This window comes from Trichosurus vulpecula, chromosome 1 (genome assembly GCF_011100635.1).
Source record: "Trichosurus vulpecula isolate mTriVul1 chromosome 1, mTriVul1.pri, whole genome shotgun sequence".
Classification (NCBI taxonomy): domain Eukaryota; kingdom Metazoa; phylum Chordata; class Mammalia; order Diprotodontia; family Phalangeridae; genus Trichosurus; species Trichosurus vulpecula.
The window spans coordinates 358,291,059-358,363,147 of record NC_050573.1 but is presented as its reverse complement, the minus strand read 5'-3'; the positions used below and the strand labels follow the sequence as shown (position 1 = coordinate 358,363,147).

The 72,089-nt window shown below is 37.6% G+C and overlaps 1 protein-coding gene across 1 annotated transcript; it reads right to left on the bottom strand.

The window, feature by feature from the left end:
- Positions 1-28,343: 28,343 nt before the first annotated feature.
- On the bottom strand, positions 28,344-70,510 carry CLPTM1L (CLPTM1 like). The gene is made up of 17 exons (XM_036761568.1): positions 69,933-70,510; positions 68,889-68,989; positions 66,585-66,774; positions 63,697-63,842; positions 62,720-62,798; positions 56,989-57,106; positions 56,356-56,450; positions 53,736-53,820; positions 50,850-50,953; positions 48,914-48,979; positions 46,698-46,748; positions 45,632-45,714; positions 43,154-43,188; positions 40,980-41,035; positions 36,629-36,673; positions 34,481-34,596; positions 28,344-31,401 (listed from the first exon to the last, which is right to left on the bottom strand). The coding sequence occupies exons 1-17, from the start codon at positions 70,092-70,094 to the stop codon at positions 31,317-31,319; spliced, it is 1,617 nt and encodes a 538-aa protein (XP_036617463.1). The 5' UTR covers positions 70,095-70,510; the 3' UTR covers positions 28,344-31,316.
- Positions 70,511-72,089: the final 1,579 nt, after the last annotated feature.

Sequence of the window (72,089 nt, the reverse complement as noted above, 5' to 3'; positions counted from 1 at the left end):
TGAGTGAAGCAGAACTGAACCAGCTCAAAGGAAACTCAGGATATGCAGATTTAGAGAATCCACCCCAAATGCTCACAGGAACTAATGTGCCCAATCTATGGTAGAGCATTCCAAGCTCATGTTGGTCTGATCAGCCACACTTGGACACGTTGAAACTTAACTCTAGCATAGTGATATCATTTCAGTCCTCTTTGAGAATGAAGGACAACAATCAGCCAACCATATATATTGGTGAAATGTAGTTAAAAGTGATAAAAGTCAATGTTGCCAGGGCTGTGGAAAAATAGACACTATATATTCTGTGGGTGGAGCTAGAAATTAGAGTAATCTTTAGACAGCTATATGAGAAGAAACAAAAAGAGTTACAAAACTGATCATACCCTTTGACCCAATGATACCACTACCAGGATTGTACCATAAGGGTGGGGCAAGAATAGGAAAACAATTATTTAACCTATGCGAAAGTATTGATAAGTATTATTTTTGAGAGCAAAAAACTGGAAACATCCTATGTGTCAAGCAATTAGGGAATGGCTGATCAAATGTGTTACATCATAGGATGTTATTACAGATTAGAAGAATTCAGAGGAATATGGGAAGAAATATAAAGTAGGGTTGAGTGAAGAAAGCAGAATCAAAGTAACAGTCGACCTGCAACTTCACCTATGCAAAATAATAATCCACCAACATCTGAAAAAAATAGACAGACAGAATTTAGGAGACACAGAAACAAAGTAAACAGAACATTTTTGTTCTTAGTACAGTGCCTGGCATGTAGTAGGCACCTAATAAATGTTTATTGTATTATATTGTATTGTATTGTATTATAAATATTTGGGGTTAGCTAGGTTGGAGCAGTGGAAAGAGTGTCAAACCTGGAGTCAGAAAGATTCATCTTTCTGAGTTCAAATCTGACCTCAGACACTTACTAGCTATGTGACTCTGGGCAAGTCACTTAACCCTAGGGGTTGCCTCAGTTTCCTCATCTGTAAAATGAGCTGAAGAAGGAAGTGGCAAACTACTCCAGTATCTTTGCCAGGAAAATCTCAAATGGAGTCACAAAAAGTCAGACACAACTGAAACGACTACACAAGAACATTAGGGTGTAAGCTCCTTGAAGGTAGGAGCCATCTTATTTTTGTATCACCACAGTTTAGCACAGTGCTGGCCATATAGTGAGTGGATGGATGGATGGATGGATGGATAGATAGTATGGATGGATGGCTAGATGGATACATGATCAATAAATTGATATCTATCTCAAGGCTTACTATACATACATGCAAATATTCTGTATTTAAATATATTAAATTATGTTATTTTAATTATATATCACATATATGCCTATACACATATAATACATATATAGCAAGCCTTTATATGTGGTATATATATATGTATACATACATACATACATATGTAGTAAGCCTTTATATATTTGTCATATATATATATAATTAGCATGCATGTGTATGTATATATATATGTATATATATATACATATATATTATAAAAACTCTGACTTGTCAGTGCTCTAAACATTTTACAGTTTTCTGTGAACTTATTTTGTTGTCGTATTTTCTTAGTAGACCCGACATCTGATCTCCTCCCTGTAGTGGCTTTGCTATATTAATCCACCCAGATACCATTTCTGTCTCCCTGTTTGCCTTTCCTCGCTCTTTAAACCACCTTATAAAAACTAATAAAAAGTACTTAGAGAAAAAATCCCTCCGAAGGCAGCTACTTAATCCCTCTACCTGTGCAAATATGGCTCAGTCCCTATTTTACATCTCCAGATTTCCGCAGCTCTAGAAGTTACCTGGTGGAGGTTAAGAAAATGGTGAGATACAATTACTCACTCGGATGTTGAAGACTTGACATTTACTCTAGGAATTAAACCTCTTAATCTTTTTTCCTAATAAAATCAGAGAGTACCTCCCTCCAAGCCTAGCCCAGCCAGGTAGTAAACAAGCCACAAAGTTCTTCCCCTCAGGTGAGTGGTCTGGAAGAAGGGCTGTGGGATAAACAAGAGTGAGAGTCAAGTTGGTTCGTATTAAGTGTCTACTGTGTACAGAGCGCTGTGCTAAAGGAAGTGTGAGTAGCTATGGGCACTGGCCTTGTGCAAGTTACAATCTAATGGGGCCATGGCACACACGCAAATAATCACTCCATCATGAACATTAAATATTTATTAAGCATCTACTACCTGCCACACACTGGGCTAAGCACTGTGGATACAAAGAAAGGAAAAAGATATTCCCTGCACTTAAGGCATTCACAATCTAATAAGTATTTTTGTTGTTGTTGTTTTGTTTCAGTTGTATCCAACTCTTTGTGACCCCATTTGGGATTTTCTTGGCAGAGATACTGGGGGTGGTTTGCCATTTCCTTCTCCAGCTCATTTTACAGATGAGGAAACTGAGGCAAACAGGGTTAAGTGACTTGCCCAGGGTCACACAGCTAGTAAATGTCTGAGGCAAATTTTGAACTCAGGAAGGTGAGTCTTCCTGACTCCAAGCCTGGCCCTCTATCCACTGCACCAGCTAGCTGCCTACTAGGTGTCATAGCTGTCATAGTGATAGAAGACTTTAACCATCTGGACACCTAGGGCACTCTCCCTCTTTCCCAGTCTCTTTCTTCCTCTACCCCACTCCATCCATCTATTTGGATGGATAAATATTATATATGTATGTATGTATGCACATGTATGTATATAGATAGATATGTGTGTACATATACAGAGAGAGAGACAGAGAGAGAGGGGGGGGAGGAAGAGAGAGAGACAGAGACAGAGGGAGAGAGAGAGACAGAGAGAGAGAGAGAGAGAGAGAGAGAGAGAGAGAGAGAGAGGCTTAAATGTGGTAAGTAAAGTGCCTGAAGAACTATGGATAGAAATTTGCAATATTGTACAGGAGGCAGTAACAAAAAGCATTCCAAAGAAAAAGAAGAGCAAGAAAGCAAAATGGCTGCCTGATGAGGCTTTACAAATAGCTGAGGAAAGAAGGAAAGGGAAAGGGAAAGAAGAAAGGAAAAGATATTCCTAACTGAATGAAGAATTCCAAAAAACAGCAAGAAGAGATAAGCTTTTCTTAAATAAGTGATGCAAAGAAATTGAAGAAACAACAGAATGGGAAAAGCGAGAGATCTCTTCAAGAAAATGAGAGATATTAAGGGAATGTTTCATGTGAAAATGGGCATGATAAGAGACACAAATGGTAGAGACTCAACAGAAGTAGAAGAAATTCAGAAAAAGTGGTAAGTATATACAGAAGAACTATATAAGAAAGATCTTAACATCACCAATAACCAGCATGGTGTGGTTACTGATATAGAGCCAGGCATCCTGGAGAATGAAGTCAAATGGAAGCATTGCTAACAATAAAGTTAGTGGAGGTGATGGAATTCCAGCTGAGCGATTTAAAATTCTAAAAGATACATTTACTAGCTATGTGATCTTGGGCAAGTCACTTAACCTCAATTGCCCTGCCTTCCCCCCTCCAAAATAAAATAAAATAAAATAAAATTTTAAAAGGTGATGCACTCAATATGCCATCAAATTTGAAAAACTCAACAGTGGCCATTGGATTAGAAAAGATCAGTTTACATCCTAATCCTATCAAATTACCAAACAATTGTGCTCATTTCATACACCAGCAAGATTATGCTTACGATACTGTGAGCTAGGCTTCAGCAATATGCAAACTGAGAATTACCAGAAGTGTAGGCTGATTTTTGAAGAGGCAGAAGAACTAGAGACCAAATTGCCAACATTCACTGGATTATAGAGAAAGCAAGGGAGTTCCAGAAAAACATCTGCTTCTTCTTCTTTGACTACATTAAAGGCTTTGACTGTGTGGATCACAGCAAAATGTGGCAAGTCCTCAAAGAGATGGGAGTACCAGATCATCTTATTTGTCTCTTGGGGAACCTATATGCAGGTCAAGAAGCAACAGTTAGAACTGAATATGAACAACTGATTGGATTAAGATTAGGAAGACACGGCTGTATATTGTCACCTTATTTATTAAACTTGTATGCACAGTATAACATGGGAAATACCAGGCTGGATGAATCAAAAACCAGAATTAAGGTTGCCAAGGAGAAATATCAACAATCTCAGATATGCAAATGACACCACTCTGATGGCAGAAAGCAAAGAAAACTTAAGAAAGCCTCTTGATGATGGTGAAAGAGGACAGTATAAAAGCTGGCTTGAAGCATAGCATCAATAAAATTAATATCATGGCAACTGGTCCCATCACTTCCAGGCAAATAGAGAAGAAGAGATGGAATCAGTGTCAGGTTTTATATTTCTGGGCTCAAAGATCACTGCAGATGGCAAATACAGCCATGAAATTAAAAAACACTTGTTCCTTGGAAGGAAAGCTATGGCAAATATGGACAACATGCTAAAAAGAAGACAGCTCACTTTGTCAACAAAGGTCCATATAGTCAAAGCTATGGTTTTTCCAGTAGTAATGTATGGCTGTGAGAGTTGGAGGAAAGCTCAGTGTCACAGAATCAATGCTTTTGAATTGTGGTGCTGGAGGAGACTTTTGAAAGTCCTTTAGACAGCAAGGGTGATCAAATCAGTCAATACTTAAATTAATTCAGGCTATTCACTGAAAGGTCAGATGCTAAAGCTTCACTACTTTGGCCACATAATGAGAAGACAGTTATTCATTGGAAAAGACCCTGATATTGGGAAAGATTTAAGGCAAAAGGAAAAGGGTTTGGCAGGGGATGAGATGGATGGATAGTGTTATGGAAACAATGAACATAAGCTCAGACAGACTTCAGGAGATAGTGGAGGACAGAAGGGCCTGGTGTGTTATCTGTGGTCCGTGGGGTCACAGAGAGTTGGGCAGAACTGAATGAATGAACAACAGCAAATGTATATGCATATATGTGTTTTATATATTACATATGTGTATGTATGTATACCTATATAATATCCAGCATTTAAATTTTGCTTTAAAGTTTGCAATGTGCTTTACAAATATTACCTCATCTTATTCTAATATCCCTGGGAGGTAGATGCTATTATTCCCACTTTACAGATGAAGAAACTGAGGTAAACAAGGCTAAATGCCTTGCCCAGGGTCACACAGCTAGTAAGTGTCTGAGGCAGGATTTGAGCTCAAGTCTTCTTGACTCCAGGTGCATCACTCTATCCACTGTTCTGCTCTATCTAGTTACATATGTGTACAGGTATAACCTTCACGTATATAACCTAATTCTGTACATATACAGGGTATCCCTAAAGTCTGGACACATAGGCAAAAAATGCACATTTTGAAATATTTGGAATATTAACAGACCTTAGCCCCCTGGACTTCTTTTTCTGGCGTATGCTGAAGGAGAAGGTGTACACAATGAAAATCACAGATGCAACACACTTGATTGAACCCAGAGTGAATGTGCTAAAATTGACGGCAATGTGGAGTTATTGCATCGAGTTCGCATGAATCCTGCAAAGCGCATCAACCTTTGCATCACAAATGATGGAAATCATACTGAAGATGTTATTTGTTAATATTTCAATTAAATAAAATGTTGTTGAAAATTTCATTAATTTCTTGAAAATGTTCATTTTTGCCCATGTGTCCAGACTTTGGGAGCACCCTGTATCTATAAGATGTGATGTATAACATATACATATACACATACCCACATACATAATGCATGTATATATGGAGCACTGCTGGATCTCATCCTCTCTTTGCCTCTGGCCACTTTTGGAACCATCCCTACGATCACAGCAGAGGAAGGGGTGGAATCATCACCTCAGTGCCAGCAGCTCTGTGCAGGGAAAGGGCCTGGAATGAGTTACAGGCTGAGGAGTTTGCAGATACTGGCTGTGATATGTGACCTTGGGTACCTCACGTAGCCTCTCGGGGGCTCAGTTTCCCCATATCTAAAGTGGAGGGTGGGTGGATTAGACTAGATGGCCTCTGAGGTACCTTCCAGTCTGAGATTTGTGATTTTCTTTGCAGGGCACTTTGCAGCCTCCAGTTACACTTAGGTTTCTATTTTCTTTATAATGCTTTGAGAGGTAGCTTGCTATAGTAGAAAGAACAGTGGACCAGAGGGAGTAAGTGATGCTAGACCCCTGAGCCTAGGACCAGGAAGACCTGAGTTCAAACCCTGCCTCAGATGCTTACCAGCTGTGCTGCCCTGGGTAAGTCACTTAACCCCTGTTTGCCTCAGTTTCCCCATCTGTAAAATGAGGGTAATATAGCACCTAACCTCCCGGGATTATTGTGAGCATCAAATGAGGCAATATTCGTAAAGCATTTAGCACAGTGCCTGGCACATGATCGGCACTATATAAATGCTAGCTAGCTATTGTGTTTATTAGCATTCAGAGTAAAGTACTTTGAAAACTTTAAAGCACAATATAAATACTAGACATTGTACATGCACACACACACACACACACACACACACACACACACACACAATATCTATCCAAACAGGTGAGTAGGGAGAGACAGAGACAGATAGCTATTATCATTATCATTATCATTAGGAGTCAGAAGACCCTGGCTCAAGCCCTAGCTCTGACCCACATCAGCTCTGTTGCTCCTTGATAAGTCACTTAAATTCCCTGAGCCTTAGCTCTCCTATCAGTAAAGTGAAGAGGAATGAATGAACACTGACATATGCCTTTTAGAGTATGCCACTGCCAAGTTTTGTAGGAGGAACTGGGCAACTTTAAGAAAACCTGAATTTCCACACTGCCCTTAAGACTTTCTGAGATAATTTTATTCCTACATGAAACATCTTAATCTATTGATCTTATGGAATGAAACTGAAACCCAACCACCTGCTTCAGACTTCTCAGCATTTCTACCTTTTTTACTGAAAGGCCTCGGAGGCTCCTGACTGAACCTCTGCCAAGTTAGCACTCTCTTCCATCAATGTGGCTCCATCTGCTTCGCATAGGACCTGGCCTTGACTTTTCTTTCTCTGTGGGCCATTGAACCTCTGGCAGTTCACTGATAGGCAGTCCCATGCCCCATAGTCTGATATTTCACTTCCGGCATTAAGTTGAAGTGTATGTTGTATTGGTCTAAAACAGAAGCCCTACCCCCACCCCTCCTCCTGCCACCCCCAATCTGGCTTGCATGATGGGAGAACACCAGACAATCCTCAAATTCATTAGCTTGCACCCAATCCTCTGGTGATAACTCTCCTGGAATTTAGTCCTCAGACAAAGGACATACCGTCTGATGCTAGGCCCGTAATAAAATCTTTCCTTTCTTTAAGCAGTTTTTATTATAAACTTGACAAACATGAAAATTTGTATATGCAAATTTCACAAAAAGAGAATTAATTGTATGTGAAAACATGAATCTTTATTACATGTAACTTGTTTTTTAAAGTATATTAAATTTTACATGGCAATTAGCTAGCTAGCATTTTTATAGCTCTTTCAAAGATTTTAAATGTAAAAATATATTTATTCACAACTTTTGAGAAGTTGATTCCATTCCTTCAAAAAGTCTATAATATGGACAAAATGCTAGGAAAAATTAGACGGTAGCTTATGCCTAAACAAAAATATACATCTGATGTATACAAACTTTAAAAAGCATATTACAGGCAGTATGAATATAGATTACATTTAAAATATTTTTAAATGACATGGCTACAAACAAATTATTGCAAAACTTATAGCAATTACATCTTTAACTTTAACAAAATATATATATATATATATATATATATACACATATTTAGTCAGTGTCTTCATTTTGCAAGATAAAAAAGGAGATGAATGTATAGATACCTTTGCTTATATGAGTTAAGATATTTGAATGGCCAGGTGATTTTTAAAAAGACAGCAAGAACTTACATCACTATTTGCATCTTAATCTTCTTATGGTTTTAAGGAGGTGAACTACCATTGTTATAAGAAAAAAAGCTACTAAAGAAACTAGACAGCAATGTAGCTGTTGAATTTATATTATATTCCATAGCAAAACAAAGAGCGCAGCCCAGTTTGAGGGCATTTTATTCCCTTAGCCTTTAGTTCATATTTAACTCATGCCCCTTACCTGAGGGTGTTCTGCCCAAAGGAAGGTAAATTTTGATGGCTGAAACCTACCTAGTTTTCTTGAGGTGTACTGACTAGATTTCCCAATTTACTCAGCCACCCCTTGACTCTGCCTATTCACTAAATGGGTGATGTCTCACTCAAAGTGAGACCTTAGCTTGAAAAGCCCGAGGTCTCCCACTTGTAACAGCAACCACACTGGCATTTCTTAGATCTCCTTTACAAGGAAAGATAGCTGTTTAAGGGGGTGAACAATCTTTTTAAATTGCATTCATTAGTTCAGGGGAAAAGTCAGCACCCTGAACTTCAGAAAAGCAGAGAAATGAAGACCAACAGACAGGGCTCTGACTGCCTGAATCAAAGCAATATTGCTATACACTTTACATACATCACTGGATCGAGAGAACCTTTGCCTCTGAGGGTTGGGGAGCTCTGAACATATGGCTACTCAGAGTCTCGAACAGGGAATCAAAAGATCCTTCTCATAAGTGAGCCCCCAAAGCAAAAGCTCACCTCTCAGAATATATACTCTTTCAGCTAATAGGCTCAGAGCCTGAAGGCATCACAACCCTTGTGACTCAGTGTCTAATTAGAAATTTGCAAAAGGTGTGAAAGCCTTCCTACAAGCAAGCTTCCCCTAGGCTAGCTTTCCTTAATGGGCTCCATGGTGAGGCCTATTAATGGGCAAGGAAGATCTTATATCCCATTAACATTATACCACTGCATCCTGGGGCATCTCCAGTCACCCTGATCTATATCTGGTGACTGGACCCAGATGGCTCTGGAGGAGAAAGTGAGGCTGGTGACTTTGCTCAGCCCCACCTCATTTAAATCCAATTCACTTGTACATCATGGCATCATCTTCCTGATGTCATGGTCCTCTTCAAGAAAAAGGATAAACCATGTGACCTGTAACACAGTAGAGAAAAGAAAGACTAATCTACAGGGTGCCCCTGTTTACATAGCTCTTAAAGGTTTGCAAAAGACTTTACATATGTTAACTCACTAATTCCTCACAACTACCAAGGAAGGTAGGTGCTATAATTCTGTCCATTTTACAGATGAGGAAACTGAAGCACAGAGAGTTTAAATGATTTGACCAGGGTCACATAGCTAATAAATGTCTGAGGCTGGATTTTAACTTAAGCATTCCTGACTCTATATACAGTGCTACCTAGCTGCCTGGTAGAAACCAGCTGGACCTTAGGGGCCATTTCATTAGCTCTTTAGCTTAAAATAACACAACTTTGTGTAACTCTGCTTTACTTTAATTCAATTCTCGAGTAAGTCAGGACATTGCTCCATGATATTGTTGGTCCTCTTCAAAAATGAACGATCAAAAACAACATTATTGTAATGGGGTGAACAAATTGAGGGACTGTCCAAAATTTAACTTCAAATGGAATTTACCACTTGCTTTGGGCTGCATTCTCAAACAGTCTGACTCTGAGAAGACTGGTCCTAGCAGATGCACTAGGGCTGCTACCAACCTCACATCATCTATTGTTGGGACAAGATCCACTTGCTTTCATTCTAAGGGTCTGAAGAGGATACATCTCTCTAATTTAATCTGAATCTTTCTTGGGTCTTTCTGGGGCTTGTACATAGCTCTAGGATAAGTTGGCAAGTTTTGGATCAAAAGCTCTCGTGGTTGTTTTGTTTATCCTAAAGAGACAGGCCTCTAAGGATGAAATTATCACTAAGGCAAGCTAAGACATTATTAGCCTTTGTGCTTTTGTTAGGCAGAGAGAGAAAGAAAAGGAGAGGAGAGGAGAGGGAGGGAAGAAGAGAGGAAGGGGGAGATATATATGTCTGTGTGTGTGTGTGTGCGTGCATATGTATGCATGTATACATATGTATGTATGTGAGTATATATATAGACATATCCATATATACACAGACATATATACACACACACGCACACACACACACACACACACATATATGCAGAGAGAGAAGGGGAGAGAGAGAGAGAGGAGAGAGAGACAGATATATACACTACCCACCCAACATGATGGTTTGACCATTCTCAGTGCCTGGATGCCATTCCATAAGTTCTTTTGTTGGGGGGGAGCATAAGGGGCTTCTAATAGTAAAATTCTAATAGTAAAGTATCATATTAAAAGCATTCTGACACAATTTTTTCCCATCATCCTCCAAATTGTCTCTTGCTGTCTATACCCCTATTTTGATTAGTGCTAGGTTTGTGGTGAAAAGGAAGTGTTTTTCTTTTAACCAAACAATCGTCCTTTGAGCCTTGAAAGTGCTCTAAAATGTTGCAGAAACCAAAACTGAAAATTAACCTTAGGACTTAGAGTTAAAATGGCATCATGAAAGATTGTAGAGAGAAGCTCAGCTCTCCAACATAGACACCCCCCAAATATCTGTAAAGGAAACCAAAAAGACCAACAAAAAAGAAAACTGAAAAGAAACATGGGTAAGCGTCTCCATTTGGTCAAGAACTGCATACAAAGGCAACCAGAAGACAATGGAGTTAAGTAGAGGGCTTGCATCAGGAAGCCAGTATTATCTCAGGAAAATGAGTAGGCCCATTAAGGAGAAAGGGGCCAGCTCTCTTAGAACTGGAAGACAGTGAAAACAGAAAGAATCCACCAACCACTTCTCAAAAGAAATTCCAAACTGAAAACATCCAAGAATGTCATAGTCAAAATCCAGAGTTCCCAAGTCAAAGAAGAAAAATTGCAAGAAAGCAGACACAAGCAAAGAAATTACATTATACCATAGATAACAAAAAATATCATTACTTAATCTGTATAACTCTGTGTGTGTGTGTGTATGTGATTGTGACACCACTGATGTACACTACTCTCCCAACATGATAGTTTGCCCACTCTCAGTATGTATGTATATATGCACGTACACACACACATACCCCGGATGGCATGGAATATATATACTTAAATGGAAATTTATCAAATTATAGAGCAAAGGCAGCAAAACTATAATAGAGATCTCGAGTACTTTTTTCAGACCTAAATAAATCAGAGATAATAAGAGAAAAAGTTAGAGACTTGAACAGAATTTTTGAAATTTTAGCTCATAAAAATGGGTAATACATTCCCCAATTAGAGAATTTTGTATATATAGAAATGGACCATATGCATATAAGTATTTATAGCAGTACTTTGTGTAATAGTAAATAAATAAAACGGGAATGTAATGGAATATTACTATGCTGTGAGATGTGAGAAATGACAAGTGTGATGACTAAAGAAAAGCATGGAAAGATTTACATGATTTGATGCAAAGTAAAGTAAACAGAGCAAAATGACCACGACAATATGAATCAAAAGAACAACTGTAAAACAATAAAAACTGAATATTGTGAAAGTAGAAAGAAGTTTGGCTCCACAGAAGGGATATAAGAAGATAACTTCCCCAGGTCTTTTATAGAGGTAGGGATTCATGGCTACAAACATCGCATACATTTTTTTTCAGTGTTGATTGGTATTACTGAATTTCTTCTTCTTCTTCTTCTTCTTCTTCTTCTTCTTCTTCTTCTTCTTCTTCTTCTTCTTCTTCTTCTTCTTCTTCTTCTTCTTCTTCTTCTTCTTCTTCTTCTTCTTCTTCTTCTTCTTTCTTCTTCTTCTTCTTCTCCTTCTTCTCCTTCTCCTTCTTCTCCTTTTTCCTTCTTTTCTCTCTCTCTCTCTCTCTTTCTCTCTCTCTCTCTCTCTCTCTCTCTCTCTCTCTCTCTCTCTCCCTCCCTCCCTCTCTCTTTCTCTCTCTCTCTTTCTTCCCCCTTCCTTCCTCTCTATTTTATATCTTATTCTTATAAGGATGGTTCTTTGGGGAAAGGGTGTGGGAGAAATCTAGGTGATTTAAAAAAAATGCTATCAATTAAATATTTTTTAAAAAGAAAAAGGTAATAACTTTCCAGCAACCAAGATGCACAAAGGAATTTTATGAATACAACTATGAATAAAACACTCCTTACTGAAAGAGATTCTTAAATAATTGCCCAGAATTTCTAAACATAAAAAATCAAATTTAAATTGAAAGAATTCACAGAACACCTCCAGAAAAAAAAAACTGAGAAATAAGTTATTCAGGCTCAGGAGGGGTGAAGATAAAAGAAATAAAGTTTATTAACTCGACTGCAGTGGCAGGTGCCTCATAAAATAGACACACCCGTATAGGAACACAAGCAAGCCTAAATACCTATACCAGATGGCACAAGTCCCTCCCCTGTCTCCCCATTGGCTGGGTAACACAGGGAGTACAACTTTCAGATACACCTACTACATAGTTCCCCCTAACATGTTTCCACCTTCCACTGCATACATTGTATGACCATTAAAATGAAAATTTAGCCCTCCTAGAGGAGAAGTTAATATTCATAAGCTTATTACACACAAGCATTCTAAGTAAGACTTAACCTTTACTTAGCTGACTTCTAGCCTCAAAACAAGATAAAAACCAGTTGGATCCTTGCTTTGCCTGTTGTCTTCTGTATGAGACATAACTTCATTATATCTCCCATTCTGCTGATTGTTATTCTGAGTTTATGAAACATTTCTCCATTCTATCTCTCAATTTCCCTCTTCTGCTAGAAGATAATCTAGTACTAATTTATGTTGATAGTGTCTTCTCTGATCCATTTATTTTCCTGAATTTGCTGCAAGTCAAAAGACTTTCTGATAAGTATGGATCCCCTAGGTTTCATAAGTCATATATTACATAATTTCTGTCGAAACAAAAGTTTTAATCATTCTTCACAAAAGCCAAAGCTACAAACTCCAAGAAAAATAGTGGCTAAATCTAACCAATTCAGAAAAAGAAACATAAAAATGTGTTAAAAAAAGGAAAAGGATCATATGTAGGAAAATGTAGCAGCATTTTGTGTAATACCAAAGAAAAAAGTGGGTAACTGTCAACTGAGAAATGGTTGAGCCAATTGCAGTATATAAATACAATAGAAGTTATTATTATTATATATTAGGTAAAGAGAGAGATTTTTAAAAATCCTAAGAAAACGTGCACCAATTGATACAGAAAGAAATGAGCTGAACAGTCAGTACCACCAACTTACTATGATGAAGAACATAGTCCTCTTTTCCCCTTAGTCTTTCCCCTGCCCACCTGACTGTTGGTAGTCACAGGAGACCTCTATATCTCACCAGACTTGGTGTCTTGAATCACTATCCCCTGATTCTCACAAATCCAATTAAGTGCTTGTTTTTGTATATGTTTTTGTGCCTCTTCATGTGATGTAATTTACCCTTTTCTACTACCTCCTTACCTCTTCTCCCAGAGCCATCCCTTTATATCTCTTAATTATATTTTAATCATTATATCAGTCATTTTATACTGACAACCACAGTCTATGTATATCCCTTTCAATTGTCATAATAACTGTACTATTCTCAAAATTGATATATATATATGTAACATATATAAAACAATATAATCCTATATAAAGATGTAAATAATTTGCCTTATTGAGTAACAAGGGTTTTTTTCCCCCTGTTTACCTTTTAATGTCCCTTTTGAGTTTTGTATTTGAAGATCAAATTTTCCATTGAGCCAGCTGGCCTTTTCATCCAGAAGGTCTGGAATTCCCTTATTGCATTGAATATCCATCTCCTTGCCTGGAAAATTATGCTCAATTTTGCTGAATAGTTGATCCTTGGTTGTAGTCCAAGCTCCTTTGCCTTTCTGAATATCATATTCCAATTTCTTCTATCATGTAATGTAGAAGCTGAAAGATCCTGCCTGATCCTGACTGTAGTTCCATGGTATTTGAATTGTTTCTTTCTAGCTGCTTGCAGTATTTTCTCCTTGACCTTGTAGTTCTGGAATTTGATTGTAATATTTTCTTGGAGTTTTCAATTTGGGGTTTCTCTCAGGAGGGTCAGGTGGATTCTTTTGATGATGATGTTATACTCTGGTTCTAGGACCTTGGAGCAGTTATCCTTAATGATTTCTTGGAAGATACTGTCTAGGCTCTTTTTTCAATCATGGCTTTCCAGAAGGCCAATGATTCTTAGATTGTCTCTCCTGGATCTATTTTTCAGGTCAGTTGTTTTTCCGATCAGATATTTCATATTTTGTTCTATTTTTTCATTCCTTAGATTTTGTTTGACTGATTCTTGATGTCTTATAGAGTCATTAGCTTCTACTTGCCCAATTCTAATTTTTAATGTATTGTTTTCTTCCTCTGGCATCTCTACCTCCTTTTCCATTTGTTTGATTTCACTTTTCAATGAGACATTTTCTCCATTTATATTCTGATTCTCCTTAACCATTTCACTGATTTTACTTTTTAAAGATTTGTTTTCATCAGTGAATTTTTTTCCCATTTTTTCTTTAACCTCCCAAATTTGGTTTTTAAAGTGCTCCTTGAGTTCTTCCAGGAATGCTTTTTGGTGTGGAGATCAGTTCACTTTCCCTTTTGAGGTTTCAGGTGTGGGTACAGTGTCCATGCTGCCCTCTCCCAAATTGGTATTTTGATCTTCCCCATCTCCATAATATGATTCAACAGTCTTTAGCTTTTTAGTGTGCTTTTTCATGGTGTTTTTTCCCTTCCTGGCTTCTAAAGTGGATCTCTGCTTCTGGGGCTCAGGGAGCTCTATCCCAAGCTTCTTGTGTTGGGACCTGTGGGCCTGCTCACTGGCTTTGTGTGGTATGGCCTCTGGTTTCATGAGGCATGGGAGAGAGGTGGTCTGGCTGCTGGAAGTTTCCTCTTCTCTGGGACTGCTCTACAGTACAGGTAGTCTCAGCTGTTGTCTGTGCTGGTATCTGCCACTTTCTCTGGCTGTGCAAAGCCACACCTGGGGTTCTGGTGTTGATGTTTGCTAACTCCACCCCTCTGGGGTTCAGATTCACTTTTTAGACGTATCTGATAGAATTTGTGAGAGAGCTCCAGTAGTTCCTTCCTTTCACAGTGCCGTCTTGGCTCCACCCCACCATACCTCACGTTTCTGACCAAAATGTGACTGCAGAAATGAGAATTTGCCCCATTGATCCCTTACCTAATCTTAGTAAACTGCTGAATTGAATGCTGCTGAGAGACATCAAAACTGTAATAATCCCTCTGTGTATCCTGATTTTTGAATCTGTTCTAGTCTGTCAGACAGCTCAAATTTGTTGAGCACCTGCTATGTGCTAGGCTCTGTGCTAAGTGTGGGGAATATAGAGACAATAGTCCATGCTTTCAAGGAGTTTACACTCTGATAAGGGAGACAATGATGGGCAAACAATTATGGGTAACCAAGATAGATGGAGGATAAATTGGGGTAATTTCAGAAGGAAGGGACTAAGATGGAGAACCGGGACAGGCTTCTTGCAGAAGGTGAGACTTTAGCTGAGACTTGAAAAAAGCCAGGGAAGCTGAGAGGAAGAGATGAGGAAAGAGAACATTCCAGGCATGGGCACAGGAGAATGAATATGTGTCTAACACCCCACTGAGGACAGCCCAATCAGGCAAATGGGAGGTGGCCACATGCCAGATGCAGGTTTATCTGGGAGGCTGTGTGGTCATGGCTTTTAGTCCAGAGGGGTGAGGGCATTCCCCTCACTGACTCTCCGGATCTCAGAAAAGAGATGTCTGAGGGATGAGGGTTGCCCCATTAGCATATCCATGGAACTCTAGCTCAATACCCAATTAAAAAGTGTCCTTGTGTTGTGTCTAGTAGGAAGAAACCAGAAGATATCTGCACCTGCTCTAGAGCAGGCAGTGGGGAGGGAAGGACTGCTCTGTCAAGTAACCCCTCTATCATGTAACACAAATGAAGACTAGAGAAGCAGTCCTATTCTGGAGGTGCTTAGACCTACCTCATTGTTCCCTTCCTTTGAAAGGGGTAATTTTGACGTTTGACCACAAGAAGGAGAGAAGAAGGAAAGAAACAAGCACTTACTAAGTGCTTACGATGCTCCAGGCCTGACTGTCATCCCTCTCAGATAAATGAAGTATATTGTAGGCAGGGATGAGCTGGAACCAGCTCTGTCTCAAGACAGCTGATTAATAAATTTTCGGCATGAGCATTTATACCTCAGAAATCATCAATTGCTACAAATCAGGGCTTGATTTATTTTATGGGTTGTCTAGATTTAAGAAAGTGTTAGTAATGCAGATTAAGCTTAACAGTCTGTGTGTGCTTCCATTTTTGTTTCAGAGGGCTGTTAAGTATTTCCCAGCACGCTTGTGAATTACTTTATAACCATGGCTTGATCTCAGCAAGTGGGCTGAGTAGGAGATTCAGGCAATGTAATCATCACCAGAGTAGAGGCCTAAGGACTGTAGGATAACAAAAATCAAAATAATGATTATCATAATAATAATTGGTATTTCTATAGCTCTTTGAGGTTTTCCAAGTGCTTTACATCCATGATCTCATTTGAGCTTCATTAATAGTCCTGATTACAGGGAGGTGAAGTCAAGATGACAGAACAGTAGGAAAAAATACAACTTTGCTCTGTCACCATGCTTCTACCACAAAGATTTAGAAAATGCACCAGACCAAATCCTGATCAGAAAACCCAAAGAAAAAAATCACAGTGTCATTTTTGAGCCCAGGTTGGCATAAGGAAAGAGACGAAGAGGTCTGTGAACACTAGGGATGAGTTCTGGCCAGGAGCATGTCACAGAGAACTCCAGCACCCAGGGACTGAAGGAGGACTGAGGCTGCTGACATTGGGACAGGCAGTACCAGGGTAGGAAGAGGTCCAAAAGGGTGTCTGGACTAAGCGCATAGCGCAGGAGCAGGTGCCATCTGTAACTCTGTTGCTTGTTACCCATTTGCAGGTTACAGTAACAGGGTAGACGGGGGAAGGGACCCATGTCTAGGAGTGGTTACAGTTCCTAGCTGTGTACTGAATGAGGAACAAATTCAGAAGCAAACAGTTGCTGTGTGACTTGGACCTCAGGAGCAGAGCAGGGATTCCATTCTAGCCTCCAACCCAGGCTGAAACCTGCAGGGAGATGAACAGGGCAGGAACACCAGACCAAAGGCAATTCTGCAGTTTGATCCCTCTGAAACTACAGAACTTCCCAGGAGGCTGAGAGTAGTTGAGTCCAGAAGCATTCTACTGGTATATCCAACAAGAAACAAGCCAGCAGACATCTTGCTCAGACTCAGCTAAACTTGGGTCAGAAACCTGAAGAGCTCAGACCACAAGAAAAGTGAGAAGACTTCATGCTGAATCATGTCATTCTGGGATCACTGAAAGCTTGTAGGTCTCCCAGCCTGAGGTCCCCCTGAGATCTTAGAATAATACAGCATTCTATACTCATAAGAAATCTGCAGAAGGACTCAAGAGAACAAAAGCTCAGCCCAGACATTTCCCTAAAAAGTGTGTAGAGCTCAGCTCTAACATAAAGTCCAAAGGCAAGAAGTAGGATGGAATAATGAGCTTGCCCCCACCCCCCAAAAAAGAATTCTTCTTCAAAGAGTTATTATGGTGACAGAGAAGCTCAAGACACAAAACCAAGGGAAGCGAATGACTCCAAAACATCTATAAGCAAAACTTCAAAGAAAAATGCAGCTTGGGCACAAATTCAACCAGAATTCTTGGAAGAGAAAAAGGAAAAGGGTTTTTAAAAACTTTTAAAGAGAGATAAAAATTATTTCTGAGTAGGTGAGGGGAAAAATGAAAAATAAATGAGAGCCATGAGATATAAAAACCTTACCCAAGAAAATAACTCCATGAAAACTGGAATTGACCAAATAAAAGCTAAAAACTCCACAAGGCATCAATAAATATTTTTTAAATTACTGAAAAAACAGAAGGTGAGGATAGGTAGAAATATACAGAAAAGTAAGGCTCAGGAAGAAGGAATGAGAGAGGCCAGACTGCTAGGATACATAGAAGCCTTAAGTCTCTACATCGTAAGTCCTCTTTGAGAAAAGAATTGACAGGGCAGAGCCAAGATGGCAGCTGGAAAGCAGGGACTCTTTTAAGCTCCCCACCAGGTCCCTCCAAACACCTATAAAAATGGCTCTGAACAAATTCTAGAGCTGCAGAACCCACAAAATAGCAAAGGGAAGCAGGGCTCCAGCCCAGGACTACCTGGATGGTCACTGGGTTAGGTCTATTGCACAGAGTTGGGAGTGGAGCAGACCAGAACCCAGCATGGCTGCACCAGGACCAAAAGACCCGGAGCTGGGTGGAACAGGCGTAGCACCCTGAATGAGTAAGCTGTGGCAGTTACCAGACTTCTCAACCCACAAACACCAAAGACAACAGAGAAGGTTAGTGGGAAAAGCTAATGAGACAGAGTGAAAGGAGTTTGTGGTCAACCACTGCCCCAGGGGCGGCAGAGGTGGTGCAGCTTTGAGACTGCTTATAGAGCTACAGCTGCAATTGCTTCTGGCCCCTGGCCCACCTGGTGGGAGGAATTAAGCAGTGGATTAGAGCAGGAGTGCAGAGCCTGTTTGGATCTGGGCCGAAATCCTAGTTGGCGGTTCCTGGGGGAGGAGGAACGCTGGTGTGGCAGAGCTTGCTGTGTAGAAGTAGCTCTGAAAACAGCAGTGCAACCCCTCAAGCTTGGGACAAAGTACTCTCTACTCTATAAGCAGTGATACCCCGACAAAAAACTCAAGGGTCAAGTAGTTGGCTGGGAACATGAACAGGCAGCGAAAACGGACTCAGATTCAGACTTAGACTTTGGAATCTTTCTTTGGTGACAAAAAAGACCAAAACATACAGCCAGAAGAAGTCAACAAAGTCAAAGAGCCTACATCAAAAGCCTCCAAGAAAAATATGAATTGGTCTCAGGCCATGGAAGAGCTCAAAAAGGATTTGGAAAAGCAAGTTAGAGAAGTAGAGGAAAATTGGGAAGAGAAATGAGAGTGATGCCAGAAAACCATGAAAAACAAGTCAATGACTTGCTAAAGGAGACCCCCCAAAAAATACTGAAGAAAAAAAATAACACCTTAAAAAATAGACTAACTCAAATGGCAAAAGAGCTCCAAAAAGCCAATGAGGAGAAGAATGCCTTGAAAGGCAGAATTAGCCAAATGGAAAAGGAGGTCCAAAAGACCACTGAAGAAAATACTACCTTAAAAATTATATTGGAGCAAGTGGGAGCTAGTGACTTATGAGAAATCAAGATATTATAAAAACGGAACCAAAGGAATGAAAAAATGGAAGACAATGTGAAATATCTCATTGGAAAAACCACTGACCTGGAAAATAGATCCAGGAGAGATAATTTAAAAATTATTGGACTACCTGAAAGTCGTGATAAAAAAATAGCCTAGACATCATCTTTCAAGTAATTATCAAGGAGAACTGCCTTGATATTCTAGAGCCAGAGGGTAAGATAGAAATTGAAAGAATCCACCAATCACCTCCTGAAAAAGATCCCAAAAAGAAAACTCCTAGGAATATTGTTGCCAAATTCCAGAGCTCCCAGATGAAGGAGAAAATATTGCAAGCAGTCAGAAAGAAACACTTTGAGTATTGTGGAAACACAATCAGGATAATCCAAGATCTAGCAGTTTCTACATTAAGGGATTGAAGGGCTTGGAATATGATATTCTGGAGGTCAATGGAGCTAGGATTAAAACCAAGGATCAACTACCCAGCAAAACTGAGTATCATGCTCCAAGGCAAAATATGGAATTTCAATAAAATAGAGGACTTTTAAGCTTTCTCAGTGAAAAGACCAGAGCTGAATAGAAAATTTGACTTTCAAACACAAGAATCAAGAGAAGCATGAAAAGGTAAACAAGAAAGAGAAATCTTAAGGGACTTACTAAAGTTGAACTCTTTTGTTTACATTCCTACATGGAAAGATGATGTGTATAATTCATGAGAACCTCAGTATTAGGGTAGCTGAAGGGAATATACGTGTATATGTATATATGTGTGTGTGTGTGTGTGTGTGTATATATATATATATATATGTGTGTGTGTGTGTGTGTGTGTGTGTGTGTGTATAGACAGATGGCACAGGGTGAGTTGAATATGAAGGGATGATAACTAAAAAAATCAAATTAAGGGATAAGAGAGGAATATATTGGGAGAGGGAGAAAGGGAGAGATAGAATGGAGTAAATTATTTCATGTAAAAGTGGCAAGAAAAAGCAGTTCTGTTGGAAGGGAAGAGGGGCAGGTGAGGGGGAATGAGTAAATCTTGCTCTCATCGGATTTGACTTGAGGAGGGAACAACTTACACACTCAATTGGGTATCTTACCCCACAGGAAAGAAGGAGGAAGGGGATAAAAAAGGGAGTATGATAGAAGGGAGGGCAGATAGGGGGAGGAGGTAATCAAAAGCAAACATTTTCAAAAAGGGACAGGGTCAAGGGAGAAAATTGAATAAAGGGGGACTGGATAGGAGGGAGCAAAATATAGTTAGTCTTTCACAACATGAGTATTGTGGAAGGGTTTTACATAATGGTACACGTGTGACCTATGTTGAATTGCTTGCCTTCTTAGGGAGGGTGGGTGGGAAGGGAAGAGGGGAGAGAATTTGGAACTCAAAGTTTTAAAAGCAGACGTTAAAAAGTTGTTTTCGCATGCAATGGGGAAATAAGATATATAGGCAATGGGGAATAGAAATCTATCTTGCACTACAAGAAAGTAAGGGAAAAGGAGATTGGGGGTGGAGAGTGGGGTGACAGAAGGGAGGGCTGACTGGGGAACAGGGCAATCAGAATATATGCCATCTTGGAGTGGGGGGGGAGGCTAGAAATGGGGAGAAAATTTGTAATTCAAAATCTTGTGGAAATCAATGCTGAAAACTAAAAATATTAAATAAATAATTTTTAAAAGAAGAGAAAAGAATTGATAGGAGCTGGACATCCTGTGCACCAAATAACATTAGAAATAACAAGATATATTAAATTTTAACAAGAAAAGAGTTGTTCTTACAGTGAATGACTTAGCTGTTCAGGTAAAGGCTATTAATTCATCAGAGCTAAAATCAAACTTAGTTAAAAAAAATCCTGAACTTATCCTAACCTTAACTTTAACTATGAATTTAAACAACAGTGGATAAGAAATGGTAAATGGACAACCAAATGACATAAACATTGACTCTAAGAACTTTACCCATAAGTTTAACCGGTGTAAATTAATCATCAGCCTATATACCTATTCTCCCATGACTACGTCTCAATACATTGAATGAGACATTCACAATGAGGGTATTAGTCAGCAATAAGCACGTTTTCACTGCAGGGGTATTCAATATAACAATCATTAACAACATTTTTACCATTTCACAGTTAACTGAAAGATGTAGACTGTGCTCGTGATTTGTTGATTATGAAAAAGCATTTGATTCAGTAGAACAAAACACTGCCTTACATGCCCTCTTACAGCACTGTCTTATTCACAAAGTAAGATTATTAAAGGTTTCGTGGAAGATAGAACAGGATAAATAACCCTGTTCAATGGCCTTCTCATAAATAGGCAAGTCTCAAAACAGAAATTAATGCTAACCAGAAAATTTTATGAAAGGGATGGAGGAGAGGCAAATTAAATAGTGATTCCTCGCAGATGGTGAGATGCTCCAGATCTTCCTGTTTGTGGATGACATTGTGATAATCGAGTCAAGTCCTAGAATACTACAGAGCCTCCTAGAAGAGATATATAATCACTTAAAGGAACTTGGTCTGACCAGCCATACAGGTGTAAAGGCAATCAGTGAATGGGAAGATTTTTCCTGCCCATTCATTGGGCTTCGGGGGTGGGGCTCTCAGGGTCCTGAGGGGAGTGGCTAGGACTGGAGCCAATGGTAGGCACCTGAGTTCTGGTCCACGTGATGACATGAAGCCTGTGGTGGGAGGAGCTTGCTGAACGGTTGCAGCAGAGCTAAGAGGCAGTTGGTGAGAGCAGGTGAGAGCAGTTAAGAGCTGAAGGAGCTAGCTGGAACACAGCTTGGAGATTGTGGCCGAAGTGGCAGCGACAGTGGCGGGTGCTACAAAAAAGCAGGACTGACCCTCATGGAGACCTGAGAGTGCTGAGCAGGGGCTTGAGGCCAGTGGGTGGTCTTCTTGCTGGAGGGCCCTGGCATTAGGGGTGGGGGGAAAGCACCAGTATGGCTTGGCTTGTTGCCATAATGTTTTTCTGTGGCCTCCTGGTCACTGTTACGAGATGGGCATACTGGTCTTGGAAGGTTCTTGCCAGGATGTCGAACTGGGGACACTGGTCTGTGGGTCTGCTACTCTTGAGTTTCAATAAATGCTTTAACTCCTCTGCCTTCTACTTAGAGAATTCCTTATATCCTGCTATTCTGGACCATTCAGGCATATTCATGGTTATCTCTGAAGTCATGAATTCTGCCTTAATGATATAACAGGGAAAACTCTTTTGTAATTGTTCAGTCATGTCTGACTCTTTGTGACCCCATTTGTTTTCTTGGCAAAGATATTGGAATGGTTTGCCATTTCCTTCTCCAGCTCATTTTACAGATGAGGAAACTAAGGCAAACAGAGGTGAGTGACTTGCCCAGGGTCACACAGCTAGTGTCTGAGGTCAGATTTGAAGTCAAATTGTCTGACTATCCACCATGCCACATAGCTGCCCCTATTGGAATAAAATTGTACCTAAAAAATTAGAAATATGAGAGGCACATTGTAGGCCTGAGAAACCTGCATCATATAGGAATGAGGAAATCAGAAGGAAAGGATTAAAAGATGTCATTAAGAAAGCATGTGATAGGCAGAGATGATGGGCTGGTCACATGGTGAGAGGGAGAGATGACAGGTGCACAGCCAGTGCTCTACAGGTACCCACACGATGTAATGAGAAATTGAGGAAGTTTTCTACCATGTTGGGTGAATCCTGGGGTGATCTTAGTGGAGGACACAGGTAAGAACTGCTCAAGATGAGCTGTGATCTGTGTCACCAGAGAGCACATCTGAACTGATAACATCAAACGTCCATATGAGGGTTCAACTCGACAACATATGTGTAGTATTAATAAATATACACATGTACATGTACATATTTCTTATTGTTGCTTTTTGTGAATGATAATTCTTGAGATTCTGCTCATCTCCCTTCTATGTATGTGTCTTCTAGCCTTAACTGTGAATTGTGTTATATAATACCAGGTGTTCAAGTTAAAACTCCTAATGCAAAAGTCATCTGATTCAGCTAATTCTGATTCTAATGAACAGTATGTCTGGGCAAAATTTCCCTAATACTTTCAGCGCATAACTTCATTTTCCTTTTTTTTTTAAAAAAATTTATTTATTTAACATATTTAGTTTTCAGCATTGATTTTCACAAGAGTTTGAATTACAAATTTTCTCCCCATTTCTGCTCTCCCCCCCACTCCAAGATGACGTATATTCTGGTCGCCCTGTTCCCCAGTCAGCCCTCCCTTCTGTCACCCCACTCCCCTCCCATCCCCTTTTCCCTTCCTTTCTTGTAGGGCAAGATAAATTTCTACGCCCCATTGCCTGTGTATCTTATTTTCTAGTTGCATGCAAAAACTTTTTTTTTTGTTTTTGAACATCTGTTTTAAAAACTTTGAGTTCCAAATTCTCTCCCCTCTTCCCTTCCCACCCACCCTCCCTAAGAAGTCAAGCAATTCAACATAGGCCACATGTGTATCATTATGTATAACCCTTCCACAATACTCATGTTGTAAAAAACTAACTATATTTTGCTCCTTCCCAACCCATCCTCCTTTATTGAATTTTCTCCCTTGACCCTGTCCCCTTTCCAAAGTGTTTGTTTTTGATTACCTCCACCCCCATCTGCCCTCCCCTCCATCATCCCCCCCTTTTTTTATCTTCTTCCCTCTTCTTTCCTGTGGGGTAAGATACCCAATTGAGTGTGTATGGTATTCCCTCCTCAGGCCAAATTTGATGAGAGTAAGATTCACTCATTCCCCCCTCACCTGCCCTCTCCCCTCCTCCGACAGAACTGCTTCCTCTTGCCACCTTTATGCAAGATAATCCACCCCATTCTATCTCTCCCTATCTCTCTCTCTCAATATATTCCTCTCTCATCCCTTAATTTGATTTTATTTCTTTTAGATATCTTCCCTTCATCTTCAACTCACCCTGCGTCCACTCTCTCTCTCTATATATATATATACACATACGTATATACATACATACACATTCACTTATATATATATACATAAACATATATATATATATATACACACACATAAACACATATATATATATATATATGCATATTCCCTTCAGCTACCCTAATACTGAGGTCTCATGAATCATACATATCTTCTTTCCATGTAGGAATGTAAACAAAACAGTTCAACTTTAGTAAGTCCCTTGCAATTTCTTTTTCTTGTTCTTTTTCTTGATTACCTTTTCATGCTTCTCTTGATTCTTGTGTTTAAAAGTCAAATTTTCTATTCAGCTCTGGTCTTTTCACTGAGAAAGCTTGAAAGTCCTCTATTTTATTGAAATTCCATATTTTGCCTTGGAGCATGATACTCAGTTTTGCTGGGTAGGTGATTCTAGGTTTTAATCCTAGCTCCACTGACCTCCGGAATATCGTATTCCTTCAATCTCTTAAAGTAGAAGCTGCCAGATCTTGGGTTATTCTGATTGGGTTTCCACAATACTCAAATTGTTTCTTTCTGGCTGCTTCAGTATTTTCTCCTTGATCTGGGAGCTCTGGAATTTGGCCACAATATTCCTAGGAGATTTCTTTTTGGGATCTATTTGAGGAGGTGATCGATGAATTCTTTCAATTTCTATTTTGCCCCATGGCTCTAGAATATCAGGGCAGTTCTCCTTGATAATTTCTTGAAAATATCTAGGCTCTTTTTTTGATCATGGCTTTCAGGTAGTCCAATAATTTTTAAATTATCTCTCCTGGATCTATTTTCCAGGTCAGTGGTTTTTCCAATGAGATATTTCACATTGTCTTCCATTTTTTCATTCCTTTGGTTCTGTTTTATAATATCCTGATTTCTCATAAAGTCACTAGCTTCCACTTGCTCCAATCTAATTTTTAAGGTAGTATTTTCTTCAGTGGTCTGTTGGACCTCCTTTTCCATTTGGCTAATTCTGCCTTTCAAGGCATTCTTCTCCTCATTGGCTTTTTGGAGTTCTTTTGCCATTTGAGTTAGCCTATTTTTTAAGGTGTTGTTTTCTTCAGTGTATCTTTCAGCATTTTTTTGGGTCTCCTTTAGCAAGTCATTGACTTGCTTTTCATGGTTTTCTTGCATCCTTCTCATTTCTCTTCCCAATTTTTCCTCTACTTCTCTAACTTGCTTTTCCAAATCCTTTTTGAGCTCTTCCATGGCCTGGGACCAGTTCATGTTTTTCTTGGAGGCTTTTGATGTAGGCTCTTTGACTTTGTTGACGTCTTCTGGTTGTATGTTTTGGTCTTCTTTGTCACCAAAGAAAGATTCCAAAGTCTGAGACTGAATCTGGGTGTGTTTTAGCTGCCTGGCCATATTCCCAACCAACTAACCTGACCCTTGAGTTTTTCAGGGTGGTATGACTGCTTGTAGACTAAAGAGTTCTATGTTCCACGTTTGGGGGGGATGCGCCAGCTCTGCCACACCAGCACTCCTCCTTCCCCAAGAACCCCCAACCCGGACTGGGCTTAGATCTTCAGCAGGCTGTGCACTCCTGCTCTGATCTGCCACTTAATTCCTCCCACCAGGTGGGCCTGGGGCCAGAAACAACTGCAGCTGTAGCTGCCCCACCTCCGCTGCCCCAGGGGCAGTGTCCGAACCTCGAACTCCTTCCACTCCTGAAGCTTTTCCTAGTAACCTTCTCCGCTGTCTTTGGTGTTTGTGGGTTGAGAAGTCTGGTAACTGCCGCAGCTCACTGATTCAGGGCGCTAGGGCCCGCTCCGCCTGGCTCATGGTCTGGTTGGTCCGCGCCGCTCACGCTGCGCTCTGCGTCGCTCCGCTCCCAGCTCCCAACTCCCAGCTCCGTGTGGGATAGACCTCACCCAGAGACCACCCAGGCTGTCCTGGGCTGGAGCCCTGCTTCCCTCTGCTGTTTTGTGGGTTCTGCAGTTCTAGAATTGGTTCAGAGTAATTTTTTATAGGTTTTTGGAGGGACACAGCGGGGAGCTCACGCTAGTCCCTGCTTTCCAGCCACCATCTTGCATAATTTCATTTTCTATGTTTTACTGAACATAGATATCTAGGTAGATAAGTGAATAGAATACTGGGCCTAGAATCACAAGGATCTGAATTTAAATCCAGCCTCAGACACTAGCTATGTAAGCCCCAGGCAGGTCACTTAACATCTATCCGCTTCAGTTTCCTCATCTGTAAAGATAATGATAGCACCTATTTCACAGGGTTGCAATGAGGATTAAATGAGATATTTGTAGAATGCTTCACAAAACTTGAGGCACAACATAAATGATATTATTAATGTACACTCCTGTACTCAAAGGCAGAACTGTGAGTATGAGTTACTGGCTACAATCTGCAATCACAGCCCAATTTCACCAGACCCTTAAAATATCTAAAAGCATATCCAAGGAGTCCCATTACCATTAAGTTCCTAACCACTGCTGCTTCTATACTCTCTTGATCTCACATTTATTTTCAATCACCACCTACATGTTTCTTCTCCAACCCACTTGCTCTGCAAAGCTTTTCAGTTCATTTTATGATTAACTCCATATTTTCATTCAATTTTCTTAAGTGCCTGAAAAACTTAACTCTGATTAGAATGATGTACCTTTCCCCAGATTCCAGTAGTTTGTATAAAAAAGAAACCCAAGTGGTAAATTCCATCATGCTAGTTTTTCCAGTAAGGACAAGATAAATATCTAGAATAATTTGGATGCTAGTTATAAACATTTCATCAGATGCCAGCTCCTCCATTGCCATTCCTTTCATAAGACAATAGCCTTTTATTCTCTCCCCTTTTGCAGTGGAAAACCAATATTGGCCATGCTGTCCACTGTAATTGATTTAAAGGTCCTCTAAGGTAACAAAAGCAGTAAGCCCACTTGAGCGACATTTCATTTCCAGCCTTTGTGGATTTGCCACAAGCACCCCATCTCCTTGCACCCCCAATATCAGGAATTCATTGTCTCCTTACTGTCACCCTAAAGCCTTAGCTTACTTCAAGGCTTAGCTCAGGTGCCATCTTGCCAGTGTTTATTACTCTTTCCCTCCATAGTGTATGAATTGTATTCCTTCCTCCCACCCAATAGAATGCAAGATCTTTGAGGTTGAGAGCTGTTTTTTCAATTGTGTTCCTAGCACCTTACACGGAATATTTAATACATATTTTTCTGAATTGAATGATTGCCTGCACACTAATTTCATTTTTTAAAAATTCAGCCTCAAGAAAATCTTGGAATAAAAGCCCTCCAACATTTAATCTTTCATTTGTTGTTCAAAGAGTATAATTAAGTTGCCACATAATTTTCCCTAATAGGAATTAAAACTTTTTTAGATTTCAAGTTTTCCCCTTTGCAAACCTATTTCCTAGGACTGGACAGTTTAACATCTTTTCAAAGTCTTTACGTTTTCTAGCAACAGCTTCACATAGAAAAATTATTCTCAGAACTCTGCTTCATAACTAATTATCTTTAACATCTCAAAGTCCCAGAACTTTGTGTAATTCCCTCCACTGATACAGGTTACAACTTCTCTGTATCTTATAACACTGTCTTTAAGAGCTGACAAGGCCAAAAAAATTTCTCATCCTGGAGCCTCAAATTTATGGAGATAGGCCCAAGGATTGTTGCTGGGTCAATTCTTTGTGGTAAGATCTGCTAAAGTTTGACTGGTATGGCTTTCAAGGACCTAGAGTCACCTCTATGTGATGAAGCATCAGAGAATTTAGTTAGCCAGTTATCAGGTATGGGGAGACAGAAGCTTCTGACTTCAGCCAGAAATGTTAAAGCCGGAAGAGGAAGTTAAATTTATTTCCATTCCTGCACATGCAAAATGTTTTGAAAATAAATGGATATGAATAATTTAAGGTTTTAATTTCATCATTTGTAAAAAATTTCTTCTGTGTGCAAAGTATTATGGCAAGATATTAAGTGAAATAGGAAGTTTAGAAAGAATGTATTCCCTGCTGTTACGGAACCTTCATTAGGATGCAGATACCAAAAATATTAAATTGAATTGGTGAGGGCATCATATTGGTGAGGGCATAGAAATGTGAGGCATCGAGGATGCTACTGTAATTTAATGTTAATAAAATAAAGTTTGTTAGCATAAAAAAAAGTCAAAAGGAGAGTGAAGATCCATTGTGTTGATGAATGTACATGGAATACTAGTAGTTTTAGAGCTGGCAGGGATCTTAAAGATCTTCTAGTCCAAACCCCTTATTTGAATTAAACTTAAATGTTTAACTTCTTGCCAAAGAGAAGACAGATGCACAAGCTACCTTACACAAATAATTTATTAGCACATGGAACACAGAAAGCATAAATTACTAATTCATTCAAAGCCTTACAATGGCTAATTACTTTAACAAACAGCCTGTAACTTACTGATTACACACTTCTTTAAAATATAATGTAATCTCAGCAGTCACAGAGAAAAGTTCCACATGCTGGATCATCACATTTCATTTACAACCTGATAAAGAAAAAACTGGGTCCTGGAGACTCATTGACTGATCACTGAGTATCAATGCTGTAAACCTTCTAGATTCAGAAATAAAACAACTGGAAGAGAATCTGTCCCCAATCAATTGTAATTCACCAGGGGATTAATTTTTGTCACTTCGAGGGAATTTCCACAAGGACTTAAAAAAAACAGGCCCATTCCCTACTCTGTTGTAAAGTTAGGTCATGTTCTAACCATAATACCTTTGTGATTATTTGTCTAGATCACATGTCAGTTTTGAAAAAAAAAACAACTGAGATTTGATGGCAGAAACAACACAGCACCTGTTAGTAGCAATTACATCAATCTCTCAGATAAAAAAACCCCAGTAGATATTAAAAATCTGAACTGTAATATCAGCAACGTGAATCTGGATTTCTTATACAGACTTTCTAAAAATACCATTCTGCCAGTTTCTAACCCTAAATGACAATGCCACAAAGTAATGGGATTTTCTTTCCTTTTTGTATTTGTCAGGACAAGTGCACAAGGTTAATTTTATTAAGGGTGTCTTTTACCAGACAGTATCAAAACACCCATCTCTTTAAGGATGTAAAGGTAAATTAAAAGAATAAGAGTGCAAACTTCCAGTGTTGGCACGATTAAAAAAAAAAAAAATCTCAATAAGCCCAATGTGTCCAGATGACGCATCCACTTAAAAGGCTTTTTGTAAACATTAAAATATTTCTCCTGACTGAAAATATCTTAATTACTGGCATATCAAAGGGTAGTGGAAGATTAATTCTGTCTATAGGACAGAATTCATTACAATAAAACAAATAAAAATCCAAGCAAAAAGCAAACTGCAGAAATTGTGGGCTGTGGGAAGGTAAATATACCCATTGGGTAATCTGAAGTTTATAAAGCGCCTTGAGCGCATCAAGTAGAAAGGCACTATATAAATTTATCTGAAATAATCACTTAAGAACCAACAATCTGTTTTAGCATTTATTTTTAAATACAGGATTTGAAAATGATCTTCCTTTTTAAGTAATCTAGGTGAAATTCACATCTCATTACTGGAAATCTATTGATACCTTGGACTATTAATTAAATTTGCTTTTGAGTTTTAAATATCCATACAGCATTTCCAGTCTATAAAGTGTTGGTGTGGGCAAATTAAGCATGTTACAAGTGGATTTTGCATAGTGACAAGATTGTATGATTTGCTTCAAAAGAGTGACTTATAAATGGTGCTTCAAAATTAATGGAATTAGGAGTATAGTTAGTGATTGTTCATGATGCACTCCTGTACAAGTCAGATTTTTAAAACTGTCCACTTTAACCCAGCATTAAGAGACCAGATTGAACAATAATGAATAGGGAATTTAAGGCTGACCCTCCCATGCTCTTTGCACTGAGATTACTCAAAGCCATGTGCCAGGAACCTCAATTATTTATACACACACACAGCTATTGATAAAGGCACATTTTGAAGAGAGCTCAAGGACATCATTTCACTGATCAGAGTGAACTTCTTTCACTGATTCCTGCCTCCCTGTTAAAAATATTGTGTTGAAGAAGTGTATTTTGTTTTTACATTGAGGGTTTTTCATAAAGTTTTAGGAAAATGATGAAAATACTAGTCAATAGCTGTATATTACAGCTGGGAGGGACCTTAGAGATTCATCTTGTTCAACACCTCCACTTTATAGATATGGACACTGAGGCTCAAGAGAGGTTAAGTGACTTGCCTTAAGTCACGCAGCTAGTTTGTGGCAAAGGCAGGGCTAGAATCCAGGATCTCCTGACAAATCTTAGGCAAGTGAAAAGTAATGCATGCATATGACACTTTACAACTTTAAACAAATATATATTTTGGGGCAGAAAATTTTATATAAACAGCCTGTGAACACAGATGATTGGAAAACTGAATGCAAACTTTGTGCTACGTATATATGGATCACTAGTTTCAATTTTTTGAAACATCAATCTCTTAAAAAAATCATGAAAAAGTAGTAAATCCATATTATTTTCTAATTTCTTGGGAAAGCGAAACTTTAAGAATCTGAATGATACTCTTCTTATAACAGGTCAAGAAAAGTAAAATAGCCAGTAAAATTTATTTTAGAAATGCACACACACATTCAGCTTTAATACAACTAAAATACAATCCAAATGGAGAAAAAAGCAATTTGATCCCAAAGTGTCAATATGGAATGATTTCATATAGGTATCTGGAATTTATGTAAGGTGAAGATTTAAATCCTAAAATAAAAATAATTTTAAAAGCCCTGATTATTAATGGAATTTCTGACATAATTTAACCTACAGAAATGCTACTTATCCCTGCTAGAGTTTCACAGTATCTGGCCTATTTGATGTTAATATTAGTTAAGTCACTGGCACAGGGTGCTGTTTCAGCAGTTGATATTCCACAGCCAAAATCTGTCATGCACCATCAAGTGTGACAAGAGAAACACCAAAAAGCTTTGTTTGAAACTGATGTTTAAATTTTTCAGGAAAATTAAGTTGTAAGTGCTTAGCAGTGACTGACAGCTGGTATAAATATTGGCAGCCTCCTTTCCACAGATAAATAAGTAAATCAAGAGATCTATGAGAAACATTCAAATATTTTGGCAATGCAGAAGATGTAAATGTCCATGAAAATCCATGAGACGCTTCCAAAAATACTCAGTTACTTGACAATCCAAACTTTACTCTTTGCTTAAAGAAGAAAAATCAAAATTCAACAAATATAGCCAATGGCAGTCCCAAGAGTGGCCTCTTCTAGTTATTTCAACGATTAATCTCTGTGGGGTTTTCTTTTGGGTTTTTCTTCATAAGACTCTCCATACTCATTAACTCTGCTCTTATCCACAGGATAAAGCCTGAAATAAGACAGTTTTAACAGAATTATTCTTTTCCATATGGCATTTTAAGTTATAATTATTATTATCAAGGAGGGGAAGAGGTAAGAACAGCAGGTTACATTGAATTCATTTCCCAATATATTGTAATAGACTACATAACCCATCTACTGTTAAGTGGTACAAGCTAAACAGTGTGAACACATTAAAAATGTGAAATTTCAGAGACTTCTCTGCCAATGAATCCAGGAACCTGAAGCGATAATACAGTTGTTTTTCAGTCTACTTTTTTAACAATCAACGTTTAAGTCTGTTACTCTTCTATTAAAAAAACACAAAGAAAAACAACACTCTGGAAGACATAGCTCTTCAAAGGAAGGAGAGGAGTGAAGGCAGGAAAAGGGAAAAAGAAGGTGGAATGAGTCCACCTCGGTCAGGAGAGAGGAAACCTTGCATTCATTTTTCAGCAGCACAGAAAAAACCCAAAATTTCCATAACCTTTATTTATGGAGATTTAGCAGTTATTAGAAATCAACAAGCCATAAACTGATGAGGTCTGTTTCAGAACGCAAACAAAAGATTCTATTTGAATCAAACTAAAGATTATGCCCCTTTTTTGTCTCCCATTAACAATGCAGAGCAGAGAAAGCTCGGCCTCCTAAAAGAACCTCTCTCCTTAAGCCTTCTACACCATTCTCCTCACCCCCCATCCTTAACTCATACTTTACTACTAAGAGACTATTCACTAGGAGCTCCCCTCTTCTCTACATCTCAAATCTCTTAGACCTAACACCTCCCCTCCTTCTCCTTTAATCCAATGTGTAATGAAGAGGTGATGTTTCTCCTTGCTACATTCAACTCCTTTATAAATACCTTTGGATCTCCCTCTCGTTTCCTGAAGATTGCTCCCATAATCATCTTCTGCCCCCACCTCCCATCTTCAATCTTTCCTTATTGCTTCCTTGTTGCCTACCAATATGTTCAAGTCTCTCCCAACCTTAAAAAACCTTCACTAGACCCCACCATTCCCTCTTCCCTGTCAAGTTACTGCCCTCTTTCTTCCCTTTTTCATCCAAACTCCTAGAAAAGCTGTTTACATTTGTTGCTTTCACTTCAAGTCCTCTCATTCTCTTCTCAACCCTTTGCAAGCTGGCTTCTGACTTCATCACCCAACTGAACCTGATCTCGTCCAATGACCTAGTAGTAATCGCCAGATTTGATGGTCTTTTCTCAGTCTTCATCATATTTTGACCTCTCTGCCTTATTTGACTTTGCTGATCACCCTCTCCTCTTAGAGAGACACTTTCTTCTCTGGATTTTGTGTGATTGCTTTCGATTCTCCTACCCATAGGAACCTTCTCAGGCTCCTTTAAAAATTTTTTATCATACTTTTGAAAAGGGACAGGGTCAAGGGAGAAAATTGAATAAAGGGGGACAAGATAGGATGGAGGGAAATATAGTTAGTCTTTTACAACATGATTATTGTGGAAATGTTTTACATAATGATACATGTGTGGCCTATGTTGAATTGCTTGCCTTCTCAGGGAGGGTGGGTGGGAAGGGAAGAGGGGAGAGAATTTGAAACTTGAAGTTTTAAAACCAGATGCTCAAAAAAAACCAGTTGTTTTTACATGCAACTGGGAAATAAGATGTATAGGTGAATGGGGCATAGAAATCTATCCTTCCCTACAAGAAAGTAAGGGGGGAGGGGATGGGAGGGTGGAGTGACAGAATGGAGGGCTACCTGGGGAACGGGGCAATCAGAATATATGGCATCTTGGAGTGGGGGGTAAGGGTAGAAATGGGGAGAAAATCTGTAACTCAAAATCTTGTGTAAATCAATGTTGAAAACTAAAATATTAAATAATAAAATATGAAATCATAATAAAAAAATTTTATCATCCCTATCACACCCCCAATGTCCCATCTTGAACCTACTCCTCTCTCTGCACTCTTCCACTTACTTGGTGACCTCATCGGCTCCCTTCCATAGATTCAATGATCACTTCTATGTATATAATTCTGAGACCTAGGTTTCCACTCTTTGTTCCCTCTTGAGTTCCACGTGGAGATCTCCAACTGACTACTGGACATTTGAGATTCTGTTGCCCAGGCCTGTATCACCCTCTCTCCTCATCTCTGCCTCTTAGAATCTTTAGCTCAAGAATCATCTTTGCCAAGAAGCCTTTTCTTTTTGTCTCTGTATTCCAAGTGACTGACACATAATAAGTGCTTGCTAACTGATTACTGTCTTTGGAATATAGTCTGCAGCCAGTTGGAAAAGATTCTCTTAGATTGAGCCATTAGAATTAGGCTGAAGGAGGCTGGTATAAGTCTTTCTTTGTAGAGCATATGAAGATTATCTCACTTGTAGTATATCAGAGTGCTTTGATTTTTATAATCAGTACTATTACCTAAACAGAAAACCCTAGAATGAAGAACAGTCATGCTATAAAAATGATATCATTTTTATCACCACAGCTTCATTTAAGAATATCCAACTACTTTTTCTCTAATTCTGCGCTCCTGAAACAGCCTTCTAATTTGTGGTTTGGTCTCAAGTGGACTAACTCTCCAGGAGGTAGTGCTCTATTCAAATGACAAGTAGCAGTTACCCTAACTCCCATTAAAAGTTGATAATTTGGGATTCTAATAGTTAATTGTTTTTTTTATTAGCTTGTTTAGTATGTAGATGGTTTCCTTAGAGTGGGACAACCTCAAGTGAACTAATAACATCAAATTTTTAAACTTGTAAAACTGAGGAACAGCACCTGGGCTTATGGTACCTTTCACAAAGGTACAAAAATCTCATGAGTCCTGGCATACACTGAGTCTGTATCACAATTTTAATGGAAACATTCTACTAAACAAATAAAGTATAGGTAGCAGTGATATTTCCAAATCTGGTATAATTATTGTGAGTCAAACTGCTAGGGACTTAGCAAATAAAATAATGAAACTACATATGGGACTAGTGCTCATGAATACTAATTTTTCAAGTGAACAGTGTACCTTATGCCCAAGGTCCCATAAACAAATATACAATAGCACATTAAAAGCAAAGGATGGGAACACAAAAGTAAAGGAGGGAAAAACTCACCATCTTTGGTAAAGGTAAACAAGAAATACCACATCATCCCTAAAACATGCCAGCCTATGTGATGTTGGCATAGTGATGATAAAAGCAAAGATATCATCAATGAATGTATTAAAAGCCTGCAAAAGTAGAAAGAAATATAGGTTAATAAATATTTGGTATCATATCCACTTCTGTAACCCGAGTAAATAAGACTGTGTAATAATTAAGGTGACTATCCAGTGGCTTGGCTAAGCAGAAATAGAAACAAATACTTCATACAGCAGAAAATGAGCACTGACAACTCTCTCTTCTACCCTTTAACACTTCCTTGTATGCTTTTGTTATTTTTTTAGAATATAATATTCTCATTTGTTTTAATTTGAGAGTAAAGATTATTTCATCACACTAAAAATCTAATTGAATGCAAGAATACAAAAATCCTATTGTTACTGACTAAAAGTTAAATGAAAAGGAAAAATGTGCTCTACAGTCTAAAATATTAATAAAGCATAGCTCAAGTTTTATCCAACTAAATTCTAAAAAGTACCTCTATATTTGGCCTATCAGCAGCAATTTCCTAGTTAATTTTAGTTCTCATACTGTACAGAAAGACTACACCTAACAATAATGGATATTTCCCTCTGTCTGTTAGATTACATCCCAAAGTGACCAACTAGCAAATGAATATGATATGCTCTTGTTTTCTATAACCAATCCTACTTAACAGAAGACTGGAGCAATCTAAATTACTCGGCAGCTTGCACAGGGTGTTCAAAAGGTAGTTTAATGAAAACAATAGGTCACAGGTGGTCATTGTAAGGTTTTCACCAGACATTAAAAAAGCTGTAATCTATTTAATAAGCTCAAAGAAAAAGTCATCGGGCTGCCACTGAAAAACACATGTGGAAATCCAAAAGCAATAGGTACTAAGTTGCCTCATCGTTCCTCTCAGACAATAAATTTTAACTTATGTTATATATTATAATATGTAATATTACAATAGATAATGCAATATGTAATATAATATGTAATTCAACTTTATGTTGACAAGTTACTGTTAAAGTACAAAAAAACCCACCCCATCTCAATGAAATAAGTTAACTTATTATCAGTATACACTGCAGAGTTTTTCACTGTCTTTTCTAGGAAGAGAAGAAATCACTCTCTAAGACACAAGGAACTACTGTGCTCACCACTGAACATAATGAATGGAAACAGATCTAGGTAATACTGTACATTACTGTAAAAGCAGGTCACTATGGGACTTTTAAAAACCCAAAGAATGATGCTATGGTACAGTCAAATAAACCACCATTTTCCTCCAAAACAAAAAAAACTTAAAGTACTTCTGGTTCTAAAACTCGGCAGTGCTGTACTCTAAATCATAATGCAAAGTCTTACTATATCCTTTCATTTGTGGGATTTCCCACAATTAATAATGGCAGTAAACTTCCAGAATTAAGCTTAACACTTAGAAGTTTAAACTGTCTGGGTGTATGACTTGATTATTTGGATTTCTGATTTGTATGTTTTAAAGGGGGAAAAAAAAAGATTCAAAAAGTACTCTCCTAAAAGGGATATGGCATGTGTCTAAAATTCAGAAAAATTTGTAAGAGGTCAATGTTGCATAATTATTTTCTGTTTGAAAGCTTTTCATGTATATTTGGTATCATGTAATTATAAATCAAGGTAATGCTCTACAACCACTAGAATTGGAGGATGATTTCTAAGTATTGTAGGGAATTTCTTTAAAAAAGTAACAATTGTCTTAAAAAATTTACAATCATATAACAAATTGGCAATACAAAATTTGAAGTTATATATCAAGATGATCCACTGGCCTTGGAACATCCTTGAGAATTACATCTTTCGGTCATACTTAATCTTGCTTAACACTGAAAGATAGTCATGGCTGATATACCAGCATAGAGTCTTTTAGAAATAAACAGCCTTCACTCTCTCTCCCATCTTTGCAAATGTGGGTGACTGTGGGTATGGAACTCTGCCACTGACTCTACTATGTCTTCACTTAGTTTTATGAGCCGTTTTTTTCCTTTGTTATAAGGCTCTCTAAGGAAGGGAAAGGACAGGATTAAGTTTGGAAATGAAGGGGATGTAGAAACAAACACTATTAATACATTAAAAAAAAGAAATAACACCTTTACTTACTTTATACGTAAATGCCTTCCAAGGTAAATGTGCAACAGATTTCATCTAGAATAAAAAGCCACAAAGATTATGGTTGGATCAGCACACACAGAAAGGAGAGTTATAAAATGGGGGAAAAAACCCAACAAAAAACAGAAAACACAGCATTTGAGAGGTTCTGCCTCCGGGAGCCAAGATGGCGTAATAAGAAGTAAGTTGCTCTCACCCTCCCTTAATATTGCCCTAGGAAAAATCCTGGAATAGCTAAACCAGCAGAAAGATGGGATGCAACAGTCTTATAGCCCAGGAAGCTTGGGGGATTAACAGGAAAGGCCCCTCTTGCTCTGAGGGAGGGGGAGCAGTATAGGACAGAAAATGTCCCAGCAAGTCAGCAGCAAGCCCCACCTGGGCAAACCAGGGGGAGATCCTGAGCCCCAGGGGGGTGGAGCTGGCAAGGTCAACACCAGGACCCTGAGTGCCTCAGCACAGGCAGGGGAACCAGTAGACACCAGCTCAGAAAACCACCTAGTGCACTGGCGTTCTCCAGCAGCCAAATCTTCCAGTGATTCAGCACTATCCCAGGAAGCACAACTCCAGGCTGGCAGATATCCTTCAGCAACCAAACATTTGAGTGCAAAGCCCAGGTGAGCAGGCATGCCCAGGAGGCAACCTCCCCATCCCAACCCTGAAAGCTCCAGTGTTGCTGACCCCAGCTCAGCACCAGGTAAGCTGGAGGCCTAGAGCCTCCAGCTGCCAGGACCTGAGGCCCCAGCACATAAAGCCAGTGACCAGGTCCCAGGTTCCCACAGCACAAGAAGCTTGGGTCAGTGCCCCAAGTGCTCCAGAAGGAGATCTCAACTTTAAAAGCCAGGAAAAAGGCAAACACCATAAGCAAAAAGCAGAAACAGACAATGACCACAGACTCTTATTTATGGGACAGGGAAGATCAAGTCACAAATTCAGAAGAGGACAACATTGTCAATATACCCACATCCAAAACCTCAAAGGGGAATATGGACTGGTCTCAAGCCCAAAAAGCCTTCTTAGAAGACCTCAAGAAGGATTTTAAAAGTCAAGTAAGAGAAGTAGAAAAAAATAGGGAAAAGAAATGAGAGGTATGCAAGAGTCAATAGCTTGGAAAAGGAAGGACAATAGAAAACTGTAGAAGACAAGTCTTTAAAAAATACAATTGGAAAAAAAGTATACTAAAGGAAACAACTCCTTAAAAAGCAGAATTGGCCAAATGGAAAAGGAGGTACAAAATCTAACAGAAGAAAACAATTTGTTAAAAATTAGAATTGGACAAGTGGAAGCTAATGACTCTATGAGATATCAAGAATCAAACAGAAACAAAAGAATGAAAAAATTGAAGAAAATGTAAAATACCTCATTGGTAAAACAACTGACCTGGAAAATAGATCCAGGAGAGACAATTTAAAAATTATTGGTCTACCAGAAAAACATGATGAAAAAAAGAGCCTGGATAGCATCTTTCAGGAAATCATCAAGGAAAACTGCCCTGAGGTCCTAGAACCAGGAGGTAAAACAGTCACTGAAAGAATCAACCAATCAACTCCTGAAAGAGATTCCAAATTGAAAATGCCAAGGAATATTGTAGCTAAATTCCAAAATTACCAGGTCAAAGAGAAAATACTGCAAGCAGCCAGAAAGAAACAATTTAAATATCATGGAACCACAGTCAGGATTACGCAGGACCTTGTAGCTTCTACATTAAAAGATTGGAGGGCATGGAATACAATATTCCATTAGGCAAAGGAGCTTGGATTATAACCAAGGATCAATTGCCCAGCAAAACTGAGCATAATCTTTCAGAAGAGGCAACAGACATTCAATGAAATAGGGGACTTCTAAACCTTCCTGATGAAAAGACCAGAGCTCAACAGAAAATTTGATCTTCAAATACAAGACTCAAGAGAGCCATAAAAACGTAAACAGGAAAGAAAAAAACAACATATTGTTAAGGGCAAACTGTTTACATCCCTACAAGGGAAGGTGACACTTGTAACTCTTGAGAACTATATTGTTATTATGACATTTAAAAGTGGTATACATAGACAGAGGGAGTAAGTATAAATTGACTTTGATATGATGATCAATCTAAGTGGTGAAAAGGGATTGTACTGGGAGAAGAGGAAAGGAGAATGCAGACAAGAGTAAATTATATCTCATGAAAAGGCACAAAAACTTATTACAGTAGAGGGAAAGAAGGGAGGGAGATGAGCATTATTTGAACCTTACTCTCATCAAATTTGGCTCAAAGAGGGAGTAACATAATCAGGTACAGAAATCTAATTTCCCCTATAGGAAGCAGTGGGGGAAAGAAAAGGGAGGGGGTAGGTAGAAAGGAGGGAAGAAGTAGTAAGGGTAAAGGGGAAGAAAAGGGGGGGGGGGAGGCTGACAGAAGGGAGGGCAGACTGAAGAAGGTGGTGGTTGAAAGCAAAACTCTAGTGAGGAGGGAAAGGGAGGAGAGAGAAAAGCATAAACAGGGGGGAAAATAGGATGGAGAGAAAGACACAGATATTAATCATAACTGTGAATGTGAATGGGATGAACTCTCCCATAAAACAGAAGTGGATATAGCAGAGTGAATTAAGAACCATAATTCTACAATATGTTGTTTACAAGAAACACAACTCAAGCAGAGGGATACACACAGAGTAAAGATAAAAGGCTGGAGCAGAATATATTATGCTTCAGCTGAAGCAAAAGAAGCAGGAGCAGCAATCCTGATCTCAGGCAAAATAAAAGCAAAAATAGATCTAATTAGAAGAGATAAAGAAGGAAACTACATCCCGCTAAAAGGTACCATAGACAATGAATATCATTACTAAACATGTACGCACCAGATATGCATCCAAATTCTTAGAGCAGTGAGTTACAGGAAGAAATAGATAACAAAACTATACTAAGTGGGGGAATTCAACCTCCCCTTCTCAGAACTAGATAAATCTAACCACAAAATAAACAAGCAAGAAGTTAAAGAGATGAATAGAATTTCAGAAAAGTTAGATATATGGTTGACTTCTGGAGAAAACTGAATGGAGATAGAAAGGAATATACCTTTTTCTAGGAGGTACATGCCACCCACACAAAAATTGACTATGTATTAGGGCACAAAAACCTCACAATCCAAATTAGCCCTTGGCCCCTAGACTCACTCTTCAGTTATTCATATGCTTTCTCATCCTCAAGGGCCTTTGTACTGCTCCTTCACCAAGCACACTACAGGCACTTGATAAATATTTGATTGGTACTGAGCCTTAAAGGATTACTTGAGGAGTTCATTTAAAAACTTCTTTAAGGAAGCTTTTGTATAAGAAACTTTCATTCAAAGAGCCCAGCTATTAGCCTTGATACCTGTCAGGGAGGTATATTTCCACTGTGCAGATGAAGCAAGTGAAGACCAGGAGCAATTGGCAAAAGAATCAAAAGAGAAAAACTCTTAATCTTAGTCTTAATCTCTAGCCCAGGGCTCTGCACACTGCACACAGTGCTTAATAAATGTTTGTTGAATTGAACAGAAGCTTCTTGCCCAACAGCAAAGTCTCTGGTGCAGAGACAGGGCCTAGAGAGGCCCATAGTCCTGTACTCCCTATCTCTCCCCTGTTGTCAAGTTTCACTCTCTAGTTCTGTTCGTAAATTTATTTTCGTGGTGGGGACAAAGAACTGGACACTAACAGGTCCCTAAGAGGACGAATAATTTCACTGGGGCAGCTAGGTGGTACAGTAAATACAGCACCGGTCCTGGAATCAGGAGGACCTGAGTTCAAATCCAGCCTCAGACACCTAACACTTACGACCTTGGGCAAGTCACTTAACCCCAATTGCCTTGCCTTCCCCCCTCCAAAAAACAAACAATAAAAACCCCAACAAATAATTTTATATAAATATAATGAAATACTTTTGTGCTGTAAGTAGAGGTACTTTCAGAGAACTCTGGGTAGACTTGTGTGAATTGATAAAGTGAAATGAGTAGAACCAGAAGAATAATGTATACAATCAACATTGTAAAGTCAAACAACTTTTGAAAGATGTAAGAACTCTATCAACCTAACGACCAACCAAAGTTTCAGAGGACTGATGATCTATGTTATCTACCTCCTGATAGAGAGGTGATGAACAAATGAGGTATACAGACTGGACATATGACTGTGGGAATTACTTTTCATGACTATGTATATTCATTACAAAGGTTTTGTTTTTCAAAGGGGAGGACATGAAAGGGAAAGAAAATAGATGTGTGTTCATTGGAACAGTATAATTAAAATTTTGTTTAAATAAACTTTAAAAAACAAAAAAACTCAGAAAACAACCTGGAGACTACATGTATAAAAACATATTGGTATCTTACCTTATAATTCACAAACAGCTGGGGCAACATAAAGAGAAAGCCAAAGGCATATACTCCTAAAGGAGAAAATACAGACACTCGATGAAGTCTGTGAAGTAGTCAATATTTTACAAGGTACACAGTGGCACAGGGCATAGAAAACTGAACTAGGCGTCAGGCAGATATGGGTTTCACTCCTGTCTATAAGCCATACTAACTATGTGACAGGGCAGGACCCTTAGACTTTTAGTGTCCTGGTCAACTTTCTAAGACTGAGCTTCAAAGGGGTCTCTGATTTTTACCAAGAAGAGAAAGTTTCTTATACCAATGAAATCAAAGGTCTTATGAAAACAAATTATAAAAAATATTTATTTCTTTAAATAAAAGGTAGTATATTCATCTTTGATATCTACCAGAATATTATTTAATACCAATGTAGTACTACAGAAGGTCTAAAATACATACCTCTGCCTTAAAAGTATACTGACTAGTAAATAACAAGGTAAAAAGTACCTGGTGGAAAACTAATTTTTTGCTAATCAAAATAACTTGTATAGGTTAGCTGTGGTCATCCAACATGAGCTACAATTTTATGTAACTGAAATTTTATGGATTTTTCTCCTAAATTTTTCGAGGAAAAAAAAAAGACAAAACCAAATACTTAAACCTTAGCTATAATTATATATCTGATTATTTTGAAAATTACCATTCCAGTAATAACCAACATGATTCCTTTTTTTTCTTTCTTCGCTCTCCACATAAGGTATCACATCCTTACCTGGGAGTGCTCTGCCCAAAGGGAATGTAAATTTTAATCTCTGAAATTTTTTTTTCAGCTTAAAGACCAGCCTTAACTCCAAATTACTCTAGCTCTCATTGACCAAGCCTGCTTGGTCACTGTTTGGGCCCTGACTGGCTCAGAATGAATGTAAATAACAATTATATCTGTTTTGGCCAGAAATCCTGAGGGTCTTCCCCTCCCAGATCTATTTTTTTTTTAAAGTGACCATTCTTTGCCTCATTTCTTATTAATCATTAATTACTAAAAGAGTGCTGCCTCAGTCAAACTGAGACCTGTGAAAGACCTTAGCTTGAAAAGGCCAAGGTCCTCCATTGCATCCTGGGCCACCTCTAGTTGTCCTGATCTATATCTTACCACTGGACCCAGATGGCTTCAGAGAAGGAAGGCTGGAAGTGAGGCACAGACCTCCCTCGCTTAAATCCAATTGACTTGCATTTCATGGCATCAGCTCCCTGATGTCATGGTCTTCTTCAGGAACGAAGGACAAATAGCAATATGATTCCCTAGTGGACTTAAAGATTTATTGCATCTCCTCAAGTGGCTTATTTATGTAGAGAGTAACTTGATATAACAAAACCAGCTCCAGCAAAAGGAACTGGATGATAAAGAGCTATTCTACTTTTATTTTAGAGAGTGCAGTAGCATCAAGACTTTCTATAACTTCCTACAACTCTAGTTACTGGGAATATATATTAGTTGCAGATAAATATAAGGAGATAACATCCTGAAAATTCTTCCTTTTGCTAGTTCAGAAAGGAGAGCCTAGACATAAAAGGGTTTTTGGTTAGGAAGAAAGGTTCTTAGAGAAGTTTTTGAATTAGTTAAGGATAAAATCCTGGGGAGGACCTTCCAACACAAAGTTAGATAGGTGTGTTAGTCTAATTGAAATTAATATGTCAGATGAAAATGATGAAAAGGATTAGGAATAAATGTTAAGTGATAATGAAGAAAGCTAATTAATCCTACACTTCATAGATTTCTTATCTTCAATTTTATGATAAAATATTTTCTTTAAAAAAGATGTTCAAAGCTTGCTTTTATACCTTATATAAAATTTTGATATACATAGGAAATAGAAATTGGGGCTTTGGGGAAATAGAAATAAATGGGGCTTTGAACTATGGTCCATTATGGTCAGTCACAAGAAAAACATATGTCGTTGGAATTGGAATGCCTACTCATGAAACACGTCCCCTGGTGACTGCACATCCACACCTGGCTGTACATCAATCTAGTGGTTGTTGGGGTAGTTCTGAAAGAGTTGGGCCCTTTTAGGAACTGAATTTACAAAATTAATTTTAAGAGGTGACTTTTATACACTTGATCACCAAAAATCTAGCCAAATAAAAATAAGATCATTCAATAAAGAATATACAATAAAAATGTTGCTCACCATTGACAAAGCTGTTGATTAACCAAGAATACCAGCTTTAAAAAATAAACAGAAAAATTAGTTTATTAACAGCATTATTTCATTTTGTACTTACCATTATATAACTTTTTTTTTAAGATTCAGAGAAAATGGCCTTAAGTAATGTAGCAGAAGTACCCTTGTTGGCAGAGACTATGGTGTATAAAGATGATTGCTGGGATACATTCAATATGTAATAAAAACTCAGAAGAATGACAAATATTGGATAACACAATGAAGTTAATGGAAAAAAAATCTATTCTGTAGAAACCTCAAGCAACAAAGACTTATCTGGCTTTTATTTTCAATGTTTATTCAAACTTCTGATTTCACTGAACTCATCTTTCCCCATTGGTCACCCTTTCATACCAGTGAGGCAGTGAGGTGGCAGCTTTAGACACTTATTAGATGCCTGACCTGGGACAAATCATTTAATTTCTTTGTGCCTCAGTTTACTACTCTGTAAAATAAGAGACAAATAACTATACCTATTTCTCAGCACCTAGTTTCCCTTGTTGTAAATGATTAAACTTCTTTGCAAAACTGAGAGTACTATATAAATGCTAGCTATTATTACTTGTCTATCTAAACTACATACGAGAGGATAGGAACCTGAAATTGGATCAAAAATGTTTCCTTTCCAGGTAGTATCACCTAAATTCCAATGCTTTTATTTTTTTTTTGCCACTGAACTCCTCTTATTAATTCTTGGAACTGGTTTGGATCTTAAGAGTGCTTTGGATATTGAAAGAAGGCATAATGATGCTTTGTTTACTAGAGCAAAACTTTACTGTCCTCCAAATTAATTAACTCTCTTAAAGACTAGACAGGTCTTGTCAACCTTGGCATAGGCATAATAATGGTAGGTCCAGGATCTTTAGAACACAAACCCTAGCTCTCAACTACTAGTTTTCAGCATTACTTAATAAAATCCTTCTCAAGACAATTCTCTATTGGGGTAACTGTCCAGGTTATTCACATGGATTTAATTATCCTGGCTCCTTCTGTTCTTGCTCTTGTCAGAAGCAACCCAATCAGAAAATGTGTAAGTGATTAACAAAACCAGTATGCCTAAAACCAGGCAATTTACCAGCACTGGGTAAAAAGTTTGCAGGAGGAAAGATGTTAAATTGGCTAAAATGAAATGTCTGAATTAGCCTTAGTTCTGGCAATCCTATAGTTCATGCTTGCTTGTGCCTGATTAATTTCACATATTTGATTTTATTTACCACGGTAATGTCATAACATATCTGACAATATGATTTTAACATAGTCATACTTTATCCCTAATCATTCATACTAATTACTATCTACACTCTAGTCTAACCTCTAGACTAGAGGTTAAAGGACTATACTTCAAATCAGTTTGACAATCTTAAAATTAACCTCACTATAAATCTTAAGGCAATTCTTTTGTGTTACATACATAGCATCCTTCACTTGAGTTCTTTAGAAACAGGGACAAATAAGATGACCTCTTAAAACTCCTTCTTTATTTTACGAAGAAAAACTGGTTCTGTTAAGATTAAAGATTTTTCCTTCTCTGTAAAATGAAGGAGCAAGACCAGATTGGGGCAGCTAGGTGATTCAGTGGATAGAGGGCTGGGCCTGGAGTCAGGGAAGACCTGAATTAAAATCTGGCCGCAGATACTTACTAGCTGTGTGACTCTGGGAAAGTCACTTAACCTTATTTGCCTTAATCCACTGGAAAAGAAAATGGTACACCAGCATCTTTGCCAAGAATACCCCACAGACAGTATGGTCCATGGGGTCCCAGAGAGTCAGACTGAACAACTCAACAACAAAAATGACCAGATCACCTCTAAAAACTCCAGCTCTAAAATTCTGATTCAATCCAAAAGTTTGGAGTCCAGGGTTGGGAAATCTGCAGCCTCGAGGTCACATGTAGCCCTCTAGGTCCTCAAGTGCAGCCTTTTGACTAAATTCAAACTTCCCAGAACAAATCCCCTTAATAAATGGATTTGTTCTGTAAAACTTGGACTCAATCAAAAGGCCACACCCAAGGATCTAGAAGGCCACATGTGGCCTTGAGGCCACAGGTTCCTCACCCCTGGTTTAGACAAAATAACCTAAATTTCATAATATGCATCACTGAATTATTTGTAGAGAGGAGTAGTTAATACCAAGAGCTCATTGGAGTATTCATCACTGTCAAGTGGGTGAAACCATTTGAATATATGTATGAAGAACATTTCCTAGTTAAACTATGTCCATTTAATCTTTAGGTATCCCTAGGTCAACCAGTAAGGAAAAATACTATTGACTGATGAATAACAGTGGTGTTTTAAATTCACATCTCTATATGCCAATTTACTGTTGCTCTTGCTAAAAAAAAAAGGGGGGGGTTAACAGTCATCATACCACCTAGTCAGCAGCTCAAAATACATTTTCTACTGAACTTATTACCAGTATTAAATGTGATACTTTAAGGAATCTTACCTTTTATATTTGACATTTAGGAGCGAATAAGCTGCACCTCCAATACATAGAGGGTACAGTAAATAAGACAAATATTTCATAGCCTGGCAAGGAATGAAAAACACTGGTCAGTGTAGAGTTCAAAATATGAAACTACTTGAAACACATTTCATATAGCTAATGGAAAATGTGGTTAACAAGAAAAGAATCCAATCCATGGCAAAACAGTAAAAAAAAAAAAAAATAAAAAAAAAATGAACAGACACCTGGAATTACATTTTTCCAAAGAAAAGAGGGTATGTAATTAGTTTAATCACTAGCTATATTTACTTATATTCCCGATTGAATTGCTCATTATAATTCCAGGCAAACCTGGAATGAGAACTGAGGTTCACTAAACACAAAGGAAAAAACAAAAATATTTCTATTTGGCCAAAAGTGCCATTATTACTCAAAATGCATAATCACAACCACCCAAACAACAGCTACCAAAAGATAAAACAGTTCCACAAACATTGGGACCATTTTTCTATGGATTACTCTGCTAATGTTATATTGTTTTTTCATTTCAGCACTGGATTAGAAAATATATAAACCTACATAATCTAAACAATGATTAACTTGTGCTAATACAATTTCAATGAAAAAGAGTGGGATGGGTAAGAGAGATTACGGAATCTCCCTCAGAGATTTTTCAAAAGAGAGAACCTCTCATCTGTCAAGGATAACATAAAGGTAGATGGCCTTGCCTTTACAGCATTGGGAAACTCTAGACTAGCCAGCGTTCAACCCTAAAATTCAAATAAATTGTTATAACAACGACAGTGTGGTGTCATTTTTTTAGGTTCCTTGGCTGTGATATTATGTATAACCACTTAAGCAGAAAGTTTCCAAAGTGTATTTATTAGTCAGCATTTTTAATGTGGAAATTAAAATTATGTTTTTAAATTGTTACCATTATTTACTAAATTATTCCTTTCCTTAACCCTCCCTTAAAAAAGCCCTTCAAATCAAGTGTCATATTGCTGATAAAACGCCTTGATTGAACATGCACTAATAAGAGTCTCATTATAAAACATTATCTTACCTGAGTGTCATATTCCTCAGTTTTCCTTTCAGATTCATTGTAAGCTCCAAACTGTTTTAAATTTTTAAAAAAATTATAATTAGTACATTTATGGAATAATTATGAAGTCTATTTAGTTACATATCTTAAAACCCAGTGAGGTTTAATGGTAGGGAAAGCCCCACAATTTTCACAAAACTTCATATATTAAATTTCATACTGTATATATTCAGAGTCAACTAGAGAATAATTTTGAATAACATATCCTCACAGTTTGTAGGATATTATACTCTATCCACTGTTCTAAAACTCAAGCACAATCTATTAGCACACATGCATGTATATATTACATTAGATGTGGCTTTTCTAAGTTGGAAATTAAAGATAACATACAAATTATATTTTGCTATGTGTTAGAAAAGTCTTAGGTTTAATAGTTCCTTTTAATTCTGAGAAATAAAAATTTTTGTTTATTGTATATACATAAGCCAATGAAAATAGCAAAATGTATGGTAAATTATTACAAAATGAAAAAGTAACATTAATATATTCTAACTTTAAATGAAACCAATATTATAAAATTAATGTTGAAATATATTCTCAAAGTTTCAAATTCTGTTATCCAAAAGTCGTACAAACCCTGGACATCTCAATGTAAATTGAGGATAAAGCTAATATTCCATTTCCTAGAAAATCCTTCATTTCCTTAAAGCTGATCCTTTATAAAAGTCATAGATGGAACTATCAAGTTAGATTTATCATTTTCCACTTTTCTATAATCCTCCCTAGAGCTAGTAAGAATTGCATGGAGAAGCATTTGTCTCCCTTCCTTCTGGCAGGGAAGGCCTTGTAATGTGCAGGCCCTCCAATCAACACACACACATGCTAAGTAAAGTTAAAATCTACAGGCATGAGGCATGGTATTAAAACAGGACCCCATTACAGCCTGAGTTCTTGGTTTTTTAATATTTATTTGGTTCCTTGGTTTTTAATTTCAAATCATGTTAATATGGTAGGTAAAATACCAGTTTGATCATATCACTTTCTTGCTTAAAAAAAAAATTCTTCAATAGATTCCTACTGCCTATACTTAGATGAAATTCAAATTCTTTCACCTGATTTTTGCCTAATCTGGCCTCAATCTAACTTTCCAGTCTTATTCCCCACTAGTCCTTCATTATGAACAAGATGGTCTGTAACTGCTGCTTGCATTTTCACTTCTATGTCTTTGTGCACACATGCTCTCTTCTTTGCTCTTTGTCTAGAATTTAGTAACATTGGAATGAATACTGAATGGGGTCTTGTCCTAGGTGGTGAGAGAGGTACAAAGATAAATGGACATGGCCTTGGCCTTTATGGAGCTTATAATCTAACAGAAAAAAAAAAAAGATTTACACAAATATAATTTAAAATAGATTGGTATGCACAAATCATAGTACAAACTGCTATGAGGCTGGCGGTAGGGAGCCTTCACCTTCTCTTGCCACTTATTCAAATCTACTTATCCTTTAAGGTCCATTATATATAGTACTAAGTACTATGCACACACTATACTCTCTCTCTATATATATCTATAGATAGACAGAGAGAGTTTAGTACCAATAATGAATCCCATGAAGTGGTTTCATTATTCAAACGTGCACTACGTATTTCCATTGGGATGGAATCAATCCCCTTATTTTACACAATTATAACTTTGAATAGTGTGAATTCAAATACATGAGACCACTTTGCAGAATTCATTATTTACACTAACTGGGATTGAGCTATACCTCTCCATGAAGCCTTCCATTATCCATCTCTTCTCTCAACTATCAGTGACTTGTTTGAACCATGCTTATAGCACCCATCCATGTTTTAGATTTAAGTTATTTGTGAATATGGTTTTCCCCCCACTACAGTACTATGGTGCACCACCCACGCGAAGGTTTTCAATATTTTTTCTTATGATAAACTGACCAATTTAAGAAATAAACAAATAAAACATATTGCTCCTCTCCTTCATCTAAAGTCATGGAAAAAGTAAATTAAATCAGTAATTTTTATTCAGTATGAACTGAATAAAAAATTGTCACTTGCTGTAGACCAGTAAAATGGTTAATTTCAAAGCTGTAAATCTATGTATGTATGTGTGTGTGTGTGTGTGTGTGTGTGTGTATATGCATACATATATATAAAAATTATACACATATAAAAATGTTCTGCCACATGTATTTCATCAAAATCTTCAACTTTACCTGGAATGTGGGTCTTAGGCCTTTCCACTTAATGGTCATTTTCAAAGCCTTTTTCACTTTCCATAGCTGAGGGAAAAATGCCAACATTCAATTTTTTATACCAAGAACAGAAACAATACCAAAACTAAGCAACATTTAAACAAAGATATCAACATATAGTCTTTATGGCATTTGACATTGCTGAAACCCCTTCCCCTAGAAACTGTCATTTCTTGGTCTCCATGGCATTACACTTTTTCTATTTCATCCCCTCTGGATTTCTAGGTCTCTCTCCTTAGCTGGTTCCTCTTTCTCCTCTTAACTCCTAACTATGGCTATCTGTTCTCAGGCCCCTTTCTTTTTTCTTTCTACAGTCACTCTCTCTAATAACTTATTTTTTCACATTACTTCAATAGTCCTTCTAGGCTGATGATGTCCAAATATCTATCTCCAGATGTGAACTCTCTTACTTATGCTCCTATTCCCTATTTCCAATTTGACTTTCCACTACCAATTTGAGCCCAATATCTCTATTTCTATTACCAGCTCAAACTCAATATGCTCCCAACTAAGTTTTGATCATATGCTTCCTAAATCCATGTAAACTCGAAGTTCTCACTAATATTAACCTATCCCTGTACTTAATATTAACAATAACTTGGATTTACGTAATATTTTAATGTTTACTAAGCACTGATATATATCCTAACTTTTGATTCTCAGTGGAAATACCAGTCTTCCTAGACTTCTATGTTAGAGACCCTGGAGCCATCTTTCATTCTCTCTTCATCTTCCATGCGTAATTAGGCAAGATGTTCTGTTATTTTTTTTATACAACTCTCACTTGGTTTCACCTCCTTACTCTCCCACCCCCTTTGCCACTACCCTAGGTAGGCTTTCATCACTTGCTATTATTACAACTGTCTTCATAATGGCCTGACTCCAGTCTGTCCCTTATAACTCCACTTGTACTACCATTGGACTAATCTTCCCAAAACACTTGTTTTATAATACTGTTTTCTTGTTGAAGAATTTATGATGATTGCTTATGTGCCTATGCCATCAACATTCTAAGCTCTTTAGCCAGACTCTCAAAGTCCTACACTATTTTCCCTTCCTTACTCCTAATTCAACCACGTTACCCAACTGTATTTCAAAAGGATCTCTACATTACAAGTTAGGCTGCCCAGTTCACTGTCCAGGCACGATAACCTGAGTTCAGTTTCTGTTTTTGAATGATTATACTTAAAGCTGGTACTATGATTTCCGATTATATACTGTTGAACACGATCTTTAATTGTTTTGTAAATAATAGTCCTATCTCCCCATTAAGATTGTAAGCTCCTAGAAGGTAGGAAAAACGTCTCAAACAGATTTTGAAACCAAATATTTGAAATGCTACATTTCCAGATCCAGAATGTATAAAACCCTTGATGTGGTCTCTAATTTTCTAGTGTAAGATACTATGTTTTTCTCCTTTCAGAGATTTTATTTTGTAAGAGTTCTATATTCAGATCAATATAATAGTTCTTTTGTACAATGCCTAAATACAGTGCTTAGTTTATAACAGTCAATTAATAAGTATCTGTAGACTAACTGGTAATTATATTTATATGTCCAGAGACTATAAAAGACAGAGGTCCTTCAGATGTAGGTATTTCCTATTGTTGGTCAATTCAACAGTAAAAACTTCAAGACTATTTTCTTCCCTCTTCAAGGTATTGTGGAAATTGTTAGTGCATGCTTAATTTTCTAAGATTTTTTTTAATTGATAGCATCATTCATGACTGAAAAATAACATTACCAAAACACATGTTAAAGGTTTTATATTTTAGAGTTCACAAAAACATTTATTGAATACCCTAATACACAAAGTAAAAATTAAGTTAGTAAAATTTTATTTTATGATTAAAATTATATAGACATTGTCCTCTAGTAGCTTCTGAGAGAAACTCACTTCTATTATTGCTCCAATGCCTGCTGGAATCAGCACCAATAAACTTGTCTGCTCATCCAAAAGGAAAAGAAATATCACCACAGTACTGAAGCATCTCCAGAGCACTGTAGAAACAACCACACATTAATTTCCCGTAAGAATGGTGAAGAAGATCACAGAATAACATCACTTCTGAGTCTCATATTCTGCATCTCTATTTCCAGAGCCCTGGACTGCTTATACTATCCTTGAAGTCAAACCACAATTGATTTTTAGGGAAGACCAAACCTTTCTATTTACACACTGATGATTTTAGGAAGGGAAAACCAAGAGACAACTCAAGAGCAATTTAATTTCTCATCCACTTTAAGAAAAGTAGCATAGAAATATAGCACATGTATAAATCAAAATGAAAATATACCATGCCCATGAAAAGAGAACAAAGAGGACTCATGATAAAAATGGCATATGCATATATAGTATTTTCATAGAAGAACTTTTTCTTTACAATTTGGAAAATAACTTTTGATTATTTTACTTCTCATTCAGGAGTGTGTCAGTCAGGACTTAAACTTGTCTTTTCTAACTCAAGAGTCCATAGTGCTCTCCACAATATTGCTGTAGAAGTTAAAGGCAATGGACAGAGAGCCAGAATTCAGGATAACATGGGTTTAATTCCAAACTCTGAGACACATGACATATACACACACAATCTATATGACCATGGGTAGGCAAGTTACTTAACTTACCAGTGCCCCATGTAGGGAAAGACTTTCCATACAGGGATGAATCTGACTTCTAGACTTAAGTACATGAGTACTTTGTACTAAAGATTCTATGATCCTAAATTTATAATTTCTTATAGAAATAAGATTTATAAGTTAAGGTATAAACACAAATTTTTATGACAAAGCAAAATTATTTTTATCTTTAGAAGGCAATGTAAATAAGACAGGATTTTCCAATTTTTACAGGTTATTATTTTGAGCACAAAGTAAGTTTTGAACGTAATAAAAATCTACAGTGTCCTTTTTGGATCACAGAATCATAGGTTTAGAGTTGAAGGAATCTCAAAGGTTACATTGAGTACAAAACTCTCATTTTACGGAAGAAGAAACTGAGTCCCAGAGAAGTAAAGAGTCTTGCTCAGTATCACAGTTTTTCTGAGGTGAGATTTGAATCCAAGTTTTCCTAACTGAAGTCTAGCATTCTCTCCACTACAGCATACAGTAGAGAGTTGCAGTTAATCCTAAGATACTGGCAAATATTTTAGAATTTAATAGTTCTAAGCTTTGTCAGAATGTCTGTTAAGTGTTTCAAAGGGAAAAAATATTCTCTTTTCCAGTGTCTTCTAGAAAATATAGATTGGATTATTTAACTGTACATAATTATTAACTCAGCATTTATTAAGTGCCTACTATATGGTAGATGTTGGGACTATAAAGATCTAAAATGCTAACAATCTAGCGAAGGTTATGCTTTTGTATTGCACGTAAACCACAAGTAGTTTTCCTTGGGAGAATCCCAAATAAAACTACTAAATTAGCAAAAGAACAGAGCACAAACAAGTCCACAAATTTAAAACTAGGGTGGCCTCTCCAGCAGTAAGCAGCTGCTGCAGAATTTCCTACTATCTCTAATGCATGTCCAGCTTTTCAGTTTCAGGGGCCCCCAGCTTCGTTTAAAGGATATCACTTCATCCTCTGTTCTCTGTGCTTTGCATCCACAAAGTAGCAGACATGAACAAAATAAACTAGAAAACTGATCCAACATCATTCGGTGTTTTTTCCCCTCTTCCTGAGACAGCAGAGGACAGAGGTGACCTGAAGAAGGTCTTTCTAGTAAACTTCCTGTGGGGCCTGCCCCGTCCCTAGGTGGGTAGCTACTTCTTCCTCCCTCTCTCTATTCATGTAACACTAATCCCATCCAGACTTTCTAGGCTTTGAGTAGCCCTTAGAATCCCCTTGCCATCCCATTAGTTTCATCTGCAGCACCTCCCAGTCCCAGGATATAGGAAGTTCCTCCCAATGCCTAGTACAACTTTCATGCAATTAGGAGAAACCCTGGGACATAAAGACTGAAGAACATCTTCCCATAGGATGAATTCTCACCTTCTACCTAGAACCCTCACAACCTAGGATTCCGCAATTCTAAAGGATTATCCAATATTCAGGATTCCCTTGGGCCCAGTTCTCCATAAATATCAAAATTATGTCAGGCTGGAATGACAGTATGGTCTGGAAGGAATGTTGAATTTTATATTCATTGCATGTGTTTGTTGAATTTGTTAAATGTTCTCACTTCACACACCCCAAGACCTATAATACCCTGCCTGTACAGTCTACAGAAATTACATGAATGAGCTTTTATGTATAATATGGTTCACCGGTTTTGAAAACATACAGTTTACGCAATAAAGTTTAGAGGTAATCAATTAGTTGGGGATACGTGCCCCAATTTTTTCATGTACAATCTGTATTCATTGTAAAAACAATCTTTAAATATAAAAATGGAATTTTAAATATCAAAAGTTCTCATCACTACTACCTTGCTATAATAGATAAGCCAGAAACTCTCATAAAAGGAAATTTATGTAGCTCTTATGGAAGAGGAAACTATCTGTTTTGGTTGGACAGTGATCTGATAGATGGAAATGTTTTTTATTCCTAGTGATCATGACACTGGGAAGTAATTATATTGGCTGAAAAGGTTGTCATCCGAGGTCTTTCATAAGACACTTCATAATGAACATTATGCTCACTGACACAAGCATACCAGAAATGGTGTCATTCTGTTCTATCATTCAAAGCTGACAGATAATTTATCATTGTTCTAAATGACATGGTAGGGAAAGGATGTTAAAAAAGACACAAACTATCTATCATCTACCTTCAATATAATAATTACCTGCTTTAGTAGACATTCCAATCATATTCTTCTTTTTCTTCCAGAAGCTGATATCATTTTTAAAGGCCAGAAAATCAAAAAGAAGCTGAAAATAGCAAATCATGACATAAACTTAAATTTAAAAATACACACACAAGTTGAATTCCCTATTTTAAGTCACACATGGATTCAAATTCCTACCATATTTAAAGATGAAAAATAAAATCTTGTGCCCAAACACACAGAATTTATAAAGTAACAACAGCCATTTTCAGATTAAGTGCAAAATATAGCAGTGGACATTAAGTGCTTGGGTATTTCACAGCAAGGAGAGTTCAATATAGGCTGCAATAATTAGGGGATACGTTTTAGAGATGGAATTTCAGCTGGGCCTTGAGGGATGGAAAATATTAGGATATCAGAAATGAAAAGGATTATGAATCTGAAATGAATCATTATAAAACAAATTATATATATATTACAAAGTATATATTCACACAATATATATTTACAAATTGCATGAAATGATATTAGAAAATATCTGAATTATCGGAATGCTCAAATAATGAGAGAAAATAGTGAAAAGCATAGCATGTCTATGGAAATACACCTGCCTAGGAGAGTAATGAAACTGAAAATACAAACTATAGTTAGATTGTAGTCAAATTGTAGATACTTTTGAGTGTTAGAATAAAAGAGTTGAATTTTAACTTTAGAGGCAGAGATGGGGAAAGACATGATTAAAAGGTGGTTTTTATAAATATTCCTCTGGTGGCAAAACAGGACAATTTGGAAAAAGGAGAGACCAGGAACAAGAAGAATTCAAGCAGGATGTTGACATGGTAGAATGATTAGCGATAAAGGCAGCATGATAGAGTGGGATGGGCACTGGCTCTGGAGCCAAAGGACCTGGGCTGGAAGCTCCCTCTGAAGGTCAGTAATACCTGTGTAACTTTATGAAAAGTCATTTAACCTTCTTGGGCCTCATTTTCCTCATCTGTATTATACAGAGATTCAACTAGATATCCTTTAAGGTCCCTTCCAGCTATAGATTTGTGATCCCAAAAGGATGGCAGTTAAGTCATTTGATAGACATTTAGGGAATGAAGAGCACCATCAACAATATAGTTTAAAATTTAATATGTAAATTGTTTTACTTTATGTTTTTCTTATGCTTTAGTTTTATGCCATAAAGTAATTTTCCTTAAACACCAGTCTGACTGTGTGACTTCCCCCTTCAAAACAACTTCAGTTGCTCCCTATGAACTCCCTACTGTACTGGACATCCCATAAACCTGGAATGCACTCCCTCCTTCCCTCAACAGTAGAGTCCCTTTCCCCCTTCAAGACATAGCTCAAGTATCATCCTTTGTGGGATTCCCCCAACTGCCTCTGCCCTCCCTCCCAAACTATTTAACTAATGTGTGTGTGTGTATATTATATTTACGTTGCACATGTATTTAAAAGTATTTGTCTTCTTCACCAGAAAGTAAGCTCCTTCACAGAAGGAATTACTTTGTTCTTTTTACCTGTATTCCCAATGCCTAGAATAGTGCATGCTTAATAAATACTTGCTGATAAACTGATCAGCTTGAAGCTAAAGTAAGAAGGTTGGAAACAATCTCAAACTCTCAGATGCTATTAGTTATCCCTCATCTGTATTTATAGCCCCTTTTAAGCACTCATAGATTTTGGAGTTGGGAGGGACCTTAGATACAGCTACTCCAACCACCATATTTTATAAATGAGGAAACTAAGGCTCAGAGAACCAAAGTAACTTTGCCAACCCCATAAAGGAAATGTCTCCTAGGATGCATACATAAGTCTTCTAACTGCAAATACAGAGTGAGAAGAATGAAATACAAGGAAATAGTGACGTCCAAATCACCATTCATGACTTTGCTACCACACGCAAGGACATAGTACAGTGCCTTTCACGAAGCACTTGATACTGGCCCAACTGCATGGTCAAGTACTTGGAATAATAAAGTGAAGTGAGATAATGTCACTTTAGGAGGCAATACATTTAATAGAATGTAAGCTGCTTGAGGGTGGGGGTTATTTCATTTTTATTTTTGTATCCCCAGGGATGTGGCATAGTGCTTGGCACATAGGCACTTTAATAAATCCTTTTGACTCATTTATTATCTAATCTTGCTGTTATTGCTCAAACATTTATGAATTCCTTTTTTTCAGAAATGACTGCAAATCATACGACAAAATCAGTCTTATTTCTTTACAGATACAGAAATCTGCTTGGGCTGGCCGATAACTAATAGGGACTAGGCTGAAGCCAGAAGCCGGGGAAACCTCACAGAGAGAACATCAGGAAGCAGAACTTATTAATGTTCACTAGTCTACTACTACCTGCTCTAAATGCTACAAGTAGTGGAAGAGGTGTAACTGGCTGCAGTACGAGCAGCTCCAAGAAAGGATTACAATACAAAAGACTATAATTAAATTTTGCTCTTATTAAAGCATTTTAGTTTTTTTATTGACACAGGCATACAGAGCTAAAGCAGGAAACGTTAAAGAGGAAAAATTCTTAGTTTAACACCCATATTTAAGCTTTATTACTGCAAAACTTCCCATTCTGTATATCAAAAGTGAACAAATAGCAAAGTATCAAGGATTCACTTACATGAAATGCTGCTACAAAGAAAGTCAAAGCTAAGAAATACAAGTTGGTATCTACAAAAATTCCTTTTACTTCATCAGCATCCTTTTCTGAGAATCCTGTAGAAAGTAACAAAACTTGCATTATAAAGTTGAATATGCAGCCCCAAATTTATCTCATGCTACAGTTTTTGGTTTATGATACCATATAGATTTTATTAATCTACCAAAAAATGAAAGTTCAATCAGGAAAAATTAAAAGCACTTCAGTTAATTTACATTTCTGGTTTAAGAAAATAAGATTACAAAGAGTACGCTTTCAAAGAGCTATAGGGAAAACAAATAATTAATTGCAATGATTAAACTGGCAATGTAAAATAATCTCTAAAAAGTATCTGAAAAAAGAAAAATATGTAGGTGATGCATGTCTGCTTAAAAAGTCAAACATAAGCATTTGGACACACACAAAAAGGCCATATGCTCAACAAAGTCAATAAATGACAACGTTTAATTATTAGCCAAATATTTTTGGAAAGATAATGTAAAACATTAGGAACAGCTTGCCAAAAACTAGAAAAATTAGGGCTTTAATTGCAGTATTGTGTTCCATGGAATTTCTTAAAACACATGCAAATCTGAAAACATTATCACTACATACCAAATTGTTGTAGGGAGTACACAGCATCTTGCATGTGAATCCAAAAACGGAGTTTTCCTAATGATATCTTGTCATATGACACAGTCAGAGGTAGTTCAGTTGTTGAACGATTTATTACCTGAATGTCCCCCGCAAAACAAATAAATAAAACTTTAAATTCTGAACCAAACACTATACAAAGTGCTGAAGTTTTTTCAAGTAATCAAAACCAAACCAAATCTGGTGATCATTTTGTCAACATACCAGTCTTTTATTTCAAACCTGGACTACTTTCCTACTTTTCTCTGTTTCCTTAAACACCCTCCCAACTGGAATGTTTTTTCCTCTCACATTATCCAAGTTTTACCAACCTTCCAAAGCCCAGATTAAATCCTACCTCCTCCATGAAACCTCCCAATCACCCTATGAACTGGTTCCCCTGTCCTTCCTCTGAACACTCAAAACATCTATATCATAAATTTATTTACTTGTCCTGTTAAATTGCATATGTATATTTGATCTTCCTGACTATAATAAAAGTTCCTTGAGGGTATGAACAATGCCTTTATATCCTCTAAAGAACCTAATGTAGTGCACAAAGTAGTTGTTTAGTAAATATTTTGTTGGAGAAATTGGTTACTATAAATCACCACATAAGTACCTCCTATGGAATAACATGATAAATGAACAACTATCTTCATTTTGAAAGCTTTTCATTCCATGTACTTTGGATATTATGAGTATTTGATATAGTAGCTTCTATTAAAAGTGTCCTTAAAATTTTTATGGACTACACCCAGGTGAAATATGGACCATAATTCTGCTTATAATGATGTTCTAATTCCACATTGTTTATTTGTTTAATCCTCAAGGATATTTGGGGATTTGCATTTGTAGGAAGGGGATGTGAGGTCTCTTTTTAAAGGACCTGTTTTTCTAGGTACCTGGGAGATACTTCATTTTTGCAACTTGGAGCAATATGCTACAGATTTGACCATTTCAATGCATAGTCTACGTTGATTTAGGGTCCCTAAAATTAACTCTTCTGTAATTTCTGATGGCAATCACCTGATCCTGAATCACCATCATAAACCCTTCTGATTCTCCAAACAAATCTGTACAATTTATTAGCCATTTGTCCACGTGTTGTTGGTTGAGTTCATATGGGTGTCAGTCATGGAGCTCTTTTTGTTTCTTCTCTTGGACCTTAGTAATATCACTGGCTCTGCCCAGATATAAACTACTTTTAGTTACACTCAACAAATTCAGGGGCATGTATCAAATGAAGTCTTTTCTGTTTTTTCCAAAAATATGTTTATCATCAATACGTACCAATGCTATACCTTCTTTTTTAAAAGAAGTATTAATCTTTCTATCACTCTCTTGGGGTGATGAATCCATGGTTTTTTTTTTAAAAATTATTATACATTTTTGTTCAGACACCTTCTAAATGTGTTCTTATCCTATTTTACCATGCCCAACCTATATGCTAAGACTGGTATTGTAAAGGCATTAACTTAATTTAAATGCACACTCATTAAGCTTTGCCTTCTGAGATGCCAAGTTTCTCAACATATACTGGCTGAGGTTTTCTCTGATTGCCTTATACTTGTTCTGTACACCCTGGAGAAGATCAATCAATAGGTGATTGCCATTATCAACTGGTTCATGTTGACCTCCAAATTCAAGTTCAAAGTCTATAGTTTATGTTCTTTCTTGGTACACATTAAGAATTTTACTTTTTGGGTAAAATGACATTTTGAGATCACTGGAAAAAGTTTCCATCAAACAAAGTAGATTTTTAATGTGATTTTCCGTGGAACCATGTAACTTGAAGTTAGCCATATACATCAAGAGATTAATACGTTTTGGAATGACTCTTCCTTTTCCTTAAAAGTCATAATCCGTTCTAGTCAGTACCACTGATAATGGGGTTGAGGGCTAGGCAGAACCATAGCAAGTGTATGCTGTTTTCCTGGAAGATGTTATGTTTTCTATCAACTGTTCTTCACATTACTTCGTCAATGGTATGTTTTAAATAGAGACTTTATAGAGAAAAGTTTTCTATGTGAACATCAAATACTCTAGCATACTCGCTATGCTTAGATCTATTTTATATGTTTACTGTACATCATATCACTAAGAATGAGGAACTTAAGTCAAAGTCTTTTTGATAATGAACACATGCAAAGTAAAATGTGACAGCATTTTTGGGAGGCTTGTTCGGTCATCAAATTAAAATATGTTGGGATTTTTTGACACACACTTTGCTCCTCCACCAACCTACTGTCTCTTGTGCTTCCTTTGTACAAAGTACCTAAACATGTAGCTGATCTATATTTGGAAGGGGTCACTTTTATTAATGTGTTCTCTTATTAATATGTGATGTTTTCTACTAAGAAGGATGGCATCAAGCTTGCATTAGAGACGAAGACGATACAAGTGCTTTGCTAGTACGGACAGTTCTTGCTTTACGTAAGTAGACTGTTTTGTAACCTCTAAATAAAACAATTTTTACAAAATGCACTGGACATGGCAAAGGGAGGGAAGAAGGAAGGAGGCTGTGTACCCATGGAGGGAGAGGGCCAGCACACAGTTCACAAGATTTGTGGGGAACAGGGACCGAGAAGCAAGAGCAGGAGGAACATGCAGGTATTGTGGCTGGCTGTGTGGAGGCCTGGCAAGAACTGAGAGGAAGAACATAGGGGGGCCAGACGCAGGCTACCTGAGCACAGATGGACAGAAGACAAACATGAGGGAGCCAGACAAAGGGGTGGGGAAGTGGAGTGGGGCAAAGGTATCCTCTCTCAGCACGGGAGGTGGCAGTCTCTTTATGTGCCCATTCTTCTGCTTTCACTTGAAGGGTTTTTTGTGGGGAGACATAAAAGGGATAGGAGGCTGTGGGGCACTGAGCTGAGTGGTAGGAGTGGCAAGAGAGAGCACAATACTGTAAAGTTAACATAGGCAATTTTGGGGAATGTTGACTTCTTTCAGAATTCTTTATGTAAAGCTGGATTTCTGTAATGTGAATTTATATAAAGCAAGAACTGTCTGTAATTCATGTGCTAAGAAGTAGCTAATAAGCATGGATCTCATTTATAACCACCACTTCTCAGTTTTACAGTGAAGCTACAATTTAAGTCATTTCCCTTAATTTAATCATTTTAAAAATGTATTATACTGATGGTACCTAACCATTTCACATTTAATTCAATTTGTATTTTCATTCTGTTGGGCTTTAACCACAAAGATCAACAAAAATCTTTCACATCTTCTTTCTTCAGGGGTTTTCTCTCTCCTCTAAATTCTGTTTTTCAAGCTTGTATAGTTTTCTAGAATTTGTGATATGTTTTGTTTTCTAGATCCCATTCTGTATGCATCTTTATTTGCTGCCTTTAATTAGGTAATACAGCATTCATGTTGTCTAATGTGTACACTTGCTAGATATTGATAATAATCTTCCAATGTCTTTCACTAAGTCTTTCCCAGGGCACTTCTGCCACAGTGGTATATTCGATGTTTCTCCTTAGAAGCTGTCTTGGGCTGCTCTACTCTTGCTCTGTACCATGGCAACAGTCACAGCATACACATTGTATACAGAGTGTTTGTACACTATGCTAAATAATGCAAAAGGTATTTGTTCTTGATGGTTTAGAGTACCAGTCCTCTGAATTATTGTGTTTTGGTATAGTTAATTTCTTAGTTTGATTTGTGCCATCTAACGTAAAAAGAGCATTTAAAAATTCCACTAAACAATGCTCTTTTCCTCTCCAAAAACACTCAAGATAATGATTTTTTTTTTTTACTATTTTTTACTATCCTTTCATTATTAGCTAGAACTTCTAAGGTTTATGTTAAGGACAGATTTTCATTGCCTTCAGGATCCTCAGATTAACTTCTTAATTTCTGCTCTTGTTTCATCTAATTTTGGGCTTAAAATGACGTTATTATGATTGCCCTATATTGATCTTCAATATGTTGCTATGCATACTGGAGCTGAGGATATCACTGATAAAAAGCAGGATGATCCTGCCTATAACTATTAAGATCAGTTTCTAATTTTGTCATTATGCTACACTGGCATATAATAAAAACATTTGTATTTCCAACCTTATTTCCTGGGAGCTTATGGTTTACTTGATTTAGTGGCCTAGACCACATGTAAAAAGTATTTTCAGCATGCAGAGTATCAGTAATTCTAATCTGCTCCTGATAGTTTATATTTTTCTTCTAACAGAACACCAAGGAACACCACCCTCTCTACTATTCTCTGGATTAAGACGTTCAACACAATAGTTCCAATAAAGCCTATGTGCAACCCTGTGCTGTCCAGTCTATGTCTTATTTTCATAGTGGCTGGGGTGCTAACCTAATCAGTGTCATTGCTAAAATCTAACTGGTCAGTGTTTCAGGGTTTCTGAGTTTTTTCATTATCATCATCATCTCATTCTCATCTTTTTTTTTTTGATGGGGTTCAAACAGGAGTAATCTTGGAAAAGCTGCCATTCTGCTACTTATTATTCCCTTATATTTAATATTGCCTGCTACACAGGTAAGATAAACTTTTTCATTATTATTAAATTGGTTATTACTATTAATTATTATAAAGTCTAGAAGGAAATCACAGTAAGTACATGGTATGGCTTTTATTCCTATAATGCCTGTGTGTGCATTATTTGCTGAGCTCACATGGGAAGAGAATCCCAAAACATCACACTGGATTATCTAACTTCTGTTATAGCCACAAAACATTATGTTAACATACATACACATCTATATATTAGTGTATGTATATAACATGTTCTTTTTTCTCTAAGCACCCATTAAAAAACTGCCTCTTTAATAAGCTGCCTCTTCTAGTGTTCTAAATAGAATCTATATACTGAATATGCTATTGTCTATGTGTTGGTAACCAAAAATGGGCTCCTTAGCACTTAGTCAACAAGTGCCCTTGACTAGTTTGGCTTTTTCCCCTGAACTGAATGCTGTTTGTATGTTGGACTGGAGTAAGCTTGTCGGCCCCTTCACCTTGCTTCCCTTGCTTAAGCTGATCGAAAGAACCTGTGTTTTCCCCGGCGTACCTTACACCCCACCCTGCAGAAGCCGGATGGTTAAAAACAGCTTCCGTTGGAGCCAGAGGCTGCTACAGCTACAGCCACAGCCGAAGCTGAAGCAGAAGCTGCCGGTAGCAGAGCTGACCTAAGGGAGGAAGCTGAACAAGGACTTGAGGCCAGTGGGTAATCTTTTTACCATAGAGGGGAAGCATGTATATGATTTTGCTTTACACCATCATGCTTCTCTGTGGCCTCCTGGTTACTCTTGTGAGGTGGACTTATTGGGCCTGGAAGCTTTTGATCAATATATCAAAATGGGGATGCTGGTCCATGGGTTGGTTACTGTGGAGCCTAAATATATGCTTTGATTTTTTTGCCTCTTATCTTGAGAATTTCTTATATCCGGCAGTTCCGAACCTTTCAGACATATATACGATCCTCTTTGAAATTATAAACTCTGCCCTCCTAATACATTTCTATATACATCTATATAGTATCTATATACAGAATATACTACATATTCTGAAAGGGTTAGCTTCAAACACATAAATAAGAATGTTCCTTTTCTTAGAAAGAAAATCATTAAGTTACTCCATAGCAAAAACTAGCAAAGGAATGCATTACTATAATATTTAACATCATGGTCTTCTTAAAATAATCTAATAATTCATTAAAGCAATGAAAGGACAAGCACTCACCATTAGATCTTTTACTCGGTTGCTAAGTTGATCAATAAATAGTATGGGCAAGTAATGTACTGTTTTTCCCAATTGAACCCTGTGATATTAAAATAATGATTTTAATATGAATTATGGAATATTAAGCCATCTAAGAAAAAAACTTTAGCCTGACAATCTGAATCTATACAATAAATTATTAAATTATATTACCCTAGCCTATGATTATTTCTGCCTTTAGAAGATGAGCCATTAGCTTCAATAACTCTTACTGGTCTGACTTAAAATTTATGTCTAAATAAAGATCAATTCTGATGCATTATCATAACACTTCTCAAGACAAATGCATTTTTTTAAACATCCTGATTTTGTTATGGCTAAATAAAAAGGCAATTCCATCTAGTGTGCGCTTTTATAACCACTTACCTATTAAAAGGACAAAAGTGTGTAATCCTAATACAAGAAGAAGATAATAATTTACAAGGTATTAAGTAGAAATAGTAATCTCACTACAGTAATGACTTGAGAAAACACAGAATGAAACTTATAATTTAACAAATAATGTAAACATTCTTCTCCACAATAACTTCTATGTTATATAGCAAAACTAACCAATTGGAGTGTTTCCCTTGCCCCATCTGAGTAGTTATGCTAATGACTGAAATAGCCAAAAAGGAGACAGTGGGAATAAACCTGATAAAAGATGGTACCCTTCAGAATCTGTTTAATAAGCTCAACTACTAGAGTATTAATACATTTTTAATTTTCTATATTCAAATATAGATTCTAACTAGTCATCCAAAAAACTTTTGCCCTACTTATTCCCTCTACCACTAGTTTGTACCAGCTCAAAAAATGCAAATTTACTTAATTACTTGAAGCTATGAATTCCAAGTAATGTTTTGATCACCCAGCATTTTGAATTATCCCCATGTCAGTGGAGAACCCACAGCTAATTGCACTGTTAATATTCATTTACTAACTGAATCATCACTTACATCTTCATGTATCTGTGAACATCAGCAGGAAGAGAGGACCCATCAAAGACAAAATCATCTACCATCACGTTGAGTGTTAACCTTGATCTCCAGTGAGAAACTGGCTCATCTAGGGCATTTGTTGGTTTCTTTTCTGCTTCAATTTGCTTGTAAATAAAAAAGAACCATGTGTTAATCAAAATCAGTAACATACAACCTGGACTTTTCTGTCTCCTTGCCTTCACTAATGTTATCCCCATACTGTCCTTGTCTATTGAAATTTCTCCTATTCTTTTCATTTCAGTTTAAAATCCCCCTCTATGATCTTTTCACAATCATCCTCCTAGTCAGTAGTAATGTCTTCTTTATCTGAGTTCAGAGAGCACTGTTTCTTTCTTGTGTGTTCTTAAATACTCTAATTCAGGGGTGGGGAACCTTCAGCCTCAAGGCCTCATGTGATCTTCTAGGTCCTTTGATGCTGCTGTTTGAATGAGTCCAAGTTTTACAGAACAAATCCTTTTATTAAGGGGACTGGGTCTGTGAAGTTTGGATTCAGTCAAAGGGCTGCACTTGAGGACTTAGAGGGCCACATGTGGCCTCGAGGCCAAAAGTTCTTCATCCCATTTGTACCATAGCTACTGATTAACTTATGCTTTCACCCCTAGCATTATTAACTGACATAAAATGCTTTATGTATATTATCTAATTTAATCTTCACGACAACCCTGTAAGACAGATGCTATTATTATCCCATTTTGAATATGAAGAAGTAGAAACAGAGAGGTTAAGAGATTTGCCCAGGGTCAGTTAATTATTAAGTCATGAGGCAGGACACAAAAGCTCCCAATACTCTGGGACTGTGCTTTGCCACTGGGCTGCCTCCACGTTCCCTGAGTACAGGAACCTCTCCCTAAACAAGTGGTTGGGAGGTACTTAGTATTTTCTGAATGAATGGAAAATGAGTATATAAACTTAAACGTTCTTATATACTGTCAAAATATAAATGTCTAAATACCAGCATATGGAACCTTTACATTTTGGTAATAAAGCAGATAAAGAGTTCACACTACCTGTTAATGGCTCAGTCTAAACATTCCATTCTAGCCCATCACCACCCAACTTGCCTTGGACCCTAATTTATTTTCTCTCACTTCCATCTTCCCAGCTGAAAGAGAAAGTCATGAGGCTGTCATGCTTTGCGCACGCTCAACCCTTCTAGTTTTGAGTTACTAAGGTGAGCTCTTGTCTGCTCTCAGAAAGGCCTCCCAATCATTCTTTTCCAAACCTCTGACATACATAAAAGACAATGCAGCCACCGGTAGTTTACTGCTTTAACAAATCAGAAACTAAACTAAAAAGAAGATCCTTCCAAAACCAAGTGTCAGAAATTGTTTAGAAAGAAAAGGAGATAACTGACAATAAATCTTTGTTAAATACAACTCAGAAAAGGACTTAGAATAGAAATACTGCACAGAGGTTGAGGGCTAATTAACAAGGAAAGTTTAAAAAAAACAACTGTTTACATTGATTTAGAAAGAATATTTTCCTACATTATTTTATTTACCTTCTAAAACAAAGGGACATCAATGATTCACATGTGAGAAGTAAGAGACCTAGCTTTGGAATCAAAGGATCAAATCTTGTTCTTTGCTACTTCCTACTTGTGTGACCTTGGAACTCAGTCTCCTGACCTGTAAGATATGGGGACTGGACCATGTCCTCAAAGATTTTCTCCAGCTTCAACTTTATGATCCTCACTGAGGACATGTATGACCAGAAAGGGAGGTGGGCTGATCAAGACAGTAAGAGTTAAGTTGAGCAAGGTGAGCAAGAGTTCAAGTGTTGCACTGGCATCCATGAAAAAGTAAAAGACCAAGAAAAATGAAGAAAAAGGACAAGAATTTATATATGATTAAAAAGTATAGGTGGTTTGTTTTCTACATTGGTAGAGGAAATTCTCACACTAATGAGGATCACAGAGCTAGTGAAGTATAAGTAATTGGTCAGTTTCTATTTTTTCTTAATTGATCAGTTCATCATCTGACTGACTTTATTCAGTAGAACATTTTGTACAAGTCACTCATCTAAAGCGTTTTCTCCAAAGCAAGTAATCTTGTTCTAAAACTCATCTCATTTTTTATTTACTTACATTCCTTTTCAAGTCTATAATCATCTTAATAAATAATTAAGTATGGCAGTAAAGGTAAAAAAGGATCCAAATACTTTTTGCCCTTTTTGTTCTATTAAATTGTGAAGTTGCTGGCTGTGGGAGTATCAACATAGTTTGGGAAATAAGCAATTGATTTTCAAAATGATTTCTAATAGATGAAAAACAGATTATAGAAGTTTTTTCAAAAATAATTTTATGAAATTGGAACGTGCCATGGATTTGGGAAGTAGTTTGGGCTAACTATTTAGGTTATTATTTCCCAATTTGTTTTTGCATTTCCTACCATTAAATGTCATGAACCTTGCCAATAAATAACAAAAAATTAATAACTTATGTTACATAGCAGTTCAAGGCATATAAAATACTTTATATGCATTACCTCATTTGAAACCCACAGCAATGGAGTGAAATAAGTGCTCTTATTATAACTCATTTTACAGCTGAGAAAACTGAGACTCCGAGAGGTTAAGGGACTTGCACAGATCACACAGCTAGTAAGTGACTGACACAGGACTGGAATCTAGATCTTTCCAACCTCCAGTCTCGTGACTTATCTGTTATGTTATGCTTCAATTCCATTGCAAATGATTAAATTCAAACATTTCCTTACTTTCAAAATCATAGTGTGATTTTAAAATTAAAATTTCTATGCTATCTCACAAGACCTGCCACATCTCTAAACAACCAAGAACAGCAAAACAGAACAGGCTCCATTTTGAAGAGTAAACATTAAGCTTACCTGGGTAGCAGATTCTCCTGTGAGAAGATTGATTTCTTCTGGTTTGGGAACCATGTATGTAGTGAGAGGACTGACTATATGCACCTGCTTACCATCGTGCCAAGGCAAGATCCCAGCATGGTGAAGAAATATGTAAGCATATAATGTGCCATTATTTCTTGTTTTCTTTGGCACAGACACATTGACTGTCCTAAAGCAAAAATAAAATAAAGATAACAATCACCTGCACAGTATGAATAATAACAGCAGTTTCAAATCAACCAATTATAGTTTTAGAATTAATGAAAAAGACACCTGCACATGACTTCACTGAAAGTAGTACATTTTCATAACTATTTTTGTAATAATTAGCATTTTAACAACAAAAACAACTCATATTTGTATCTTGCTTAAAATGTTCATTTCCTAACTACAATTTTGTGGTGTACTTAAGTGTAAAAATTACCACCATTTTATAAATTGTAAATCATAGATCAAAGAATCACAAATACAGAACTGGAAGGGACCTTAAGAGGGCCATCTGGTCCAACCATCTCACTGTAGAAATGAGAAAATTCAGGTCCAAATCAGTTAAGTGATTTGTCCAAGATCACACAGGTGGAAAGTGGCAGAGCCTGTATTCAAATTTTGACCCTGCCTCCAAGTTCATAGTTCTTTCTACTTCATGGGAGGTTAAGTAATGAGGTTGTGATCAAAGATCAAATTAATGTGTTTGAGAAGGGTTTTGAAGGTTTCCAAAGGTCTCCAAACTCTTAAATCAAGTACTCCAAGTAATCAAAGTACTAGGTGTTGTTTCACAGAGGTCAGAACTTTAAAGCAATCAAAGTCTCCAGAAACATTCATGGTTTTAGTAGATCTTAGATCTAGATCTACTTTCTCTTCAACGGAAGTCACAAACTTTATGTACTTAACATAGTGCATCTGTAGTTTCATCTTCATATATCAAGGACAGTATTTTATTAGAAACAAAAGAAAAATATGTAGGCCTATGGAAATCAGTTTTTCTTTGAACCAGCCAGATTTTGCCTACGTAACTATTACAGGTTTAAATTATATGGCAGCTTGTTAAGTCATTGTTCTTTAAGTTTTTTAAGAATTACATAATTTTGTTTTATGATTCCAATATAGCAAACTGTCAAATTTCTACATGCATTAAATTATATGGCATTAAAATATCCAAATATTTTAATAATTTTAGACACTAAGCATTTTTTATCTCTAAAGAAGTCCTATTGTAGTGACAGATATAATGAAAAACAACCCATCACTATTATAAAAAATAAAATCTCCACACATAGGATTTTAAAACAAGCTTCAAAGAAACAGTGAATTAGTAGTATCTGTCTCATAAATTCCTTAATTGCTAGTCTAGAACTTTCTTGATAAGATCATTCAACCAGAAATTTTAAAAAAAAATGCATCCACTAACACCACATTAAAAAAAAAATGGTGTTCTCTGGTCAAATTTTGATTTCTTGCGACAAAAGCAAGCATTCCTGACTGACACTGTGTAGTGTCATAGTGCTCCTCCTAATACTGTCAAGTTTGTTAGATTGTCAGTTGTTGATTGTATGGGTAGGGGCTGTCTTCTCACTGGGGATTCTTTACACCAAGGAAATCACAATTTCAGACAAAAAAATATTAATTAGAATTTTGGTGCACAAATGGAGCATTTTATGGCCCTAGTCTCCAGCGATGATTTCCATTTAAAAGCTGTGAAGAACTGAGAAAACCAGATAAATGAGAATCCTAAAATAATTACCTTCCTACCTTTAAAATTTGATAAGATAGAATTCATTTTTGTCTCCCATTTTAAAAAGTAATTTAACTTTACATTTTTAGACTTTTCTCTTATTTAGCCTCCGTACTCATTCTATTTTCTTATCTCAAGAACCTTTACTTTTACTAAGCAAAGAAAATACAAGTTCTTCATATTGCGTAAAATATACTACTCATACGCAATATCAATAATATAAGCATACTCAATGTAAACATTGACATTAATTTCTGTGAAATAAGTTATTTTTAGTTCTAGAAACTATCTTTTGTATGTTGTTCACCACATTGTTATTACTGTTCTTTTGGGTTGATTTGGTGATTCTAAAGTGTGATTCTAACTATACATAATGTACTCTGGCATGTTGCTCTAATTCAGGAATATTTTGTTTCTTAAACTTGATAAAATTAAGGCTTTGTTTATGACAGAATAGAATGCTACGTTTATGATTTTAGCTTTTAAACAACGTACTTCAACAAGAAAAACACCAAAGTTTCATTTAAAAATTTACAACACTAATACCATACCTTTCAAATTTAGACTCAACATCAAAATCTTCCACATTCAAAACCAGATCTATATTATTCTCAGCACCAAGATTGGACCTTGTAGTGGTGTACACACTCAGCTGGCAATGATGATAAAGGAAAATTAGTGCACGAGGGACCCTTGTTAGAAAATGTACACACATCCAACAAAGTTTCCCCATTCCACACACACACTTCTGACACTTTTCCAATATGACCAGCTAAAGAGGCTGACAAAAAGTTTCATCTTGGAAGTTAAGACATTCTAAACTACATTATAAAGACAAAAAGAGAGAATACCATACCTGGTGATAATCTGATAGCCTATTTACAAAAGCTACTAATAAAAAGCCCCTGAGAATGGAGGAAAGGGAATCAAAGGGCTTTGCCCAACTGTAAACAGACACGGTAAATCTTATTTATTTGAAGAAACTAAGACCAAACTCCCCAAGCAGCAATTTGTCTTCTCATTCAAAAATCAAGTATAGGAACAGCAGTCAGTCTCCCGTTTGGATCTCTCACTTGGCCTCATTACACTGGGAAGGGCAGAACAATCACGAACCCAGAGACATGGGTTAGTAGGCAGATATCCTCTAATTGGGATGCCAGTTTCATTTGTGTGCACATATATGCACATACACACACGTATATGCACACATGCAACGTTAGAGCTATTGCACATGTATAAACCTACAACACGTGTTATAGTGCATATGTGCAGCACATACATGAACGATACACCTGTCATTTGTGTACATATACACACACAATGCACACATACATATTATCTGTTATACGTATATATTCTCACCTAATGCACCCATACATGTTCTTTCTGTTGCGTGTGCATACACACGTTATATCAGATGTGGTTATGTGCATACACACATATAATACAAAATATTTGATAGAAGTCACGTGCATACGTACTCATATTATACATACATTTTCTCTATTGTGTGCACACAGGCGATGTACACACACGTAAGACACACACAGGTGAGGGGCTGAGGGGCGGGCCAGGGGAGGGGGAGGGGCACTCACCTGCAGCTTGGGCCTCCGCGCCAGGTACGGTTGGATGCAGTTGCCCTCCCCGCTGCATGGCCGGGTGTAGACGATCCCGTACATCACCCAGCACGTGTGCACCACATACACCACGAACACCCCGACGATGAGGCTGGTGAAGGAGCTCCGGCTGCTCCACATGGCGCCCGGCTGCCTCCGGGGTAGATGACACCCAGCACGTGGGCCAAGAGGCGAGCCCGGGGGCGCGCGGAGCGGGGGCACGCGCCCTCCTGAGTCCCTCACGTGCACAGGCACGGGGGTAGGAGGGTGGGGGGTGTCGTTCCCTCCCCCCGCTCCGAGGCGGCACCTCCGCCGCCCCGGGCCTGAGAGGGATCGTCCGGGAGCCTGGCTGCCTTCGCTTGTCGCTGCCGCTGCCTGCAGCCAATCACTGAGAGGGCTCCGGGCCCCTCCGCGGGGACACGTAAGGGGGCCGCGCCCGAAGAGGCTCCGTAGCACCTCTCATGTTCCCAGTTCGTCCACAGCCAACGGCGGCATCTCTAACCTGTCACTGCGGGATTTGCCGAGCTGGACGATCCGGTTCTCTTCCGGGGAGGGAGGAACCGCTCTTCCGGAAGTGGCCCCACCCCTCCTTCCGCCCCTTGGCGCTGCCCCGCTACCCCCTGGGAAGTGTAGTCCTTTCCGCTTAGTTGCCGCCCTTGTCCTTGAGCCCCTGAGGACGTCCTCCGTTTCAGCTTCTGGGTCCTTTTCCCCGCCCTTTTCCTCTACACTCTCAAGGGAGAAATAAAAAGTTCTTTGATCTTCTCTGAAGAGTCACAGGCATCCACACCAAATCTAAGAGTTTTGTCAGTATTTGGGGTTTTTTCCCCACTTTGAAAAAAAAATTGTATTTTGTTATATTTCCCAATTACATTAAAAAATGTTTTTAACAAAATAATTTTAAAACTTTGAATTCCAAATTGTCTCCTTTCCCCCTACCCCTTGAGAAGGCAGCCAATAGATATCGTTTATACATGTTGTTATGTTTAGTTGTTGTCAGTCGCGTCTGACTCTTCCTGACTCCATTTGTGGTTTTCTGGACAAAAAAATTGGAATGGTTGGCTATTTCCTTCTCCAATTCATTTTGCAGATGAGGAAACTGAGGCAAACAGAGCTAAGTGACTTGCCTAGGATCACACATCTAATAAATGAACCCAGGTCCCTCTGACTCCAGGGCTGGTGCCATTTCCACTGTACCACCTATCTGCCCCCATAATACGTGTTAAGTCATGCAAAACATTTCCATATTAGCCATGTTGCAAAAGAAAACATAGACCAGAAAAAAAGAAACCCAAGAAAAAAGCATGCTTCAATCTGCACTCAGAATCCATTCTCTCTCGGGAGGTAGATAACCGTTTTTTATCATGAGCTCTTTGGAAGAAGATGTACAGCTCATCTAGTCTGACCAACTCCATCACTGTGCAACAACTAAGTAAAATCGGTTCCAAACATAGCCAGAATTAAAGTATTTGCCACACCATAACTCTAAGTGGGTAAAGCCCTTTCAGAGAATAAATGACAGTAGAACACCCTGGTGGATGCTACAATGTGACTACCTGTCAGACGGCTCAAAGAAACCCGTCCGGCAGCCACAACTGCGGGGAAAGCCAACATGGATGGGTCAGGTTCAGAAAGTAGTACTGGATATTTAGGTAAAGATCACAAAATGATTGTGATTCTAAAACTCAGAATTGCAAAGGACACCAGGCTTTGATACCAGCGGCCAAAACTGTAACCTACAGGAGGGAATTTAGGAGTGGAAGGTACAAGGAGATAGTAGAAAGAGGACAATATTTTGCATAAGAGCTTGGTTTGAAGTCCAGCTCTGTAACTGCAAATCACACTTTGTCTCTCTTGGAAAGGAAGATGGACAAAATGGTCTCTCAGGTCCTTTTCCAGTTCTGACATTCCACGAGCATGTAAATATTCAGTCTGGCACAGGAAAAATACTCTTGCCGGTATAATCACACAGGCAAACTTCACATTCAAAATCAACACATTCATTTAGTATCTACCATCCACATGATGTGTTTGGCACTGGAATTCAATCAAAACAAAAAAACTCTTATTAATGGTCTACCATGTGCCAAGTGGTGTGCTGAAACACAACAGGGCTACAAAAAGAGGCACAAGGCAGTC

What these genes read in the sequence shown, in the direction of transcription:
- CLPTM1L (XM_036761568.1), bottom strand. Translation starts at nt 70,094, where the DNA reads ATGTGGAGCAGCCGGAGCTCCTTCACCAGCCTCATCGTCGGGGTGTTC. An exon ending in CAGGAGAATCTGCTACCCAG is followed by an intron (nt 63,843 to 66,584) that starts GTAAGCTTAATG and finishes TTTATTTACAAG; the next exon opens with CAAATTGAAGCAGAAAAGAA. An exon ending in CTGAGGAATATGACACTCAG is followed by an intron (nt 45,715 to 46,697) that starts GTAAGATAATGT and finishes ATTCCTTGCCAG; the next exon opens with GCTATGAAATATTTGTCTTA.